This window comes from Anomaloglossus baeobatrachus, chromosome 11, assembly GCF_048569485.1.
Source record: "Anomaloglossus baeobatrachus isolate aAnoBae1 chromosome 11, aAnoBae1.hap1, whole genome shotgun sequence".
In the NCBI taxonomy this organism is placed as follows: Eukaryota; Metazoa; Chordata; class Amphibia; order Anura; family Aromobatidae; genus Anomaloglossus; species Anomaloglossus baeobatrachus.
Window position 1 is genome coordinate 14,203,711 of NC_134363.1, and position 72,089 is coordinate 14,275,799.

Below are 72,089 nucleotides of genomic sequence, written 5' to 3' on the forward strand. Positions count from 1 at the left end.
ATCTCATTATTAGGCTCTTCTGGTGACACCCCAGGGCATAATAAGGGACATTAAATGCATGGAAAAAACCCTCTGCAAATTGAATTTTCTGAGAAATTCTACATAAACAAGCAAATTCAAATTTTGCTTGATCTAGAATCATAGAATCATAGAATGGTAGAGTTGGAAGGGACCTCAAGGGCCATCGGGTCCAACCCCCTGTGAGTGCAGGCTTTCCTAAATCTTTCCAGCTATATATTTATACAATTTCCACTTGAAGATTTCCATTGATGGAGAGCTCACCACCTCCCATGGTGGTCTGTTCTACTCCCTGACTGCCCTCTTTACCTCTCGCGGTAGCCTGTTTCACTCTTTGACTGCCCACACCACCTCCCGTGGTAGCCTATTCCACTCTCTGACTTCACTTACTACCTCTCGAGGTAGCCTGTTTCACTCTTTGCCTGCCCTCACCACCTTCCGTGGTAGAATGTTCCACTTCCTGACTGCCCTCACTGTCTGAAAGTTTTTCCTAATGCTCGTCTCTACCATAGACTTACCAAAAATCATAAAGAATCTAGCGTATAAAGTAATATTCCTCAGTGTACTATGTTTATGCTGTGAATTGACTGCACCAGTCTTACCTGAGACGACAAGAGCGGAGATTATGCAAAGCAAAGTGACAAGGCTCTTCATTTTCGATGATGGATGTCTTCTCGAATTCTCTTCTGCTCGTCCTGTTGACTGTTCGCAGGGATCCTATAAATACTCTTTGCAAAGGTAAAAAAAACTATTGCATCCTTAATGGCTGAGATCACTCGTAAAACACCATTGCACAGGAGACATTCTAAGAGAGGTGATGATATTACACGTTCTCCATTAGACTATCCATCAATTTGATCCTGGGGAGAAAAGAATGATTAAGAATAATGGTCTAAAATTAGTTAATACAAATGTTTGACTTTCCCTGAGGAATATTGGGTGGATACAAATAGTTGGTGTGCCCAAGTTTCTTTCTGTTTGTTTTTCATTCAGGCATCTAAAGTAAAGCTTCAACGTTGAACATAATGTTCGTTTTCTGTCATGATCTGATTGATATATAGTACATTTCTAAAGGATTGAATCTTTTTACTTCTGAGAGATGAGGTCATAAATTTGATTAAAATTAATTTTTTAGGAATTTGACAAATCTGGTGAATTCAAACAATATATGATTTGATTTACGCAAATTGCAAAAAAAGGCCTCTGCCATTTTACAGATAGTAAAAAATTGTATAGAAATATCCATGGCTGCATATCTTTCCCTATAATTACTTCCAGACCTCACATTTTATGGCATGTATCTCCAACTTGTAGCTTGGGAGTTACAACTGACTCTCAGACTCATGATGTGTCTGTCACGTTACCACTAAGTGGTGCTGGGACTAAGGTATGCAACTACTCCTGAGTGCAATTTTTCAGAAGCCCACTAGAGGTCACACACTCAGTGTAGGGATAGTCAAACTGAAAGGGTTAATGCCAGGATGTCATGACTGTACCAGGGATGAAACAAGTTGAAGTCAAGAAACAGTACAGTCACGCCACCATATCTTAGTGTTGCTGCCTCCGGGACGCCACAAGTGATATTTCCGGCGTGCCTATGTGCTCTTCTCCTGTGAGAAGGACTCTATTTTGTGTGTTGCTTTCTGGTACAGTTTGTCCTGACCTCTGACCCTCCTGACCTGCCTGACCTCCATCTTTCTTATCCTGTCTGACCTCTGTCCCTCCTGCCTGTTCTATTGTTTGTCTGTCTTGCCCAACTTTCCCTCTGTACCTCCATGTCTTCCAGATTCCGGTTCTGCTCTGTGTCCTCCACCCTCCCCCTGTGTTCACTTCTTCTCCTGGCATTCGATTTTGGCTCTGTTTCTTGACACGTCTTGCAATAGGGTGAGTCCACCAATGGAAAACCCCAGTGCTCCACACAACGGTAATGTAACGCCTGCCTGGATCAACAGACTCAGGTGGGATGTAATGGGCAGACTAGAGGGAAGCCACTCACCAAGCAGGGATGTAGGAAGGAGAGGGAAAGGGAGTGATCCAGCACAATTCCTCCTTGATTTAAAACATTTAGGATCTTTATTGGAACTTCTTTAAAAACATGGTGAAGACCGAAAATAAACTTGTGTAGTAAAGGCACAGTTCATGAGGGCTTTACGCGTTTCGGACTGAAAATAAAACCAACTAGTCCTTAGTCATAAGTGTCTCATGAATCCAAAGAGGCTACTGAAATAGACTTACTCATTAGGTGAGGAAAAGGGAGGGGTGAAAAAATGTGTGGAAAAATGTGTTAATTGAAACGAAAAATGGAGGATAAGAAAAAAGGAGAGGGAAGAGAAATAAGAAAAAAGTTGGAAAAGGAAAGGCAGATAAATAACAGGAAATTTTTCAAGCTCTATTTGATTGAAACTGTTGTTCCAAGTTATAATAAATATAACCATATAAACGATGAATTTCGCTATATACAGTAAATACATATTCAATTATAAACACCAAAATCTAGAAATCCAGACATCTATTTAGAAAACCGAACAATAGTATATGAATTTATGAAGAGAGAATACATGGTATATAGAATGGAAAATGCCAGTTCTATGGCTGATCTTGTACGGGAAAGTGGGGTGGGAGGAAGGGGGGGGGGAGAGGGGGGGAGGGGGAGGGGAGGGGGGGACTTTGTTATTCGGGAATCTATGTACGAATATCATTATTACATAGGCTTACCGACTTTGCCTGCAAACTATATGGTTGAAGCGTGGTACGAGGTCGGTAATATGAAAATAAAAAACAAAAAGAAGATCAAAAATAGGACCAAAAATAGGGCTAAGGCTTAATCTGGGATATAAAGTATGACCAAAGAAAAAACCTATTTGGAAATGCCGCTGTAATAGTTCCCTTAAATATGGGATAAGTTGATAATAAATTTCAAGAATTCCTTTTGGAATTATAAATTTGCTAGCTAAATCCAAGATATCGTTCATTTCTTTATCGTTTCCACTTATATCTCATTCTTTACTCTTTGTTTTTTGTTTTTTGTATTTTATTTGACCTTTGGCTATAAATTAATGCATTTCTGAGTGGATGACATTCATAAAGAATGTCCAAGATTGGAGGTTGAAAGTCCGAATTATTTCCCATTAATTATATTAAGGCTGTATTGTGGCATAAGATTAGTATATTAGGGATCACGATGATGGATATAATTAGATTATTCTCCTGCCTATTAGATATAAATTATATATTATAATTTTTACATGAATATAATTTAATTTTTAATTTTTATTTTTTATTGTTTTTTAATTTTTATTATTATTCCACACATCCATAGCGTTGATCCTATGACCGCCGATCTTATAATGGTTGTTCCACGTCTGACTGCAAATTAGATGTCAAAAGGTGAATAAATGAATGAGAGGCTGACATGAAAAGGACATTCTTATTGATGATTGAAATAAATGTGCAAGTATTAGGATATAGGCTTAACGGCTTTGCATACCTCCTGTGTGATAAGATCGGGGTTGAATCTTGGTAATAAAAGTGAGATCAAATCTGGAATATAAGGGCGTAACCTTAGGGTGAATCTACCTAGAAAAGTGGTCATAAATATCTCCATTTAATTGGGAGATGTTAATACTAGGTTTCCCTGTCCCTTCTTATAAAGATTTATTTTGTTAATAGAATAATAAGTTTATAATATAGCATAAGGTTGACACAAAGAATATATATATATATCTGAGCATTAATATAGTTGTTAGTTTCTATTTGATGGTGAACCCAAAAATTAAAATAAAATAAAATAAAGTGTCCTGAATGGAGGGGGGTGGGGGAGGGGAGGGGGGGGGGAGGAGGGAGGGAGGAGGGAGGGGGGGGAACTGGGATAAAGGACATAAAAAACATATAATAAATCGCAAGCTTAGTGTTAATAATTAACTGGGATCCGAATATGGGGATGAACACAAAAGCGATCTTAGAGAGCGGAGACATTAATATTAATGACTCTATTTATTTGGGGATTAATGTATAAATCCAGTGTCCCAAGATTTATACATTAATCCCCAAATAAATAGAGTCATTAATATTAATGTAATATTAATGTCTCCGCTCTCTAAGATCGCTTTTGTGTTCATCCCCATATTCGGATCCCAGTTAATTATTAACACTAAGCTTGCGATTTATTATATGTTTTTTATGTCCTTTATCCCAGTTCCCCCCCCTCCCTCCTCCCTCCCTCCTCCCCCCCCCCCCCTCCCCTCCCCCACCCCCCTCCATTCAGGACACTTTATTTTATTTTATTTTATTTTAATTTTTGGGTTCACCATCAAATAGAAACTAACAACTATATTAATGCTCAGATATATATATATTCTTTGTGTCAACCTTATGCTATATTATAAACTTATTATTCTATTAACAAAATAAATCTTTATAAGAAGGGACAGGGAAACCTAGTATTAACATCTCCCAATTAAATGGAGATATTTATGACCACTTTTCTAGGTAGATTCACCCTAAGGTTACGCCCTTATATTCCAGATTTGATCTCACTTTTATTACCAAGATTCAACCCCGATTTTATCACACAGGAGGTATGCAAAGCCGTTAAGCCTATATCCTAATACTTGCACATTTATTTCAATCATCAATAAGAATGTCCTTTTCATGTCAGCCTCTCATTCATTTATTCACCTTTTGACATCTAATTTGCAGTCAGACGTGGAACAACCATTATAAGATCGGCGGTCATAGGATCAACGCTATGGATGTGTGGAATAATAATAAAAATTAAAAAACAATAAAAAATAAAAATTAAAAATTAAATTATATTCATGTAAAAATTATAATATATAATTTATATCTAATAGGCAGGAGAATAATCTAATTATATCCATCATCGTGATCCCTAATATACTAATCTTATGCCACAATACAGCCTTAATATAATTAATGGGAAATAATTCGGACTTTCAACCTCCAATCTTGGACATTCTTTATGAATGTCATCCACTCAGAAATGCATTAATTTATAGCCAAAGGTCAAATAAAATACAAAAAACAAAAAACAAAGAGTAAAGAATGAGATATAAGTGGAAACGATAAAGAAATGAACGATATCTTTGATTTAGCTAGCAAATTTATAATTCCAAAAGGAATTCTTGAAATTTATTATCAACTTATCCCATATTTAAGGGAACTATTACAGCGGCATTTCCAAATAGGTTTTTTCTTTGGTCATACTTTATATCCCAGATTAAGCCTTAGCCCTATTTTTGGTCCTATTTTTGATCTTCTTTTTGTTTTTTATTTTCATATTACCGACCTCGTACCACGCTTCAACCATATAGTTTGCAGGCAAAGTCGGTAAGCCTATGTAATAATGATATTCGTACATAGATTCCCGAATAACAAAGAATGTATGTCTTTCTCAAGCGATTTTTCCATTTCCCGACATCAGACTTGTAGGTAGCGGAGAGGTGACTATTATAAGATAAGCGGTCTATAATAATGGTGCTGATAATAAAAGGGTAAACATCGCAAATATATGTTTAAGATTCTAGGAAAACATTAAACTCACATCCAATAAGTGGGGAATCGCATATATCACACATACCTTGTCCCCCCCCCTCCCTTCCCCTCCCCTCCCCCCCCCTTTTTCCATCCACCTGTCCCCCCCTCCCCTCCCCCTCCCCCCCTCCCCCCCCTTCCTCCCACCCCACTTTCCCATACAAGATCAGCCATAGAACTGGCATTTTCCATTCTATATACCATGTATTCTCTCTTCATAAATTCATATACTATTGTTCGGTTTTCTAAATAGATGTCTGGATTTCTAGATTTTGGTGTTTATAATTGAATATGTATTTACTGTATATAGCGAAATTCATCGTTTATATGGTTATATTTATTATAACTTGGAACAACAGTTTCAATCAAATAGAGCTTGAAAAATTTCCTGTTATTTATCTGCCTTTCCTTTTCCAACTTTTTTCTTATTTCTCTTCCCTCTCCTTTTTTCTTATCCTCCATTTTTCGTTTCAATTAACACATTTTTCCACACATTTTTTCACCCCTCCCTTTTCCTCACCTAATGAGTAAGTCTATTTCAGTAGCCTCTTTGGATTCATGAGACACTTATGACTAAGGACTAGTTGGTTTTATTTTCAGTCCGAAACGCGTAAAGCCCTCATGAACTGTGCCTTTACTACACAAGTTTATTTTCGGTCTTCACCATGTTTTTAAAGAAGTTCCAATAAAGATCCTAAATGTTTTAAATCAAGGAGGAATTGTGCTGGATCACTCCCTTTCCCTCTCCTTCCTACATCTCTGCTACCGGTCAGGATAGACCGTGGGATCCTGGCACCCACAAGGCTGATCAGTCCTGGGCAGCAGGTGAGCTGAAGACTTTTTTTCCGTTCATTCATTATTATTTGATTTGTCCTATCCTACCTTACGTGCTCCCTGCAGCCCTTGACACGGACTGAGTCTAATACCATTCATATATATATTCTTCTGTGTAATAATTTTTACACGCTTAAGCCTTTATTGCGGCATCGTACAGTTTATTTTTACTGTTCCTCCCACATATATATATATGTACATTTACACATATATATTTTTGTATAAACTATTTTTGTGAAGACCCTGAAGTTAATTCATTTGGATTCCTTCTCACAAGGCATTATTTGTACTACTATTTATGCTACTACATCCTACTCTTTCTTCCTAATATGGATACCTTGGATTTTCTGGACTGTGAGGAAAGGAGAAAGAGGTTGGAGGACGTATTCTCCGAGCAGTCGAGCTCTACCAAAGCACAAACTAACCACCAGTCAGATGAAGCCACATATACTTTCTGGGATTTGGAAAAGCTTTCTATTCAACGTTTAAAAACCTGGTGGGATTCTATGACCTTGCAAAAGTACATAGAAAAACAAATGATCCCCAGGGGCTTGCGACTTAAAAAATCTCCCACTTTCTCTTTCTCTGAAGAATTTAAAGAGAATTGGAACTCCATTCTGTCGTCTTGTTCGCTTAAGCTCATGGATTTGATTATTGCAGAGGAGAAAAAGCGAATCCAAAACCTCGACGATCATATTAAAAAAATACAAACCCATCTGGTTGAAACCCATGACCCTACGGATTTTGACAGATTGAATAAGCGGCTCAGAAATGCGGTGGACAAAGTGGAATCTGATATTATGGACTTAAAACAGAATAAATATAGGAGGGATACCAGAGACTATGAAAGTAACCAAGTCTATACCTGGCACCTAAATATCAAGTCGAAATCCATCCTTAAGAAACCGCACCAGGGTCAGCGGAATGGAAGATCCGTTTACTTTTCCTCCACTGAGAACGATTCTGCCAATGACAGCACTAGCTCTTATGAATCAGGCAGAAATATCCACCTCCCACATACGTCAAAAAACCTGCCAGTAAGAAATGTCATTCCAGGAGAGGGGGCAGAAAACATAGAAGGTGGAGGGAGGAGATATCATCTCAGATCAAGGAAACGCCGCTACTGGAGAGATTAAGTCACAATAAGTCCCCAGATAATACAGTTGTAAATCTGTCAGCTTCTATTTTGGACTCAGTTCAGATTAACATTCTCCAGAAGGGGTTAAATTTTGCTCCCACCAACAAAGCTGACCTTTTCCAAACCATTACGGACATCAATAAGTTCATCAGAAACCTCACAATCAAACGACACTTTTTTGATCATGACAACGATATTAGGAACCATCCTTCCGATCCCTCACCTAGTAACATCACGGACATACCTTTATTCCTGAGCCTCAGAGAACAAATAGCGGTCGCGCATCTGCAAGAATTGAGTAACACTTGTATTAAAACACCAACTCCACCAACATTTACCACCAAGAATCCCAGCTTCTATCCTATCGCCTAAGAATTCCTATTATGGACACCTTTCAAGATCTTGTGGAGTCTGAGATTAAACAAATTCTAGCTAAAAAGCCGCAAGTTCAAAGCAATCTTACATCCAAAGAAAAGAAGGCTCTAAACAGCTTAAAGAATAATAATTCCGTCGTTATACGCAGAGCGGATAAAGGAGGCGCAGTTGTGGTGCTGGACAGTGCTCTATACGAAAGAGAAATCAATAAAATTTTGTGTGACGAACTTACATACAAAAAGCTTACATGCGACCCCACAACAGATTTTTCATCTCAATTGCAAGCTCTTTTATTACGAGGCTTTGAATGGGGTATTTTCCCCAAAAAGACCCAGGAATACTTATGTCGACTCCCCTATATGCCCTATTTTCCAAGGCCTTCCTAAAGTGCATAAAGATTTATTCCCTCCCCCACTCAGACCCATAGTGGCCAGTACTAAATCTTTACTAAGTAATCTGAACGATTGGGTAGATCACCATATCCAACCATTAGTGAAAAGAACAGTGGGATATATTAGGGATACCAAAAGCCTCCTACAAAACTTAGAAAAAATCCCTTGGACAAAGGAATCTTACTGGATAACTAGCGACGTGGAGTCACTTTATCCCAGTATCCCGCATAGAGAAGCCATTCAAGCCCTCTACTTTCATCTAGAAAAATACAGCCCTTATGATGATACTTTTAAAGAATTCATCCTTATGGCTACAGGCTTCCTTCTAACCCATAACTATTTTGAGTTTAATGGTGATTTTTTCCTACAGGTAGCAGGATGTCCTATGGGGGCGAGTTTCTCCTGTGCCCTGGCAAACCTTTATATGGCCCATTGGGAAGAACGGTTTATTTACACTGATAATAACCCCTTTATGGACCGTATTATCTGGTACGCCAGGTACATAGATGATCAGATCTTAATCTGTAAAAATAATCCATCTAGTACCCCGCAGGAAACTATGAATGCCATTAACACCTATTTTGACAATAATTCATTAAATTTGAAATTCAAAATGAATTTATATTTGGAGGCAGCCCCCTTCCTGGACGTCATGCTATCAGGGGACATTACATCAGGCTCTATTAAATCTGCCCTTTATAGAAAACCCACTAGTGGCAATTCCTCTCTTCATGCCACTAGCTGCCATACTCCTCAGACTTTAAAAAATTTACCAGTTGGCGAGTTTTTAAGGGCCAAACGTCTATGCTCTACGAATGAAACCTACCTTAAAGAAGCCACTTGCATTAAAGGGAGACTAAGTAAAAGGGGTTACTCGGATTCAATCATAAAAAGGGCTAGTGTGATTGCTGATAATCGAACTAGGTCCGCTTTGTTGGCTGATCATCCGCCATCCCCTAAAAACATCAATCGTATAACATTCTCTACACCTTTTAGTTCAGATTTTTTTCAAATTAAACATGCCATTTTACGTTTTATTCCCCTGCTATGTCAAGATAATACTCTGAGTAACATCCTTCAATCAGGAGTTAATATAGTGGCCAGGAAGGCTTGTACAGTGGGGAATTTAGTGGCCCCAAGTAGATATGCTCCTAATATAACCGGAAAATCGAATAAAAATTGGCTCAGTATGCAAGGATCCTTTAAATGTGGATCTATCAGATGCGGTCTCTGCAGATTCATGCTGAATAATAAATCTTTTACAGACAATAAAGGGGTGAATTTTGCGATTAAATCCTTTATAAATTGTGCCTCCACGCATGTAGTCTATGTCGCTACATGCGATTCCTGCAATAAATTTTATGTAGGATGCACCTCTCGAGCCTTGAGAACCAGGATTTCGGAGCATATCCGTATTCCTATCGCTGCTCAGGATAGGACTTCACTAAACTATGCCGCATTGGTAAAGAAACGCTCCTTGTCAGGATTAACTAGGCATTATATAGAATGCCATACTGCGGATTTCACCACCTTGAAAATCACAGGCTTGGAATTTATTCCCAGACCCCCACGAGGAGGCGATTGGTTTAAAGCCCTATTGATGGCTGAGGCAAAATGGATTTTGAAATTAGATTCACGATATCCGAGCGGTTTTAATTACCGTTCAGACTTGCGTTTCATTTTCTAACTATATATCAAAATCCATATGGATTCTATTTTCCAACATTAACCACCATAGGGGCCACCTCCTAATTCCCCCCCCCCCTTCCCCTGGACCCTCCCCTCCCCCCACCCCCCCCCCTTTCCTGTCATGACATATCCAGTGTCCCAAGATTTATACATTAATCCCCAAATAAATAGAGTCATTAATATTAATGTCTCCGCTCTCTAAGATCGCTTTTGTGTTCATCCCCATATTCGGATCCCAGTTAATTATTAACACTAAGCTTGCGATTTATTATATGTTTTTTATGTCCTTTATACCAGTTCCCCCCCCTCCCTCCTCCCTCCCTCCTGCCCCCCCCCTCCCCTCCCCCCCCCTCCATTCAGGACACTTTATTTTATTTTATTTTATTTTAATTTTTGGGTTCACCATCAAATAGAAACTAACAACTATATTAATGCTCAGATATATATATATTCTTTGTGTCAACCTTATGCTATATTATAAACTTATTATTCTATTAACAAAATAAATCTTTATAAGAAGGGACAGGGAAACCTAGTATTAACATCTCCCAATTAAATGGAGATATTTATGACCACTTTTCTAGGTAGATTCACCCTAAGGTTACGCCCTTATATTCCAGATTTGATCTCACTTTTATTACCAAGATTCAACCCCGATCTTATCACACAGGAGGTATGCAAAGCCGTTAAGCCTATATCCTAATACTTGCACATTTATTTCAATCATCAATAAGAATGTCCTTTTCATGTCAGCCTCTCATTCATTTATTCACCTTTTGACATCTAATTTGCAGTCAGACGTGGAACAACCATTATAAGATCGGCGGTCATAGGATCAACGCTATGGATGTGTGGAATAATAATAAAAATTAAAAAACAATAAAAAATAAAAATTAAAAATTAAATTATATTCATGTAAAAATTATAATATATAATTTATATCTAATAGGCAGGAGAATAATCTAATTATATCCATCATCGTGATCCCTAATATACTAATCTTATGCCACAATACAGCCTTAATATAATTAATGGGAAATAATTCGGACTTTCAACCTCCAATCTTGGACATTCTTTATGAATGTCATCCACTCAGAAATGCATTAATTTATAGCCAAAGGTCAAATAAAATACAAAAAACAAAAAACAAAGAGTAAAGAATGAGATATAAGTGGAAACGATAAAGAAATGAACGATATCTTTGATTTAGCTAGCAAATTTATAATTCCAAAAGGAATTCTTGAAATTTATTATCAACTTATCCCATATTTAAGGGAACTATTACAGCGGCATTTCCAAATAGGTTTTTTCTTTGGTCATACTTTATATCCCAGATTAAGCCTTAGCCCTATTTTTGGTCCTATTTTTGATCTTCTTTTTGTTTTTTATTTTCATATTACCGACCTCGTACCACGCTTCAACCATATAGTTTGCAGGCAAAGTCGGTAAGCCTATGTAATAATGATATTCGTACATAGATTCCCGAATAACAAAGAATGTATGTCTTTCTCAAGCGATTTTTCCATTTCCCGACATCAGACTTGTAGGTAGCGGAGAGGTGACTATTATAAGATAAGCGGTCTATAATAATGGTGCTGATAATAAAAGGGTAAACATCGCAAATATATGTTTAAGATTCTAGGAAAACATTAAACTCACATCCAATAAGTGGGGAATCGCATATATTACACATACCTTGTCCCCCCCCTCCCTTCCCCTCCCCCCCCCCTTTCCCCATCCACCTGTCCCCCCCTCCCCTCCCCCTCCCCCCCTCCCCCCCCATTCCCCCTTTCTCCCACCCCACTTTCCCGTACAAGATCAGCCATAGAACTGGCATTTTCCATTCTATATACCATGTATTCTCTCTTCATAAATTCATATACTATTGTTCGGTTTTCTAAATAGATGTCTGGATTTCTAGATTTTGGTGTTTATAATTGAATATGTATTTACTGTATATAGCGAAATTCATCGTTTATATGGTTATATTTATTATAACTTGGAACAACAGTTTCAATCAAATAGAGCTTGAAAAATTTCCTGTTATTTATCTGCCTTTCCTTTTCCAACTTTTTTCTTATTTCTCTTCCCTCTCCTTTTTTCTTATCCTCCATTTTTCGTTTCAATTAACACATTTTTCCACACATTTTTTCACCCCTCCCTTTTCCTCACCTAATGAGTAAGTCTATTTCAGTAGCCTCTTTGGATTCATGAGACACTTATGACTAAGGACTAGTTGGTTTTATTTTCAGTCCGAAACGCGTAAAGCCCTCATGAACTGTGCCTTTACTACACAAGTTTATTTTCGGTCTTCACCATGTTTTTAAAGAAGTTCCAATAAAGATCCTAAATGTTTTAAATCAAGGAGGAATTGTGCTGGATCACTCCCTTTCCCTCTCCTTCCTACATCTCTGCTACCGGTCAGGATAGACCGTGGGATCCTGGCACCCGCAAGGCTGATCAGTCCTGGGCAGCAGGTGAGCTGAAGACTTTTTTTCCACTCACCAAGCAGGACCCCCAGAACCCTGAAACCCTGAAACTCTTTAACCCCTATACAGCAATTTGGAATTACACAGGGCCCTGGAGATCACTACCTGTGGAAGTTTGCAGTCCGATGAGAATAGTCGTCAGGCAGGGTCAAACCAGGAATAGCAGAACAGGGACAGAATCGGCAGACAAGGACGTAATCAGAAAACGTAGCAGAGGTTAAATCCGGATCGGACAGTGAGGTACAAAAACAGCAGGCAGAAGGGTAGTCAAAAAACATGCAGAAGTCAGCACACAGGAACCACAAAACGGAATAGGGCCGATCAGGAGCCAGGAAATCAGAACTATCTCTGGCAGAGGTGAGCAGACAGGAGGGGAGCTAAGAAAGGTGTGGTGTCTTCTTATTGGCTGTAGCTGAACGCTGGCAACTTCAGTGGTACTGCAGATCCCAAGATAATACAGCCCAGTGGATGATCGGAGCCGGCGCCCACCGGTGCCACTGGCATCGACTCCTCTCCCATCACCAGCACCATCCATGGCAGGAACATGGCGTCGCCTGGCGATCGGAGCTAAAGTCGCTGGAGCGGACTCCGGTGGTGACGTAACAGGTAATGTTTCAATAACTCATTTGTATTTTTTGCTTCCCAACTCCTGGGCCATACATTATATTTACTGTGCTATTTCCCCTGCAGTGGGCTTTCCTTCGGTGGACTCACCCCATTTCAATTATTTCTTGTATCCACATTGCTGACTCATTATATATTGCATTTTGATAGGTCATTCCTTGTCTCACTTTGCTGTATATCGGTTCTGTATTCTGCGCCCCTTTTCTTTCATTTTTTTTAGGTGGATTAGTTACACATATATCAGTAGTACTTACATTTTACTAGCCAGTAATATTTTTGATATTATACTAAATGCAACCTTCATGTCAAAACAGTACCCTCTCCCTACAGTCATGGCCAAAAGTTTTGAGAATGACCCCAAAATGATATTTTCACAGGATCTGTTGCCCTCTGGTTTTTAATTGTGTTTGTCTGATGTTTACATCACATACAGAAATATAATTGCAATCATATTATGAGACCAGAAGGTTCTATTGACAGTTAGAATGAGTTAATGCAGCAAGTCAATATTTGCAGTGTTGCCCCTTCTTCTTCTGGACCTCTGCGATTCTCCCCGGCATGCTCTCAATCAACTTCTGGAGCAAATCCTGACTGATAGCTGTCCATTCTTGCATAAGCAATGCTTGCATTTTGCCAGAATTTGTTGGTTTTGTTTGTCCACCCGTCTCTTGATGATTGCCCACAAGTTCTCAATGGGATTAAGATCTGGGGAGTTTCCAGGCCATGGACCCAAAATCTCTATGTTTTGTACCATGAGCCATTTAGTGATCACCTTTGCTTTATGGCAAGGTGCTCCATCATGCTGGAAAAGGCATTGTTGGGCGCTCTTGGACAGTTGGGAGAAGTTGCTCTTGGAGGACATTCTGGTACCATTCTTTATTCATGGCTGTGTTTTTAGGCAAGACTGTGAGTGGTGCGATTCCCTTGGCTGAGAAGCAACCCCACATATGAATGGTTTCAGGATGCTTAACAGTTGGCATGAGACAAGACTGGTGGTAGCGCTCACCTCTTCTTCTCCTAATAAGCTGTTTTCCAGATTTCCCAAACAATCAAAAAGGGCATTCATCTGAGAAAATAACTTTACCCCAGTCCTCAGCAGTCCACTGCCTGTACCTTTTGCAGAATATCAGTCGGTCCCTGATGTTTTTTCTGGAGAGAAGTGGCTTCTTTGCTGCCCTCCTTGAAACCAGGCCTTGCTCAGAGACTCCGCCTCACAGTGCGTGCAGAAGCACTCACACCAGCCTGCTGCCATTGCTGAGCTAGCTCGCCACTGCTGGTAGTCCCATCCCGCAGCTGAAACAGTTTTAATATACGGTCCTGGCGTTTGCTGGTCCTTCTTGGGCGCCCTGGAGCCTTTTTGGCAACAATGGAAGCTCTCTCCTTGAAGTTCTTGATGATGCGATAGATTGTTGACTGAGGTGCAATCTTTGTAGCTGCGATACTCTTCCCTGTTAGGCCATTTTTGTGCAGAGCAATGATGACTGCACGTGTTTCTTTAGAGATAACCATGGTTAACTGAAGAGAAACAATGATACCAAGCACCAGCCTCCTTTTAAAGTGTCCAGTGGTGTCATTCTTACTTAATCATGACTGATTGATCGCCAGCCCTGTCCTCATCAACACCCACACCTGTGTTAATGGAACAATCACTAAAACAATGTTAGCTGCTCCTTTTAAGGCAGGAATGCAATGATGTTGAAATTTGCTTTGGGGGTTAAAGTTCATTTTCTTAGCCAATATTGACTTTGCAAGCAATTGCTGATAAGCTGATCACTCTTTATGACATTCTGGAGTATATGCAAATTGCCATTAGAAAAACTTAAGCAGTAGACTTTGTAAAAAATAATATTTGTAGCATTCTCAAAACTTTTGGCCATGACTGTATATGTTTCAAATTGGTTGGACATTGTTTGTGGTACAATATATATTTTGTATCCTACTACCATCTTTAAAAGTGTTAAATAGGACACATCTTGCTTAGGGATAAGATCATGCACATGGTTATATAACTATTTCTGTAGCTGTTTTGCACTTTATCTGCAGTTTTGATCCAGTTGCCTGATCCCCTTGTCCTCTCTTTTATATCCTACGTACTGTATTCTAAATACCTCATGCACTGTGCACTTTGACTACTGTACTAAATAAAAATATTTTTTATTGTTCAGCAATTTCTGCTCATGGCTCTCTTTTCGTTTCATATTGCTATTATGAGCTGCTGTTGATCGGGTGCGCTCTTCCCGCCTTGGTCTTCAATCTGTGTTATCCTCATGGAATTGAAGTTTTTCATCGCTCATCTCTAGTAGCAATGCACCACTGCAACCAGAAAAGATAGTGAAAGTGCAGATAAACTGTTTCCTGGCTTACAAACATGTAAGAAAAAGCCATACAGTGGACATTTTGCTCCTCTGTATCGAGAATATAGATGACTCCCTGACAAACACACTGGAGATTGTAGCAAAAAACTATAGGATGCTTTACATCTTACAATTAAGCATACGATATCGTATGCGATCGTACCCGCCCCCTTCGTATGTGCAGCACGTTCAATTTGTTGACCATGTCGCACAAACGATTAATTGCCGTCACATGTACTTACCTACCATACGACCTCGCTGTGGGCGGCGAACATCAACTTCCTGGAGTGGGAGAGGTGTTCGGCGTCACAGCGACGTCACACGGCAGCCGGCCAATAGAAGCGACGGGGTGGAGATGAGCGGGACGTAAACATCCCGCCAACCTCTTTCCTTTCGCATAGCCGGTGGGAGTCGCGGGACGCAGGTAAGCTGCAGTTCATCATTCCCGGAGTGTCACACACTGCGATGTGCGCTGCCTCGGGAGCATTGAACAACCCGACGTTCAATTTTTAGGTTTTGAGTGACGTGTATGCGATCAACGTTTGTTCGTTCAATCGCAATCGCACGTAGGTTTCACACATTACAATATCACTAACGATGCCGGATATGCGTCACTTACGACGTGACCCCGCCGACACATCGTTAGATATATTGTAGCGTGTAAAGCCTGCTTATACCAAGGACATTGCAACTGTCCTTTGGTTGGGCAAGCTAACATGCGCTCTGCATGGCATGTCTTCAATTCCGTCATGCAATTTTTTTTTAAAGAAATATAGCCACTAGCAGAAGTTGGTGGCACTGACCAAGAAAGACTATGGGCATGTCAACAGTTCTGCCATTGCAAAACACAAAACAGAATAATCCAGCGTAAAGCAGTGACTGAGTCTACTATGGCAGTTTGAAGACATCACCTTTCCTCTCCTTTATATTTTATAATGTGTGGTTGCTGCTCCTGCTACTGCCATTATGCAACCACACATCTCCTTCCTGTCCATTGTGGTCTATCAGTACATGATTCTGCTGGTGCTTGAGCTCCCTGTACTGGTCCTACAAAGGCTTGGAATCCTTGCTAAAGTGTGACAAGGACTGATTTACCAAATCTTTCATGCCTAAGTACAGAGTTGCACCTAAATTGTGCGCCTTCATGTCAGTCTGCTCTCTTGCTTTTGTGCAAGTTGGGGGTGCAGTCCTCCCTATACTGAGGCCGAACAATTAATTTGCTTCCCACTTTGCTGTGTATTTATTCTGGGACCCAGCTGACCAATTGTTACCATTCACATTGGAGTTTTGACATGACACAAGTCAGGTATATGGAATGTTTTTAATTTTTAGTTGGTTAGGGACCATCACAGATGGGTACACCTTGACGAGGTGGGACAGCTTCTTACCTTTTTGCAAAAATGTATACACTAATTACCCTGTTATTTAGCACTTGCATTTTATTTATTTATATTCAGGGTATTTTTCATACAATTTTTCTTTGTTTTTTCTTGTCTAGAGGTTGCCCTTTACATGCTTGTAATATTGCATGTTCACTGATTTTTTTTGTTACAGCTCAGTTTTTTGTTGTTTTTTTGCCATTAGACAGCCACACATCTCCTTCCTGTCCATTGTGTTCTATTGGTACATGATTCTGCTGATGCTTGAGCTCCCTGTACTGGTCCTATAAAGGCTTCGAATCCTTGCTAAAATATGACAAGGACCGATTTACCAAAGCTTTCATGCCTAAGTACAGAGTTGCACCTAAATTGTGCACCTTCACGCCAGTTTTTCCTAGCTCCACTGAAATGGCGTGTTGGCGAAACAGATGTTCGTCAGGAGCATGGTGCCATAAATCATCTCATTCATGCCAATCTATGGCAATCTCTACACCAGAAATCTTCTTCCAGTACCTGATTGGAGTGAGAGTTCTAGTGTAGAGCACAAAGGCACAGGCCACTTATCAGATGCTCTAGATTTATGAAGAGGCGTGGACCATTCACAAATCAGTCACATCTGCTTCCAGCATGCCCCCTCATCAAGACCAGTATGAACAATTACAGTCTAAAAGTCGCTTTACACGCAACGACAATGCTAACGCGCTGTCGTTGGGGTCACCGAATTCGTGACGCACATCTGGCCTCGTTAGCAACGTCGCTGCATGTGACACGTACGAGCGACCGCTAATGAGCAAAAATACTCACCTTATCGTTGCTCGTTGACAAGCTGTCCAGTTCCCAAATATCGTTGCTGCTGCAGGTACGATGTTGTTCGTCGTTCCTGCGGCAGCACACATCGTTATGTGTGACACAGCAGGAATGAGGAACCTCACCTTACCTGCAGCCGCCGGCAATGAGGAAGGAAGGAGGTGGGCGGGATGTTACGTCCCGCTCATCTCCGCCCCTCTGCTTCTATTGGGCGGCCGCTTATTGACGTCGCTGTCACGCAGAACGAACCGCCCCCTTAGAAAGGAGGCAGTTCGCCGGTCACAGCGACGTCACTAGGCAGGTAAGTAGTGTGATGGGTCCGAGCGATGTTGTGTGCCACGGGCAGCGATTTGCCCGTGACGCACAACCGATGGGGGCGGGTACGCACACTAGCGATCTCGCTAGTGATATCGCGGTGTATAAAGTGGCCTTTAATTAATTGGGCCCATAGTTTCATCATTTAGCACAAAACAAAAAGGTTTGTATTCCCCAAAGAAGATAACTTTTGGGCCACTGCTCATCAAAAAGAAACAGCTTCTTCTGTGTTTATCATCTGTGTATAAGCAATGGAATAGCAGGAATCTGTCCCCAAAAAGGGATCATTTTTTAATTATTTGTATATTTTAAAAACATAAAAATTCTATTAGGGCAGTGGGTTATTTAATAGGCTGTTAGTATCTGCTAATTATTTCACCCAGCTCCGGCCTGGTTATGTCAGGAGTTAACTCCTCTCTGCCTCACTCTGGTATCCGAGACACTAAATCCTGGTGCTGCACCTCCGGTTCAGTGCCAGTGATAGTTTATGCTCTGCAGCATGTATTGCTGGCTCTGGTGAGTTTCATGATTTTCCCTGCTTCCCTCCTACCCGGTTTTGACCCGTACCCTCCTCCATTCGTCCATCTGTCCAGGTCCCTGACTACCCGCTCTTGTTTACTGTGTATACTTCTCTGTCTGTCTTATCCCTGTCCTGATCTGTTTGTCCTCTTCCCTTGTTTGTACTTGGACTTCCCGACATCTGACCTGTAGTCACGCTCCTGACCCTGACCTCCATCTCTCCTTTTGGCTATATCTGTGACTTTTCGGCTTCTGACTCTTGGCTATCACCTGACCACGATTTGTCGATCTTGGTGCTATTTACGAGACCTCCTGTTGCTGACCCGGCATTCTGAATACTCTATTGCCCTCTAGAGGTTTACCTGCTAACTGCACTCTGAAGTTACATTGCTTCTCCTAGAACAGCGTGATAGTCTGCGTGTTTATATGTTTTCAGCTAGACCAAAGAGCTGCAATTTATGGCTACCAAAATGTAACAACTCCCAGTAAGACAACAACATTGCTACTCAAAAAAAACACCCAGATCCCAACTGAAAAGCTAAAAAAATAATTTTGATGCCAAAATGGAAGCAATTTTAAATTTAATTTGCAATTAAGACAAGATTACATGAAAATCATTAGTGTTGAAGAAGGATAATGTATTCATGTATTTATTAAAGATGCATGGATTATACCTAAACATCTAACACTTCAGATATTCCCTCTTCAATACTTCAAAGCCAATGTGGCTGTCAAAGTTGTATTTGCAGGTATTATTATCGGTACACCCTTTGAAGGATAATTTCTGCACTTGCCCATCTGTAGATACAAAATTGACATCGTCAGCTAAGAAATTGCAAACACTACATTCCTTTAACCTATTGACAACTTGGCAACTTTCAAATTTATGCTTTTATTTCCCTCCACTTATTTGTTTATTTTTAAAGGAAATATGTCAACAGGTTTTTACTATGTAATCTGAGAGCAGCATGATGTAGGTGCAGAGAATATGATTCCAATGATGCATCATTTACTGGACTGCTTGATATATTTTTGATACAATCTCTGTTTTTTTTTCCTGTTGTGATTTTAGCAGTTAGGAAAATGCTGAGCTGTTGACAACTCCGCCCACACCTTTGATTGGCAGCTCCTTTTATACACTCTTATTGTCAGCAAGCTTCCACTCCCTAGTGGGGTCAGGGCTACACAGATAAGCCCTTGTGGGACTTTATTCTACAGTGATAATCTCCTGCTGATAAAACACTGATTGTATTTAAACTACAACACACAGGTTCTTTTGTCCTTTGTTATGCTGCTCTTAGACTAGATTGGAAAAACCTGCTGATTGATTCCCTTTAACCTTTTCCTATCCAGTAAAGTTTCCTGTTCTGCCCATTGAAATCCTATTATAATTGGGAAAAAATGTCAAAACAGAATTTTGCAATATGAATGAATTTTGTAAAATAAATCAACAGGAAATCAATTTATTCACATGTGAATGATAAACAAGGCAGTGGCCCGACAAAGGAGTGCAATGGAATTTTTGGAATGCCCCCCCCCTCCTGGGGGGACTCAGGAGGATAGGAAAAGGTTAAATGTAGGTTATTTTAATTCATATATTTTTTTCATTTTTGTTGTATTTTTTTCTTTTAACTTTTTAGAATTTTTTTCTAAAAAACGGAACGAGATAGAGGAAAAAAAGGAATTACAAAGTTGTAGGGCATCATAAATTCAATACGAATCCACACCTTGCATATAGAAATGCTATAATATGAAACCCATGACCCCCCCAAAACATTGCATGCTGGTCACGCATATGGCGCTCATGTAACTTTGATGCTCAAAGTGGCCACCGTCAGCTGCAATGCACATCTGGACTCTGCACAGCATACTGTATCTTGCTGCACGTTGTACAATATGGTAGGTGACACGTTTGCACAAGCATCTGTGATACGTCATCATAGGTCCTGCAATGTTGGTGGAGGGGTCGCATACACCTGCTGTTTGATGTGACCTCACAGAAAGAAGCCCAATGGGGTCAGGTCAGGTGAGCGGAGGCCACTCCACACAGCCACCATACCCAATGACTTGTAGGAAGGTCTCCATGAGGTATCGCTTCACGTCCGCAGCCTTGTGAGGTTTACACCTTTTTTTTTACTAGCAGTCCTACCTTCATTAAATATTTAAAACATCAATTTTTATTAGATAAATTTAAAAGTACAAAATAATCCCACACCGTGAGTGAATACACACAACCTACAAAAACAAAAACAAAAATTCGGACACAATGAGGCCACAATTGGGGACCTCCTTGTATGCGGAGTTATTGTGGAAATCTCGGTACTGTTTATCTAGATTAGGGCAAACAAGTCTAGATACACCCTAAATCAGTCTGTCCGCTACCTGTCAATGGAGATATAACTTATGTTACACGCACCCTAAAGTTAAAAAGGTGCCCCCATTCCACGACGGCTAGCCCTTTGTAGCTGCCCCTAAACTCCCTCGCTAGTACAGATATAGGTAGTTTAGATATTTAAATAATTAGTTAAAAAAAGGTCACTTGTCTTAAACGTTCTCACGGCAGTTTTTACATGAACACAGTCCGCAAAATGAGTCCAAATAAGAACTCATGAGGCCACAATTGAAGACCTCTTCATTTGTAAAAATTTCAGTACTGTCTATCCAGATTAGGGCACCGGAGTCTAAATACACCCTATCTCAGTCTGTCCGCTACCTGTCAATGGAGATATAACTTACGTTACACGCACCCTAAAGTTAAACAGGTGCCCCCATTCCACGGCGGCTAGCCCTTGGAAGCTGACCCTAAACTCCCTCACTAGTTCAGGTATAGGCAGTTTAAGTATTTGGATAATTACTCAAGATGGTCACTTATCTTAAACGTTCTCAAGGCAGCTTTTCCACAAAAGATACAGTCCGCAATATGTCCAAAGAAAACTCGACGCGTTTCTTTCTAGTTTGAGAGGTTTACACCTTCTAATCATAGCATTTCTGTATGCAAGGTGTGGATTTGTATTGAATTGATGATGCCCAAAACTTTGTAATTCCCTTTTTTTCTCTATCTCGTTCCATTTTCGTGATAAAAATGCTAACTCCATTGTTTTCCACCAGGTTGCACTATAGGTGGTTTCATTGCGTAGCACATGGCTACTTTACTATACCTAGACACCATGTTTATGCCTATAGCTGCCGCCGTTCTCAAGTTAATGGCAGTGGACAGGATATGGGTGGACACACTGTATACTGCAATACCAAAGTATTGTAGTATATAGTGAAATCTAGTTCTCTTATGAAGCACAGTCTATGGCTGAAATCAATGGACAATCAAAATGGCAGAGAAGAAGACATTTCACACGCTGTTGTTCTAACACATAGGTTCCCCACAATTGCATCCTGGGTGCAGATCAGTTATTGACCATTTAAGTGGTTAACAGCAGCGACTGGAGCTCAGCTCTTGTTGTTGCTGCTACACACAAATATCAACTAGGTAATATAGCCGACATCTGCTATATAAAGAGAGTTCAGCTCTTGAGTAGAGATGAGTGAACCTGTTTATGACTGGCACTATGTGGGCATAGAGCAGATCTCCCAATCATTGACTTTTATTATACATGTTACTCCAGTCGAGCCTGTTCATTTTGGTCTCTAATGACATATATAGGGTTTGATATCTTGGAACAAGTTCAGGTCAAGTTTGGGTCCCGAAATTAACTTTTAACTAAAGTTTGGCAGGAACCCTGTGAACCCAAACATCTATTGGTCCACCCATCCCTACACATGGGCACCCCCAGTTCTAATGTACAGTAATGTTATTTTGTTCTAGAATGTATTAGAATTTGGGATGATCGAATACCTCAAATATTCGGTTTCGCGAATATTTTCCGAATACCTCGCCGCTATTCGACTATTTGATGCGCAATGTAAGGGGCACTTTGCACACTACGACATCGCAAGCCGATGCTACGATGCTGTGCGCGATAGTCCCTGCCCCGGTCGCAGCTGCGATATCATGGTGATAGCTGCGGTAGTGAACATTATCGCTACAGCAGCTTCACATGCACTCACCTGCCCTGCGACGTCGCTCTGGCCGGCGACCTGCCTCCTTATTAAGGGGGCGGGTCGTGCAGCATCATAGCGACGTCACACGGCAAGCGGCCAATAGAAGCGGAGGGGCGGAGATGAGAGGGATGTAAACATCCCACCCACCTCCTTCCTTCCGCATAGCTGGCGTGAGCCGCAGGACGTAGGTAGGAGATGTTCCTCGCTCCTGCGGCTTCACACACAGTGATGTATGCTGCCGCAGGATCGAGGAACAACATCGTAACATCGGTATTTCCCAATACATGGAAATAACGGACCCTACACCGATGATACAATAATGACGCTTTTGCGCTTGTTAATCATATCAAAAAGGATTTACACACTACAATATCGACTGCGACGCCGGATGTGCGTCACTTTCGATTTGACCCCACCGACATCGCAGCTGCGATGTCGTAGTGTGCAAAGTGCCCCTTAGTCTATGGGAATCCCGAATAGTACCGAATAGTTGTTATTCGGGTTTTCCATAGACACATTGTGCATCGAATATTCGTGAATAGTCGAATAGCGGCGAGGTATTCGTAAATATTCGCGAAGTCGGATAATCAAACTATTTGATCATCCCTAATTAGAATCTGAAATATTCCAAATAATTAATTATGCACATTAGCTGTGTACACAAAATGCTACCATTTTTTTTAATGTAAACTCTATTTCACATTGCTATAGATTTTTAATAAAAAATAAAGAAAGATTTTCTCACATGGGTTCTTCAATATTGCCCTAAAGTGCGCACATCGGGTCATGGATCCGGTGCAGGCTATCTTCCTGACGCTCTTACATTCCTTCAAAGTGCCAATACACACGGCGGATGGACATTTTACACCATTTGGTATAAAACTTTTTTTAGGAACTGTGGAAATAAGCCCAATTATTGTTTTAAAAAATATTTTAAAAAACTATGACTTATGGTAAAAAAAAAATATATTGATGATATTCATATATTAACATTGGCATCTACCCCCAGAAATGAATACATTTTGGAACATTTTGTAGTTTTAAAAAGCATAAAATAGTTAACAGTTCATTGTGTTGTTAAAAAGCTGTTAATACAACCAATTACCACTCATTTGCCCAAATAAATTTATGTTGGAGGTCACTTTTATATTACTAAATTAGATACTACGAGGAGCTGCTGATAAGTCTTTGGCTCTAACCAGAAAGAAACGAGATAGGATGATGAAACTTTACATCCACTGATGTCAGAATGCTCCTTACATCGGAATTCCAAGTTCTGTAAGCCTAGAAAAAAGAAGAATTTTGGTTGTGCCTCAAAACAGGCCTCCGTAGCAACCATGGTATGAGAAATTGTGTGAAATTTGGTACCTTGAGGTGTTTTTTCATGTTTGGAAACAATTAATAGTTGGAGGGAGCTACATCTGGTGACTAAGGTGGGTGGTCACCAGCTGGAAGCCCGGCTCTGCCAGTTTTGTCATGGTCACTTGTGCAGTGTGAGCGGAGGCATTGTCTTGCAGGAACAAGAATCTTTTGGACAGCTTGCCACTCCTTTTGGCCTTCAGAGCTGCCTTCAATTGGGCCAAAAGTTTATTGTAATACCTTGCATTGATGGTGGAACCCTTTTGAAGGTAGTCCACTAGCAGCACACCCTCCTTATCCCAGAACACAGAGGCCATCACCTTAGTGGCTGATTTTTGCACCGTGAACTTCTTTGGATGAGGAGAACCACTGTGTCTCCACTCTTTTGACTGCTCCTAGATTTCAGGGTCATACAAAAAAATCCAGTTCTCATCCATAGTGACCAGTCGATCCAGGAAGTTCTTATCAGTCTGGAAACACAGACAAATGAACCGGGAAGTTTTTACTTGCATGCTTTTTTGATCTGTTGTCAAACATTTGGGGAGCTCCTTTGTAGATCGCTTCCTCTTGTCCAAATGTTCATGGAAAATGACACAAACGAGTTCACGGAAAATCCCCATGATGTCTGCTATTGCTTTAGCTGAAATTGGTGGATTCTCCAGTATGAGGTTGTGCACAGCATCGACGATCTCCAGAACAACCACCACTCTCAGTCGTCCAAGACGTTCCTCATTATTGGGCCTGAAGTGGCTTGTTTTAAATTTACCAACCCAGTGGAATATCATAAGCATTGATCCCCCAATGTCTTTGACATATCACCGTGTATATCCTTCGTGGACTTACCTTGCAGAAAAAAGAATTTTATCACTCCTAAGCTTGCAGTTGCTATGAATATTGCATTAGACTCCGTCATTTTGTTTTCCCGCATCCGTAGAACACTGTTGCCATTAGCAACAAACACAAAATTTTGAAAACATATATTAGACACATAAGGGTTTCATGTGATGTAACATTCGTTACCATAGAAACAAAAAAAGATCACAAAGCCAAAGACTTATCAGCAGCCCCTTGTTTCCTACCAGACTTTAGAGTTCACACTCACTTTTAATTCTAAATTAATTAATTTTAAAATCAAACGTTTTGATCATCTATAGTCAAGTATGGGGCAAAATAATGGCGAGTATTATGTGTTTTCCTGTTATTTTTATAGCCTCTTTCTCTTCTCTGTCTATTATTTTGGGTCTAGAGAGACATCAGATCATAATAAATTAATACTAAGGCACTTTCAGCTTAGATCTAATTTGTTATGAGCTAATTGAATCTGTTGACCGATTCGGACCAATTTGCCTATTTAGAATTCTAAGGGGTACTTTGCACACTACGACATCGCAGGCACGATGTCGGTGGGGTCAAATCGAAAGTGACGCACATCCGGCATCGCTGTCGATATCGGAGTATGTATATCCTTTTTACTACGATTAACGAGCGCAAAAGCATCAAAATCGTATGATCGGTGTAGCGTTGGTCATTTCCATAATTTCGGAAGGACCGATGTTACGATGTTGTTCCTGCGGCAGCACACATCACTGTGTGTGAAGCCGCAGGAGCGAGGAACGTCTCCTTACCTGCGTCCCGGCTGCAGTGAGGAAGGAAGGAGTTGGGCGGTATGTTTACGTCCCGCTCATCTCCGCCCCCCTGCTTCTATTGGCTGTCTGCCATGTGACGTCGCTGTGACGCCGCACGACCCGCCCCCTTAGGAAGGAGGCGGGTCACCGGCCAGAGCAACGTCGCAGGGCAGGTAAGTGCATGTGAAGCTGCCGTAGCGATAATGTTCGATAAGGCAGCTATCACAAGATATCGTACCTGCGACGGGGGCGGGGACTATCGCACTCGGCATCACTACCATCGGCTTGCGATGTCGTAGTGTGCAAAGTACCCCCTAGAATTCTCAGAGATTCACTCATTTGTCATTGCAAAATGTTTCATGCATGTAAGACTGAGGTTTCGGTCATCAGTCAGGTATACTGTAGTTATTACCATTGTGACACTCACGTTTATATCGGTGGCGGTTGCATAAGTGTCCAGTGCAGCATTGTGCATTGAATCGATATTTCCGATTTTCCGCAACTAGTGAGCCTTTGGTTTCACACAAAGTTTCATTGGCACAACCTTTATAGAATGAGTGGAACATGTTTTTATCTAAAAAAAATAAGTAAATAGATATAACAGAACTAGAGCTGGATGGCAATACTGTACATTTATTAAAATGAAAAATTGAACTGCTCTCACCAATGTTAAAGAATTGAGAAGCCGTCATACATCTGTTTGAAAGGCAATTAGTCACAGTCACAGCACATTTTGTGGAGTTTTTGGACTGGCACGAATAACATTTACAGGAGAAGACTGGGAACAAAAAAGACAATTCAGTGTGTGTGTGTATATGTATATATGCCGTATTTTTTGTTTTATAAGACGCCTCAGATTATAAGACGCACCCCTAATTTAGAGATAAAAAAGGTAAAAAAAAATAAAAATGAGGTCCATCTTATAATCCGGTGTTCTCTTACCGGAGGGGGGCAGCAGTGGTGGTGAAGCGGGGTAGCAGGAAGCAGAGGTTGTGCTGGCAGCCGCGGTGGGTTCGTGGTGGCAGCAGCCATCAGTGGCGGCAGCTGCGGTGGGTCAGTAGCGTTGGCGAGTGAGTGGTGGAACAAGCCGGTTCGGTGAGTGTCCTAGTCTGTCCACAGTCTCAGTTCAAATGATAGCGCCTGGAGCGGCGCGTGCGCAGATGGAGCTCTCATCCAAGAGCTCCATCTGCACCCGCTGACTCCCGGAGTGGCGCATGCACAGACGGAGCTCTCATCCAAGAGCTCCATCTGCACATGCGCTGACTCCCGGTGCCATCATTTGAAACTGAGACCGCGGACACACTCGGACATCTGCCGCACAGCCACTCACCCTCACAGAGTGGTAGCCAGCAGTCCGCCCGCACACATGCACACACAGAGAGGCAGCAGGCACCTTACTGCCCGCACACAGCCACAGGCACCCGGCTGCCTGCATGCAACCACAGGCACCTGCCTGCCCAAACGCACCCGCTTGACACACAGACAGCCCCCCTCGGTAAGCTATATTCGGATTTTAAGACGTACCCCTTATTTTACTCCCACGTTTTTGGGAGGAAAAGTGCGTCTTATAATCCAAAAAATACGTTATACATATATATATATATATATATATATATATATATATATATGTATATTGTATATATACAGAATATTTATGGAAATGATTAGAAGAAAGATACTAAGGTTAGATGATGAATTGATGAATATATTGTCATTTGATTTGTTCTTTTTTAGCGAACAAGAACAGGATATTGGTTAATGGCGACATTAAAGCCCGCTTTACACGCTACAATAAATCTTACGATGTATCGGCGGGGTCACATCGTAAGTGACGCACATCCGGCATCGTAAGTATGATTGTAGCGTGTAAAACCTCCGTGCAATTGCGATTGAACGAAAATCCGTTCATCGCATGCACGTCATTCATTTCTCAAAAAATGTACGTGAGGTTGTGCAATGTTCCCGAGGCAACACACATCGCAGTGTGTGACACCCCGGGAACATTGAACGACAGCTTACCTCCATCCGCGGCTCCCGCCGACAATGCGGAAGGAAGGAGGTGGGTGGGATGTTTACGTCCCGCTCAGCTCCGCCCCTCCGCTTCTATTGGCCGGCTGCCGCGTGACGTCGATGTGACGCTGAACGTCCCTCCCACTCCAGGGAGTGGACGTTCGCCGCCCACATCGAGGTCGTATGGTAGGTAAGTACGTGTGATGGGGGTGAATCGTCTGAGCAGCACGTTCAACAAATTGAACGTGCCGCACATACGATGGAGCGTTGCAAATCGCATACAATATTGTATGCGAAATTGCAATGTTTAAAGCAAGCTTAATACCTAAATTCCTCAACATCTTGAATTTTTGGTTCATACAGATCTTCTACTACAATGAGTGACTAATTTTTTGCTTTTTGAGCCTTTCTAACTAAACAACCGAACTCTGTGAATTTGTCCTGCTTGGTTATAAGGTTCAATGGAGAATTTGCTTTTATTTTGGGCTAAAACTCATTTTTGCAATTGTTTTTCATTCAATATTTCACGCCATTCGGCTTTTAAAAAAGTTGTCTGGAAACAACAAGTTATTTCTAACCCACGGAAAAGGTGACAGATTACTGATCATTGAGGGTCTGACCAGTAGCACCCATACTAATTGGTAAAAAGGGATTTTGTCTTATCTCCAATGAGGCACTTTGTTCTTAATCACAAAATGAAGTAGCAGATTATAAATCCAATGGTTGTTTCAATCTTTCTCTATGGGGCTGCTGCAAAAAGTGTAGAGAAGTGATTGGCAGCCCCATATAGAATGAATGGAGCAGCGGTTGAGCGTGCAACATTCAACAGATTGGTTGGGTTCCAGCAGTCGGAATCCACCGATCAATAAGTTATCATGTAGCCTGCACATAAGACCTGTCAAAATCATAGATGAATGCATCAATAACATTTCATGACACTCTTCAGGACCTTGTGTATATGCTGTAAAGTGACTACCCCAGTCTTACCTGATCCGACAAGAGCAGAGATCACGCAAAGCAAAGTGACCAGGTTCTTCATTGTGGATGACGGGCGTCTTCTCGGATTCTCTTCTGCTCGTCCTGTTGTCTGTACACAGGGATCATATAAGTACTCTTAGGAAAGGTAAAAAAAAAAAATCAATTGTATCATGGGATGGATGAGGTCAGTCTTATAACTCTTTGGCACACCACACTTTCCAAGTATCCCTGGCAGGACATTCTCCTCTTAGCAAAGTTTCGGGTTTTCAGGTGCATTCAATTATTTTTTTAACAGTGAACACAAGGGTTATTTACTGTTCTGGTCGCATTTATTAATATTATATCTGGATAGGAGTTGGATTTCTTTGTTTCTGAGAGTGTCTCTGCATGAGGGGATGAGCAAATTAACTCTCTGTAGATCAATTTTTATTAGAGTTTGCTAAAACCGGAAAATTAAAATTATGTTGGGGGCAGCATGGAGCATCAATGGTTAGTACTAGGGATGAGCAAATATATTCGCCACTATTCGGTATCCAACGAGAGAGAGACCAGGCATGATTACAGCACAGCTATTCTCAAAGCAGGAAGCTGAGCCGATAGCCACTCTCTGCGCATGCACCCAACGTTTATTGTGAAGGAGGAGGGATTGCGGGGATCAACCCTGCGCAAGGTACAGATACACTGTGAAACACCAGAGGGTATGGGGGGTGACTTAGATGGACCCGGGGAGGAGTTTTCTGTCGCATGTGTCATGGCAGAGTGTGAATTTGGGCGGCGCTGTGGTGTGTACGCTGCCATCTTGGATGATCGGGAAGGGGTTGGGGGCCGGGGGGGCAGACATGCAGTCACGCACTTTTACAGCCTGTGCCAATACTGTTTCTGCCTTTTCCCATCCATTTATGACTTTTCCTATTCAGGTTTACCATAGGCTTACATTGGACATCGAATATTAGCGAGTAGACGAATAGCAGCGACCTATTTGTCGGATATTCGTCAAAGCCGATATTTTGGTTTTTGGTATTCGATCATCCCTAGTTAGTACTGTTTCTTTGCAGTGCTGGGTTTTGGTTTCAAATCCCACCAAGGGCAATATCTGCAAAGAGTTTGTATGTTCTACCTGTTTTTGCATGGACTTCCTTCACACACTCTGAATTCCTTCCCACTTCAAAGACATAGTGATAGGTAATCTAAACTGTGAGCCCCAATGTGGAAAGGGATGACCCTTGTAAAGCACTGCAGAATATGGTGATGCTATATATGCATAAGCATAATAATAATGTGTGATCATAAATGACCTCTGCTTTGTTACACATTGCAGAAAATTGTATAAACCAATTGACATTGGGCATGGCTGCTTTTGCTGCCCTATAATATTTTTACAGGTTTTACATCACATTCTGATGCAGAGCACAATTGTAGTATGATGCTTGTGACTACTTATGAACAGTATAGATGGAAGGGTAGTCAGACAAGCCAGTATCAGAAAACAGGGGGACACAACAGGACTCAGGGAATAAGCAGTAGAGATGAGCGGTGTTCGAATCGAACTGTTCGCCAATCTCAAATTCGACCTGTTTTTGGCGATGTGCAAGTCGTTCGATGAACGCGAATAATTAGCTTTAAGTTTGACAGTTCAAGGTTATTTTCTACAATGGTTCAATCACCAAAAACGTAACTGGCTTTTCACAGTAATACTGTCATTCAATGTTAATACAGTGGAACCTTGGTTAACAAGAACAATCCGTTCTGGGACTGTGCTTGTTAACCAAGTTACTCGTTCAGCAAAGCAAGATTTCCCATAGGAAATCATTGCAATGCAAACAATTCGTTCCACAACTTGTTAAATGTCCCATACTGGTCCCCTATTGTGCTATTCCAGACATGCACAAACACACACAAACATGTACAAAGACACACAAACATACACAAATATACACGCACACACATATTATGCTCACCTTACCTTCCGTTCTATTGCCGGCCTCCTGGGACTTGCATGAACTGGTGGAGGAAGGTTGAACTAGATGGACCTAGGTCTTTTTCAACCTTAGTAACTATGTAACTATGTATGCAGTTCGCCGGTACAGGATGTGTATCGAGCAACCATGTGACCGATGCTCCGGAGCTTTCGCTGCCTTTTAAGTAGCATCTGACAGAGGAAGTTCCTCCCTCGTTGCGATGGTTACCCGATACATGTAGTTCGCCGCTACAGGATGTGTATCGGGTAACCATCGCGATCAATGCCAGAACTTCCACTGCCAGAGCGCTGATGTCAAAGAAAGGAGCCGCTTGCCTCTGATTGGCCAACGCGCTGCCTTTGAGTAGTGTCTGACAGAGGAAGTTCCTCCCTCGTTGCGATGGTTACCTGATACACGTAGTTTGCCGCTACAGGATGTGTATCGGGTAACCATCGCGACAAGGGAGGAACTTCCTCTGTCAGATGCTACTCAAAGGCAGATACGCAGTCAATTAATAGGCTGAGTGCCAGAATTTCAAGAAGATACATATAAAATTCATGGAGCAGACAGAGAGGTAGTCAGATAATGATACTAAGTCAGAAGCCAGGAGGTAATTACAAGAACAGGGAGTGGGCAGTAAAGGATCAATAAACAGCCTGGGGTCAAGAACCCTAGATCAGAACACAAGCACAAACAGGAGCAAAGAGCACAACTGCAGAACCAGAGATTACAACTGGTGAAGTTCTGGGAGAGCATGCTCAGCAATGAAACAGAGCAATTACTAGGAATGTGGAACACCTGAGTAAGTGCCTCCCCAAACCAGCATAGAAACCAGTGATGTCAAACAACCTGTCAGCAAGTGCTCAAAGAAACACAGCAGAGCATCTCCAAATGCTAAATGCTCTGAACAAAGGAAACATGTAATTGCCGGCTCTGTAGTTCAAGAGAGTGTGGCAGAGCATCACCAGTGTGCAAGATGCTCCACAGAGTGGAACCATGACACATAGCCTTTATAAAAGCATAAGCAGGAAATGCAGCAGCCAATTACAGGTGAACTTAGTGAGAGGAGATTACAGTTTACACCCTAGAGAGAAGGATAAAAAAAGCATAAAACACTGAATAAGCTGTGCAAATAGTGTGACAAACACACACACCCCACCACAAGCAGTGGTGAAGAAGATTAATGTCAAGGAAAATGTAATAATAAAGATTTAATTGATAGAGCCCCAGATAGGAGGGAAAAACAAGTGTGTAAGGCAGCGCTAGAAAAGGGCCTCATTGTTGACAGTCTGCTTGCATAATCACTATAGTCATAGTGCTGTTGTAATTCAAACATACAGTTCCTTGCGAAAGTATTCAGCCCCCTTGACTTTTTCAACCTTTTCCCACATTTCAGTCTTCAAATATAAAGATAACAATTTTACGTTTTATGGTGAAGAATCAACAATAAGTGGACACAATTGTGAAGTTGAACAATATTTATTGCTTATTTTAAATTTTTGAAAAAAATAGCTGAAAATTGGTGCGTGCAATATTATTCATCCCCTTTACTTTCAGTGCAGTAAACTCACTCCAGAAGTTCATTGAGGATCTCTGAATGATCCAATGTTGTCCTAAATGACTGATGATGATAAACATCTTGATAAATCTTTTTTACATTATCAAATCTGTGTTTGTGTTAAAGAGCTTGAAATGGGATAGACTGCTAGAAAACCTTAACGTGTCATACAAGTCTGTATCCCCTTCATGACCTAGGACGTACCGGTACATACTAAATCATGTCAGGGCAATCACCACCAGCGGCTTCGGTGAGCCAACAGTGATCCCTGCACATGTCAGCTGATTTTAACAGCAACTGTCCAGCTAACAAGAATGCAGCATTTTTGCTGATCAAAGCTGTGCAGCTCTGATTAACAGAGATGAACAAGCAATCAGACTAGTGATCATTATAGTCTCCTAGTGTTGGGGGAGACTTCTAGGGGGTCTCTCAGGGTTACGGAGGAGGATTTCAGATTAGATCTGCACAGATGTATATGTGAGGGAAAAATGACTACACAGAGACCTGTCTATATCCGGGATAAGCTCAATGCTCTTCTACCCCGTATATTATAAAATACACACAGTTATACAGTTCAACATTGTCCTTCATTGGTTAGAGATAAGCAACAAGGCCTATGTAGTATGTCAGTAGCTTGTTACTGACATTCAAGACACCAGTCTAAGATAGCCTCCTGAATGTCTGCTTTGTTCAACTTAGCATAATTAGTTTCAATAATACATTCCAGAAGATGTGCACCCTAGTAGATATGATAGCATTTAAGCAATGGTTATACAAAGACAGATTATTTTGGACAATTGATTCATTGCCTTGTCCTTCAAACTATTACACACACATTTGGTATCACCACATTCAGAAATGCCCGATCTATCAAAACATAAAATCAATCAACCTGATCGGTAAATGGAGTAATGACAAAAAAATTCCAAATGACAAAATTACGTTATATAGTTGTTGAACATTTTGCGTGAAATGCAATAACAGGCGATCAAACCATAGCATCTGCACAAAAATAGTACCATAAAATATGTAAGCTTGAGACGCAAAAAATAAGCCATCACTGCCCTATATTACAATAAATGAGAACGCTGTGGGTTATGGAAAATGGCACATAAAGTGTGCCACTTTTTTGGACAAACTTCTGATTTTTTTTAACTCCTTAGATAAAAATAAAATAATACATGTTTGGTGTCTACAAAATCTTACTGACCTGATGCATCACACCGACATATTCGTTTTACCATATCATGAACATGGTGAATAAAATACCCCAAAACCTATCGTGCAATTGAACTATTTTTGCAATTTTTCTGCACTTGTAGTTTTATTTGCCATTTTCCAGTACACTATTTGGTAAAACTCACAATTTCATTTAAAAGTACAACTCGTCCCGCAAAAAACATGCCCTCATATGGCAACATTGATGGAAAAATAAAAAACTTACGGCTCACAGAAGAAGGGGAGCAAAAAAAAAAAAACAGAAATGAAATCCGGAAAATCATGAAGGGGTTAAAAAGCTATTTCATGCTATGAATTAATTTTGATTCTTAGTGAATTGATTGAAAATTGAAGTTCCTGACAAAATTGAGTGAAGCCGGAGAATTTGAAAAGATTTATTCATCTGTGTTGTTTAACTTCTAAAGGGGGCTTTGCACACAGCGATATCGCTAGTGAGCGTACCCGCCCCCATCGTTTGTGCATCACGGGCAAATCGCTGCCCGTGGCGCAGAACATCGCTAGGACCCGTCACACGTACTTACCTGTCTAGCGACGTCGCTGTAGCCGGAAAACCGCCTCCTTTCTAAAGGGAAGGTTCATTCGGCGTCACAGCGGCGTCACTAAGCGGCCGCCCAATAGAAGCGGAGGGGCGGAGATGAGTGGGCCGAACATCCTGTGCACCTCCTTCCTTCCTCATTGCGGGCAACCACAGGTATGGTGAGTTTCCTCATTCCTGCGGTGTCACACGTAGCGATGTGTGCTGCCGTAGGAACGATGAACAACCTGTGTCCTGCAACAGCAACGATAATTGAGATTAGAACGACGTGTCAACGATCAACGATTAAGTGAGTAATTTTGATCGTTAACGGTCGTTCGTGCTTTTCACACGCAACAACGTCACTAACGAGACCGGATGTGCATCACGATTTCCGTGACCCCAACGATATCTCAATAGCGATGTCGTTGCATGTAAAGCCTGCTTAAGGCTTATAAAGTTCTAATAAAAGGAGACAAAAATAATTCCAACTTAATGCACATATGGGGAATCATTTTGATTACTAATTTGTGTTAAATTATTATATAATTTAGAGTAGAAAATTTTCTATTTAGACAATCCTAATATGTCCCAAATTTCTGCAAATTTCAGACAGTGATCTAAATCAAAGCATATGGAAAACATACAAAAAAACTAAAAAAAGCAACATGGTTTACTGTTTTTTTTCCGACTCACAGATATTATCTAAGTGATTTATGTTTATACTTATCTAGTAGATAAGTAAAGCATTCCAAACATGTTACCATTTACCACAATAGGCACTTCTCAACTATGCAAAAATTGGCAACACTTGTAACCCCTTCAGGAAGTGGATATTTTAAGCCCTGCCCCTGAGGAAAATGTTTTTCTTTAGTTTTTCATTCTCATTCTCATTTCATTACTGTGTTTTAGTTACTGTTTTGGAACAGATCAAAAAAATCAATTCTGAATTTTTCATCTTTTCAGGTTTCTATTTTACGGATTTCAGTATGCATTATACAAAGTATCCACCCATATCCTGTCCACCGCCATTAGCTTGAGAACGGCGGCAGCTATATGCATAGAAGTGGTGTCTAGGTATAGTAAAGTAGCCATGCGCTGCGCAATGAAACCACCTATAGCGCCACCTGGTGGGAAACAATGGAGTTAGCATTTTTATTTCGAAAATGGAACGAGATAGAGGAAAAAAAGTGAATTACAAAGTTGTAGGGCATCATCAATTCAATACAAATCGACACCTTGCATACAGAAATGCTATGATTAGAACGTGTAAAACTCACAAGGCTGCGGATATGAAGCGATACCTCATGGAGACCTTCCTACAAGTCATTGGGTATGGTGGCTGAGTGGAGTGGCCTCCACGCTCACCTGACCTGACCCCATTGGACTTCTTTCTCTGAGGTCACATCAAACAGCAGGTTTATACGACCCCTCCACGAACATTGCAGGACCTATGACGACGTATCACAGATTCTTGTGCAAGCATGTCACCTACCATATTGCACAATGTGCAGCAAGATACAGTATGCTGTGCAGAGGCCAGATGTGCATTGCAGCTGACGGTGGCCACTAATGAGCGCCATATGCGTGACCAGCATTCAATATTTTGGGGGGAGTCATAGGTTTTATATCATAGCATTTCTGTATGCAAGGTGTCGATTTGTATTGAATTGATGATGCCCTGCAACTTTGTAATTCACTTTTTTTCTCTATCTCGTTCTGTTTTTGAGATAAAAATTCTAATTCCGTAGTTTTACACCAGGTGGCGCTATTGGTGGTTTCATTGCATAGTGCATGGCTACTTTACAATACCTAGACACCCCTTCTATGCCTATAGCTGCTGCCATTCTCAAGTTAATGGCGGTGGACAGGATGTGGGTTGACACACTGTATATGACAAGTTAACTCCATTCTGTTGAACAATATAATTACTGTCATAGCCAAATTGTAGCTTTTCATGTTTTGCTACTTTGGTATAATAAGAATACTTAAAATATTGCAAAACAAAAAGAAATTATTTTTAAGTTTATTATTAAATTTATTTTATTTAATTTTATTTTTATTTTTAAGTTAATTATTTAAGTTTTTACAATTTATTTTTTACATTTATTTTTTAAAACAGCAAAAACGTTTTTTCCATTTTCTGTGGTTGAAGCAGTTTTAGAGCTTAAGATTTGTGGGGTGTATTGAAATTTAATTTTGTATCGTTTGGGGTGCAACACTCCATTTATTATTATTTATTGTTGTAATAATGAATCAATAAAGCATTTTTAATATAGTTACTATAAAGATTGAAAAATATGATCTTTTTTTAAAGTTGTTTTTTCTTAATGTTCTACATATTACAAAAATTATTTGAAAATATTTATCCTCTTTGTATATGGATATGCATTTATCTACCGATACATGGTGACAGTTTTCCTCAATTATTTATTTTAAATCCATTTTTATATAAGGACTTTCTCAGAAATCCAACTACAATAGAAATAAACTATGAATTAATAAGATCAGGACTGAAAATGGACATTATGTTCAATGTTAGAAATTTACTTTAGGCGACTGAAAGAAAAGCAAACAATTAGACTCTTGTGTGCACCTACTGTATAAAACGAATCCACCCAAAATTCCTCAGGGAAGGTAAATACATTTTCTTGAGATATTTTACAGTTATTAAACAAAAGAACAGTTTAATAGATATTTTGATGGATTCTGTCCATCAATTCATTGTTGTATGGGTCTCAAAAAGTTGTGGAGAGGTTACAGCCATTGTTCCGGTCTTCCACAGGCCCATGAATGCATGTGTTGATTAAAATAAAATAAATAAAATGGCCTACAACCTGTCACGTTGGGTGTGAGGAGAGACACCCAGCAAGTGGATTCCTGGAAATAAAGGAGGCTGAAAACCAAAGAGGGGAGAAACCAGAGGCTCCTGCGCTGACCCTGACACTGAGGGGCTCTGCGCTTGTCCTCAAACCAAAGCCACCTATAATGGTTAGGAGGTGTGGCACATCAACGTGCCCCTCTCTCCTAGCCAGACCCTAGGACTAAATCCCACCACCCACCAATCCACGGAGGGAAAAACAAACACAAAATTAACCAGCAAAAAGGGAAAAAGGAAAAACAACAACTTCTCTTGAGAAGGAATCTTCAGAATATACAGCAACAGTAGTCTGAAGCCACATGCACTCCTGAGCAAGCAACTTCTCCAAGTGAAGAGTATAGCCCGCACTGGAGGAGTGAGAGGCCCCAAGTTTTAAAGGCCCTTAATTACCAGCTAGAGGAAAGGTTCCTCCAACCTGGCAAGGAAACAGAAAAAAAACCCTAAATCAATCCCTTAAAGGGACAGCATCCATTAACGTCTGGGCGATCGCCGGGCCCTTCTGCACCTGGTCCCAGCAGCAGCACCTGAAGGTTCAGACACATCCGTGACACAAACTATGTGTTTGGTGGACCAAAACTCCCTGCTGTTTGAAAGCCCTATAGTGAGGGGGCAATTCCCCATGGGGAGGAGGCAATTGATGGTACTGGACTGCTGTTTTTAATGGCTGAGACTAGAAAGTGGGTCTCCAAATGTTGTGGAGAGGTTACTGTCAGTGTTCAGGCCTGCCACAGGCCCACTAATACATATCTTGATTTTAAAAAAAAAAGAAAAAGAAAAAGGCCCACAGCTTATGTGTTCGATGGACTGTAACTCCCTGCTGTTTAAAAGCCTTATGGGAAGGGGGCAATTCCCTATGGGGGTGGGGCAATTGATGGTAATGTATGGCTATTTATAAGTGCAGATACTAGAAAATTGGTCTCCAAATGTTATGGAGAGGTTACTGCCAGTGTGAAGACCTGCCATATGCCCACAAATACATATCTCAATTTAAAAAAAAACAAAAAACAAAAATGGCCTACCGTCTATAAGTTGGTGGACCGGAACTCTCTGCTGTTTTAAAGCCCTTTGGGGAGGGGGCAATTACCTATTGGGAGGAGGCAATTGATGGTACTGGACTGTTGTTTTTAAAGGCAGATACTAGCAAAAGGGTCTCCAAATGTTGTGGAGAGGTTACTGCCAGTGTTCAGGCCTGCCATTAGTCCACTAATGCATGTCTTAATTTAAAAAAAAAAAAAATACCGGCCCACAACCTATGTGGTTCATGGACCATAACTACTTGTTCTTTTAAACCTTTTGGGGAGGGGGCAATTCCCTATGGGGATGGGGCAATTAATGGCACTGTACTGCTCTTTTTGAAGGCAGATACTAAAATATGTGTCTCCAAATGTAGTGGAGAGGTTACTGCCAGTGTTATTGGAAAGAGAGGCCTATGCCTGCCACTATTGCATGTCTTGATTTAAAAAAAACAAAACAAAAAACTGCCCACAGCCTGTGTTGCATGGACCATAACTCCATTGTGTTTTCAAGCCCTTTGGGGAAGGGGCAATTAATGGTATTGTACCACTGTGTCCCTGGAATGATTTTTAATGTCCAGGTTACAAAATGGGAGGGACACTTATGTCTGGTGTGTAGTGCCAGGATTCTGTGACCAAGAGGGCTACACCGGTCACTATAGCATGTAGAGACGGCAATTGATGTTATTGTACCACTGTGTCCCTGGAAGGATTTTGAAAGTCCAGACTACTACATAGGTCTCTAAGTTGTGTTTTTTCTGTACTGGCAGGGGTATGGGAGCGCCAACCCTACACCTGTCTCTCATCCACCTCTATATCTCTTTTGCCAATAGCCTAGGAAGCTAATGGCTAGGCCAAAACAGTGGTGCTTGACTGTAAAACATATTTTTGCTGTTTTGGAATCTTTTATACCCCTCTAAACATGTTTTATGTGCCTGTCTATTAACCTAACATTGAATTCAATGGCGTTCGGAAAAGTTCGACAAAGGTTCGAAGTTCACTTTGAAAAAGGTTTGCGAGCCCACCCCATGCAAAGCTTGGTGAACCAAACTGCAGGAGGTTTGCTCATCTCTAGTCATTTGTGGGGAATCCACTGTTTATTTACCTCAGTAGGACTCCAAATGTGACATGGCATCCGCTAATGATTGTTACTAATTTTGCTTTCAAAAATTCAAATGGCCCACTTTCCCTTCCGAGCTCTGCCATGTGCCCAAACAGTAGCTTTACACCACTAATGAGGTATCAGTGTACTCAAGAGAAATTGCAAAACAAAATGTATGGTGCGTTTTTTTTGATGCCCTTGTAAAAATGCAAAATTTGAGGTTAAAGTAACATTTTTGTCGGAAAAAGTAGAATTTTCATTTTTTTCTTCCATATTGCTTTGCATCCTGTGAAGAACCTAAAGGGTTAATGAAATTCTTGGATGTGGTTTTGAGCAGTGTGAGGTGTGCAGTTTTTAGAATGGTAACCAAATAACAGAGGTAGATCTCGCACAGCTTAGGATTCCTAACCCTTAGGATTCAGGTGGCAGTAGAAAAGCAGCTCCAGTCCGTTATATAGCGATGAGTCTGAGGAGGTGCACGCTCCGAAATTAGCTCATATCAAAGGCAAATTCACAACTGAAGAAGAGAAAAATGGGCGGCTCCACTGCAGTGTACATAACAAAACTTTGGCTTTATTTTATGAAAAGGTATGTATTAAAAAAGCAGCGCCCTCTTTATGCACTGAAGATGGCACGTTCTTTGAGTTTTTCCAGCAAGATCGTGCACCACCACATTATGGGTGTCAGGTCCGAGCATTCCTACATGAACAGTGTCCTGGGAAGTGGATTGGTTGTCATGGGCCAGTTGAATGGCCACCAAGGTCTCCCGATCTGACCCCCTTAAACTTTTATTTTTGGGGTCATCTCAAAGCAATTGTCTATGCTGTGAAGATACAAGATGTGCAGCATCTGAAGCAATGGATACTAGAAGTCTGTGCTAGCATTTCTTCTGCGGTGTTGCTATCAGTGTGACAATAGTGGGAGAAGTGAGCTGCATTTACAATCCAACACAATGGGCAGCACTTTGAACACATTGCATAAGTGGTCATAAAATTGTAAATAACTAATGAATAAAGTTACGTTAAAACCAAGCACACCATTGTTTTTCTTGTGAATTTCTCAATAAGTTTAATGTATTAAATGACCATTGGAAAAAATAAAGTGGGATCCAAAATGGTCAACTTCAAAATGGCCGCCATGGTCATGACCGATCTTGAAAAGTCTCCCCCTCCCATATACTCATGAGTCACAAACAGGAAGTTGATATCACAAACCATTCCCATTTTATTTAGGTGTATTCGTATAAATGGCCCACCCTGTATATTAATTGTCATTAGATTTATCTGTGTTATAATCATAGCAAACAAGACTCAGATATTGCTCTTTTCCAGCATTTCTATCTTTATTTCAAAGCAACTTGAAATTTTAAAAGTTCTGTAGAAAACCTGGACGTAACCAGAACTTGACTCCTTACCCTGAGCCCCATATAAGTCAATGGTGTCCCAAATGTGTGTGCTGTAAAATGGCTGTAAATTGGTCATAGTAAGGGCTAGGGAGCTGCAAAAGGAATCAAAATGGGAGCAATTACCCTCCAAAATAAATGTGCATGGAGAATAAAAAAATAAAAAAAAAACATGGGTTCCCACCTATTTTGATAACAAGAGCAGGTAAGGTGGCAGCTGCTGGCTGGTATTATCAGGCGGGGAGGGCCCATGGTTATTTGGAGCCTCCTAGCCTAAAAGTAGCAGTCTGCAGCCACCCCAAATGGTGCATCCATTAGATGATAAAAAAACTGGCACTTTGTCTGGCTCTTCCCGAATGCACTGGTGCTGTGGTGATTGGGGTAATACATTTTTTTGTTGATAACAGCCAATACCCCTAACCCAATAAGCAAAGAGTTAAAAAAAACAACAAACAGGAAAAACATTTTTATTTGATAAACACTATCCCATGCCCTCTTTTACCAGTTTATTGAATAAAATAGTCCTTGACATTCCAATGTAATCTAATTGGGGAATAAACAATTCCCCACACTCCCTCATTCACAAATGTATTAATTAAAAAGAAATTATGAGAGTTCTGACATAATCAAAAAAGTAATGTGCCACAATGCTCAATGATTCCTATAGAGCGTAGTTATGAGAACTTTTTAAGATCGAAGCTCCATAGGTTAACGCTGGTAAGCCACAGGCACAGAATTTCCTATGAGCAGTGACATTACTGAATTACTAATGTCACCACTCGTGAGAAATTCCAGGCTGCTGCTAACCGGCAGTGACCTATTGATCTCCTATCTGAATAATTTGTTAAAATGATTCTCCATAGGAGTTAATGGATGTTGTGGGACATTCCTTTTTGGATTACGTCAGAACTTCCAGTATTTATTTTGAAGTAGTAAATTGATGAACAAGGAAATATTGGAGAGTTTTTATTCAAATAATTTTTTTTCCTTGTATGTTTTTTTAACTCAATACTTGCCAGATTAGTAATGGAGGTGTCTGATAGATGCCTCTCCATAGATAATCCATTGGCGTGATTCCAGCTGACATTATACAGCTGACATCAACCAGACAAGCATTACCCCAATTTTTACCACACCAGTGCAATCGGTAAGAACCAGGTAAAGAGCCAGAGTTGGAGCATCCATTGGATGCACCACTTCAGTGACAACTGCAGGCTGCTATTTTTAGACTGGAGTGGGCCAAATACCTATGGAACTTGACAACCTGATATTACCAGACCCCAGCTGTTTAGTTTACTTTGGTTCGTTAAGACAAATAAGGGGGACTCCACTCTATTTTTTCAAATTTTTTAAATAAATAATTTTAAAAAACAGCTTGGGATCCCCTATATTTTTGATAACCTGCCAAGGTAAAGATGAAAGGTATGGATTGCAGTCCTTAGCCATCGATTTTACCTGCACTGGTTATAAAAATTACACGGGAGCCCACTTCAAGTTTTTGTTAATATTTATCTTTACTGTTTACAGCAGAAGACAGGCAACTTTTGCATGCAATAAAGCTTGTTGATTGGCTGCGATTCAGCAGTCTTTCAACAAACCTCATTAACACATGAACCGTACTTAAACACCAAACTCAGATACAGACTTTTTTTAAAAGTCCGTGTCCGTGTCCTTGTCCTGGACACTCTGTATCCAGTACAAACCTCAAGCATTTGCATTTGGGTTTCATTCATAATGTTGCACCATTTGGCTTTTAAGGTTGTTTGTTTCCCTCTGTGTTGCTGGTTACAGAATGAGATTTATTTAAAATAAGTCAACAAACTCATTCCAACTGTGAGTTAGGAATAATATATTGAGCTAATTAATGAGCTCTTCTGGTGACACCCCAGAACATAATAGGGGACATTAAATGCACAGAGAAAAACCTCTGAAAATTGAATTTTCTGAGAAATTCTACATAAACAAGCAATTTCAAATTTTGCCGGATCTAGAATCATAGAATCATAGAATGGTAGAGTTGGAAGGGACCTCAAGGGCCATCGGGTCCAACCCCCTATTAATGCAGGCTTTCCTAAATCATCCCAGCTATATGTTTATTCAATTTCCACTTGAAGATTTCCATTGATGGAGAGCTCACCACCTTCCATGGTAGCCTGTTCCACTTCCTGACTGCCCTCACAACCTCCTGTGGTCGCCTGTTCCACTTCCTGACTGCCCTCACTGTCAGAAAGTTTTTCCTAATGCTCATCTGTACCATAGACTTGCCAAAAATCATAAAGGATCTAGTGTATAAAGTAATATTCCTCCGTGTACTATGTTTATGCTGTGAATTGACTGCACCAGTCTTACCTGAGATGACAAGAGCAGAGATTATGCAAATCAAAGTGACCAGGCTCTTCATTTTGGATGATGGATGGCTTCTCGAATTCTCTTCTGCTCGTCCTGTTGACTGTACGCAGGGATCTTATAAATACTCATTGGAAAGGAAAAAAAAAACCTATTGCATCCTTAATGGCTGAGATCACTCGTATAACACCATTGTATAGGAGACATTCCAAGAGAAGTGATGACTTATATAACAAGTTCTCCATTGGACTATTCATCAATTTGATCTTGGGGGGAAAAAAAAGAATGATTAAGAATAATTATCGAAAAGTAATTCATAAAAATATTTGACTTTCCCTGAGGAATATTGGAGGGTGGATACAAATAGTTGGTGTGCACAAGTTTCTTTCTGTTTGTTTTTCTTCCAGTTACCTAAAGTAAAGCTTCAACATTAAAAATAATGGACAATTTCTTTCCTGATCTGATTGATATATAGTACATTTCTAAAGAGTTGGATCTTTTTACTTCTGAGAGATGAGGGAGTTAATTTGATGAAAATTAATTTTTAGGGATTTGCCAAATCTGGTGAATTCAAGCAATATGTGATTTGATTTGCACAGATTGCATAAAAGGTCTCTGTCATTTTACATATTGTAGAAAATTGCGAAGAAATATCCATGGCTGCATATCTTTCCCTATAATTACTTCCAGACCTCACATTTTATGACATTTATCTCCAACTTGTAGCTTGGGAGCTGCAAGTGGCTCGCAGACTCATGATGTGTGTGTCAGGCTTCCACTAAGTGGCACTGGGACTCAGGTATGCAACTACTCCTGAGTGCAATAATTCAGAAGCCCACTAGACGTTGCACACACAGCGTAGGGATAGTCAAATTGAAAGTTTCAATGCCAGGATGTCATGACTATACCAGGGAGGAAACAAGCCGAAGTCAAGACACAGAGCCGAAGTTGGATGCCGGGAGAAGAAGTGAACACAGGGGGTGGGTGGAGGACAGAGAGCAGAACCGGAATCTGGAGGACACGGAGGTACAGAGGGAAGGTCGGGCAGATCAGACAGAGGACAGAACAGGCAGGAAGGACTGAGGTCAGGTAGGACAAGAGGGACGGAGGTCAGGCAGGCCACGAGGGATAGAGGTCAGTTTGGGCAGAATGGTCAGAGGTTAGGACAAAGGGTACCAGGTATCAGGACACGAAACAGAGTCCTTCTCACAAGAGAAGAGCATGTAACCACACCATAAATATCACTAGCGGCATCCCGGAGGCAGCAGCACCAAGACATGGCAGCGTGACCACCAAAACAAGGCCGGAGTAAACAGTCCCCTCACAGAGGTAGGATACATGCACCAGCTCAGGAACGGCAGAGCTGTGCATGAAAGATGACAGTGTGACAGTCACTTTTTTACTACTTAGTGGATTGTACAGCATTTTAGAGAATAATGGTATATGCTCAGCCTTTACGAAAGATACCCAATCATTATTATTTCTCATATAAAGGGGTTCACTCTCCATGTAACTAAGCTTGAAAGTGCTCTGTACCATCATCACATGGAACTGCAAATATGGATATTAACCATACATGTCTTTCACTAACCTCTAGATCAATGTCTTGAGTAGCAATTAAAGATGAGCAAACCTTTGGAGGTTTGGTTCACTGGCATTAAATGAGCCAAACCTCCACATCTCCGAAACTTTCCCGATGAGGTTCGGAAACAGTGATTGGCACTCAGAGTCTCTGCCCACATACAGCCAGCCATAAGCTGATCATTTATGGGGGAAGGTGGGCAGGAATTTTAAATTTTTTGGAGGGTTGCACTGTAAGTGATCCCGCTGTTGTTACCCCCAGTGTGCACCATTGAAACACTGCAAGTGGCTCAAACAGGGCTGACCACCAAGCATACCACTTGTGCCCTAGTTGTACACTTTACAGCTAGATTTGCATCAAGCACATTCAAAAATACGCCATTCTTAACCGTCCCCAGGATGACACCGGGGTAGGTAGCAAAGTCTTTGCTGAACCATGACTTGTTCATCTTGGCTCCTTTTAAAAACAATGTAAGCAAGGGTTACTCCAAGTGGAGTCTCCCTTTTATCAAAAAATTGGGCCACACAGACACCACATCAGTGGCAGCACTTGTGCCCTAGTTGCAAAAAGGATGCTTTGATTTGCATCAAGCACATTCAAAAATTCGCCATAATTAACTGTCCCCAGGATGACACCGGGGTAGGCAGCAAAGTCTTTCCTGATCCCAGCTCTGTTCATCTTGGATCATTTTTAAAAAACACAGCAAGCAAGTTTTACTCCAAGCGGAGTCTCCCTTTTTTTTCCAAAAATTGTGCCCCACACACACCCACCCATTCAGTGGCAGCACTTGTGCCCTAGTTGTACACTTCACAGCTAGATTTGCATCAAGCACATTCAAAAATACGCCATTCTTAACCGTCCCCAGGATGACACCGGGGTAGGTAGCAAAGTCTTTGCTGAACCATGACTTGTTCATCTTGGCTCCTTTTAAAAACAATGTAAGCAAGGGTTACTCCAAGCAGAGTCTCCCTTTTTTCCAAAAATTGGGCCCTACACACACCCACCCATCAGTGGCAGCAGTTGTGCCCTAGTTGTACACTTCACAGCTAGATTTGCATCAAGCACATTCCAAATCCACAAGCATTTACTCTCCCCAGGATGACACAGGGGTAGTAAATTCCTTGTGGATCCATGACTTGTTCATTTTGATGAACGTTAGTCTGTCCACATTGTCACTGGACAGACGCGTGCGCTTATCTGTCAGCACACACCCAGCAGCACTGAAGACACGTTCAGAGACAACGCTGGCAGCTGGACACGACAAAATCTCCAAGGCGTAAGTGGAGAGCTCTGGCCATTTTTCAAGATTTGAAGCCCAAAATGAGCAAGGCTCCATTTGCAAAGTCATGGCATCGATGTTCATTTGCAGATACTCCTGTATCATCCTCTCCAGCCGTTGACTATGTGTTAGACTTCTTGTTTCTGTTGGCCTTGCAAAGGAGGGTCTAAAAAAATTATGAAAAGATTCCATAAAATTGCTGTTACCAGCACCAGATACGGTGCTACTGGTACGGGTAGACTGTTGAAGATGACGAGGCCGTCCCATGTTTGTCAAGTTACAACTGGGAGAATCACTCCCTGCACCTGCACGGTTGTTTGGTGGAAAAGCCGAGCTAAGATCGAGTAACAGCTTCTGCTGATACTCCTGCATACGTGCGTCCCTTTCTATGGCTGGAATTATGTCACAAAATTTGGACTTGTACCGGGGATCTAATAGTGTGGCAAGCCAGTAGTCATCCTCACTTCTAATTTTGACAATACGAGGGTCATGTTGGAGGTAGTGCAGCAAGAAGACACTCATGTGTCTTGCGCAGCCATGCGGACCAAGTCCACGCTGTGTTTGTGGCATAGAGGTGCTAACCGTTCTTTCTTCCTCTGACATCTCCCCCCAACCTCTTTCAACTGAAATTTGACCAAGGTCTCCCTCATCCGCTGAGTCTTCCATGTCCATGGACAGTTCATCCTCCATTTCTTCATGTTCTCCTGCACCTTCTTCAACATTTCGCCTGCTACCATGCGCCCTTGTTGATCCCTGTCCCCCATGGTCCCATGCCTGCCGCGTTGGTGATGATGAACGTCTGGACCTTGGTGATGTTGTTGTGTCTTGCGCATATGAATCCTCCTGTAGTTCCTCCCCTTCCTGTTGTCCCACCCCCTGACTCCGAATAGTGTTTAGCGTGTGCTCCAGCATGTAAATGACTGGAATTGTCATGCTGATAATTAGAGTTGAGCGCGGTTCGTGGTTCGTGGTTCTCCAGTTCGCGGCTCGAGTGATTTTGGGGCATGTTCTAGATCGAACTAGAACTCGAGCTTTTTGCAAAAGCTCGGTAGTTCTAGAAACGTTCGAGAACGGTTCTAGCAGCCAAAAAACAGCTAAATCATAGCTTGGTTTCTGCTGTAATAGTGTAAGTCACTCTGTGAATCAAACTATTATCACATTTTAGTGTATAGTGTGCGTGAACAGCGCCTTCAGATCACTGCTGTTTCTATAATGGCGATCGCCATTTTTTTTTTTTTTTTTTCTTGTCTTCCTTCCCTAAGCGCGCGCGTCTTGTGGGGCTGGCCAGCATGTCAGCCAATCCCAGACACACACACAGCTAAGTGGACTTTGAGCCAGAGAAGCAACGGCATGTGTGATAGGATCTGCATGTCACATGTCCCTGCATTATAAAACCGGACATTTTCTTCACGGACGCCATTATCTGCCTTCTGCGTCTTTGGTGTCAGACATCACTGTCGCAGCTCCGTCTTCCTGAGTCCTATAGCCGATACAGCTGTATGCGCTGCATACACAGCGTTAGACAGCTTAGGGAGAGCACTTTATAGCAGTCCTTTTAAGGGCTCCAACCGGCAGGGTCAGAGAGCCATAGGTGACAGGTCCTGCAAACAGCAACAGCGTCTGTGTAGCCCAGGTCAGGGATTTCCTACCTGCATTTCACCATTAGGAGGGAATAGAAAGGCAGGCTTCCATTCCTCTACCCAGAGCACCACAATCCTGCCACTGTACCCTCTTGTCCTCTGCACACTCCAACTGATAACTAAGCCATTATACTAGCAAACACTCAGTGTACCTAGTGGCATCCTATACGTGGCTATTGGACTTTGCTATAGTCCCACTAGTGCAAAGACATTTGCAGAGCGCGTCTGCCTGCATTGCACACTACAACTCATTCTAACCAAGCCATTATACTAGCAAACACTCAGTGTACCTAGTGGCATCCTATACGTGGCTATTGGACTTTGCTATAGTCCCACTAGTGCAAAGACATTTGCAGAGCGCGTCTGCCTGCATTGCACACTACAACTCATTCTAACCAAGCCATTATACTAGCAAACACTCAGTGTACCTAGTGGCATCCTATACGTGGCTATTGGACTTTGCTATAGTCCCACTAGTGCAAAGACATTTGCAGAGCGCGTCTGCCTGCATTGCACACTCCAACTCATTAAAACCAAGCCATTATACTAGCAAACACTCAGTGTACCTAGTGGCATCCTATACGTGGCTATTGGACTTTGCTATAGTCCCACTAGTGCAAAGACATTTGCATAGCGCGTCTGCCGGCATTGCACACTCAAACTCATTTTAACTAAGCCATTATACTAGCAAACACTCAGTGTACCTAGTGGCATCCTATACGTGGCTATTGGACTTTGCTATAGTCCCACTAGTGCAAAGACATTAGCAGAGCACATCTGCCTGCATTGCACACTACAACTCATTCTAACCAAGCCATTATACTAGCAAACACTCAGTGTACCTAGTGGCATCCTATACGTGGCTATTGGACTTTGCTATAGTCCCACTAGTGCAAAGACATTTGCATAGCGCGTCTGCCTGCATTGCACACTCAAACTCATTTTAACTAAGCCATTATACTAGCAAACACTCAGTGTACCTAGTGGCATCCTATACGTGGCTATTGGACTTTGCTATAGTCCCACTAGTGCAAAGACATTAGCAGAGCACATCTGCCTGCATTGCACACTACAACTCATTCTAACCAAGCCATTATACTAGCAAACACTCAGTGTACCTAGTGGCATCCTATACGTGGCTATTGGACTTTGCTATAGTCCCACTAGTGCAAAGACATTTGCAGAGCGCGTCTGCCTGCATTGCACACTCCAACTCATTAAAACCAAGCCATTATACTAGCAAACACTCAGTGTACCTAGTGGCATCCTATACGTGGCTATTGGACTTTGCTATAGTCCCACTAGTGCAAAGACATTTGCATAGCGCGTCTGCCTGCATTGCACACTCAAACTCATTTTAACTAAGCCATTATACTAGCAAACACTCAGTGTACCTAGTGGCATCCTATACGTGGCTATTGGACTTTGCTATAGTCCCACTAGTGCAAAGATATTAGCAGAGCACATCTGCCTGCATTGCACACTCCAACTTTTTTAAACTAAGCAATTTTACTAGCAAACACTCAGTGTACCTAGTGGCATCCTAAACGTGGCTATTGGACTTTGCTATAGTCCCACTAGTGCAAAGACATTTGCAGAGCACGTCTGCCTGCATTGCACACTACAACTCATTGTTACTAAGCCATTATACTAGCAAACACTCAGTGTACCTAGTTGTATCCTAAACGTGGCTATTGTACTTTTGTCTATTCACAGTATTGGAACGATATTTGCAGCACGTCTGCCTGCATTGCACACTCTAACTTTTTTAAACTCAGCCATTTATAGTAGCAAACACTCAGTGTACCTAGTTGTATCCTAAACGTGGCTATTGTACTTTTGTCAATTCACAGTATTGGAACGTTATTTGCAGCACGTCTGCCTGCATTGCACACTCAAACTTTTTTAAACTCAGCCATTTATAGTAGCAAACACTCAGTGTACCTAGTTGTATCCTAAACGTGGCTATTGTACTTTTGTCTATTCACAGTATTGGAACGATATTTGCAGCACGTCTGCCTGCATTGCACACTCTAACTTTTTTAAACTCAGCCATTATACTAGCAAACACTCAGTGTACCTAGTGGCATCCTAAACGTGGCTATTGGACTTTGCTATAGTCCCACTAGTGCAAAGACATTAGCAGAGCACATCTGCCTGCATTGCACACTACAACTCATTGTAACCAAGCCATTATACTAGCAAACACTCAGTGTACCTAGTGGCATCCTATACGTGGCTATTGGACTTTGCTATAGTCCCACTAGTGCAAAGACATTTGCATAGCGCGTCTGCCTGCATTGCACACTCAAACTCATTTTAACTAAGCCATTATACTAGCAAACACTCAGTGTACCTAGTGGCATCCTATACGTGGCTATTGGACTTTGCTATAGTCCCACTAGTGCAAAGACATTAGCAGAGCACATCTGCCTGCATTGCACACTACAACTCATTGTAACCAAGCCATTATACTAGCAAACACTCAGTGTACCTAGTGGCATCCTATACGTGGCTATTGGACTTTGCTATAGTCCCACTAGTGCAAAGACATTTGCAGAGCGCGTCTGCCTGCATTGCACACTCCAACTCATTAAAACCAAGCCATTATACTAGCAAACACTCAGTGTACCTAGTGGCATCCTATACGTGGCTATTGGACTTTGCTATAGTCCCACTAGTGCAAAGACATTTGCATAGCGCGTCTGCCTGCATTGCACACTCAAACTCATTTTAACTAAGCCATTATACTAGCAAACACTCAGTGTACCTAGTGGCATCCTATACGTGGCTATTGGACTTTGCTATAGTCCCACTAGTGCAAAGATATTAGCAGAGCACATCTGCCTGCATTGCACACTCCAACTTTTTTAAACTAAGCAATTTTACTAGCAAACACTCAGTGTACCTAGTGGCATCCTAAACGTGGCTATTGGACTTTGCTATAGTCCCACTAGTGCAAAGACATTTGCAGAGCACGTCTGCCTGCATTGCACACTACAACTCATTGTTACTAAGCCATTATACTAGCAAACACTCAGTGTACCTAGTTGTATCCTAAACGTGGCTATTGTACTTTTGTCTATTCACAGTATTGGAACGATATTTGCAGCACGTCTGCCTGCATTGCACACTCTAACTTTTTTAAACTCAGCCATTTATAGTAGCAAACACTCAGTGTACCTAGTTGTATCCTAAACGTGGCTATTGTACTTTTGTCTATTCACAGTATTGGAACGATATTTGCAGCACGTCTGCCTGCATTGCACACTCTAACTTTTTTAAACTCAGCCATTATACTAGCAAACACTCAGTGTACCTAGTTGTATCCTAAACGTGGCTATTTTACTTTTGTCTATTCACAGTATTGGAACGATATTTGCAGCACGTCTGCCTGCATTGCACACTCTAACTTTTTTAAACTCAGCCATTATACTAGCAAACACTCACTGTACCTAGTTGTATCCTAAACGTGGCTATTGTACTTTTGTCAATTCACAGTATTGGAATGTTATTTGCAGCACGTCTGCCTGCATTGCACACTCAAACTTTTTTAAACTCAGCCATTATACTAGCAAACACTCACTGTACCTAGTTGTATCCTAAACGTGGCTATTGTACTTTTGTCAATTCACAGTATTGGAACGTTATTTGCAGCACGTCTGCCTGCATTGCACACTCAAACTTTTTTAAACTCAGCCATTATACTAGCAAACACTCACTGTACCTAGTTGTATCCTAAACGTGGCTATTGTACTTTTGTCAATTCACAGTATTGGAACGTTATTTGCAGCACGTCTGCCTGCATTGCACACTCAAACTTTTTTAAACTCAGCCATTATACTAGCAAACACTCACTGTACCTAGTTGTATCCTAAACGTGGCTATTGTACTTTTGTCTATTCACACTACTGCAAATCTATGTGCAGCACCTCTGCATGACAACCTCGTGCTCTGTTTTTAATAAGCTATAATGATAGCACAAAATACTGCCATTTTGTGGCATCATAGAACTGGCTGTTGTATTCCATTAGTGCCCCACTGGTGACAAGCTATTTCTAGCACCTCTACATCACACCCTCATGCACATTTAGCTACGCTAATGTTATAGCAAACTCATGGAATTCATTGCTGCATTTCATAATTCGGAGGGATAGAAAGTCAGGCTTCCTTTAGCTTTTCCTTCTGTTCATAGACAGCATCTCCAAGACAAATTTCCCCTCCACGTCTAAGTGTGGAGAGGCAGCTAGTGCGCATGCGTGTGCCGATGTACCCCAGCTGCAGCATAATTACAGTGTTTCGCCTAGTGAGTATGCTCAGCCTGACTGTGCCATTCCTGACGCTAAGTCTTCATTTCGGGATACAGCGCATGCTCCCACACTAAGTGTGAAAAGCCTCTTTGCACAGGTGCTTGCATTCTGTGCCGGGTCTAAGTCCTGTTTTGTGCCTAGACACCATGCTAAAGCTGATAGTCTTTTTTCAGAGACTGTATTTCATGCTACTGAGCATGCTCAGGCACTTCCTGCATCAGAGACTAGGTCCGGTAATGAACTCTTTGGCCCTGGCCCTGATGTGGGGGTCCCATATAGACCACAGGGCATCAGGTGTCCTCCCAAATGGCTTGCAGAGGCCCACACCTATGACTTGTCACCGCATTATTGATGGTCAGACGATGACTGGTGAGGTGTTTGGGTCATGGCAGCCATGAGGTCATCATTGAAGTTGCGTTTCCAAATAGGACGCTAGTTATGCCACTCATGACGTGTCACTCTGCTTTTGTCTCCAGGAGGTGCATTGTGGTTCACCCTGGTTTGGGGCGGACCCAGGTTATAAAAGGGGCTGGAGCCAACAAGGAGGTGCGCAGTCTTCTATTATGCTCCGAAAGAGCACACCTCCATGTGTTGAACCCATTGCGGCTTTAGGCCAGAGGTAGGCAGGGATAGGGTGGTGGATGCAGGCCACCACCACAGTTGGTAACGCAGAACGGTTAAGACCAGCTCCTGTCCTAACAGTCCTGCTTGTGCAGCCCAGTGGCATTAACAGGCCTGCTGCTGCTGATGCGCCTGCTGTCCACAGGTGTGGCCCCTACGCACACGGTCAGCGTACTCAATGGCCCCTGTGTTGTTAACAGGGAGTTCCTGGGCTGGGTGGGCATGTGGACCCTGTGACGCTAACAGGGCTCACAGTCTCCAGATCCGAATGGCGTCTAACTCGGTTCAGGCTACTATTAGTTTCATAGCCACACAGCTCTGTATCCTCCACCAAACCTTCAAGTTGCCAACCTCTCCTTTTCCAACTGGGAGCACGGTGGACACTGACTGCTGAAGGTGATATATACCTTTCTCTTTCTTTTCTTATTAATTTTTGTTATATAGCGGTCACAGATTATATACCACTTTATCCAAATCTGCCAGTCCCACTGTAACAGATGTTGTTTCTTCAGCAAATGTTACAGTTGTTTAACCACCAAATCCACGGACCAAAATTTTTTTCCCCTTTCCAACACACCTGTTCCCCTTTCCAACAGCATCTGTCCTTTTTCAACTCATTTTGGGATATGACCAAAAGTGCAACTGTGCAGGGACACCGTACTCAACGCCATCTCAGCACAGCAGCCATCCCTCGGTCCCTCCGATGTGGACAAGTAAAAGACCATTTCCTCCTATCCATGACAAAGTGTTGAGATTCACTCTGTGCAGCACTGGTGTTTAGTGGAAAAGTAGATCTAAGATTGCGTACCACATTCTGCAGATACTCCTGTATACGTGCGTCTATTTCTATGGCAGGAATTAGTTCGCCAAATTTTGTCTTGTACCGGGGATCTAACAGTGTGGCAACCCAGTATTCAGGATTACTTCAAATTCATACAATCCGAGGGTCATGTAGGTAGTGCAGCAAGAAGGCGCTCATGTGTCTTGTGCATCCAGGAGGACCAAGTCCTTGGTGTGTTGGTGGCAGAGAGGTGAGAATCGTGCATCCTTCCTCTGCCCTCTACCCACAACCTCGCACAACCGAAATGTGAGCAAGCTCTCACTCATCTGCTGAGTCTTCCATGCCCATCGCCAGTTCGTCCTCCATTTCTTCATGGGCTCCTGCACTTTCATCAACACTTTTTGCTGATACTATGCGCCCTTGTTAATCCCTCTCCCTCACCATGACTGCCGCATAGGTGCCGCTGACCATCTGGACCTCGTAGATCTTGTTATCCCTTCCGCATATGACTCCTCCTGTACTTCCTCCCCTTCCTCTTGTCCCAACACCTGACTCCGAATAATAATTACAGTGTGCTCCATCATGTAGATGACCAGAATTGTCACGCTGAGAATGACATTGCCAGTGCTAAACATCTTCGTCGACATTTCAAAACTGTGTAGCAGGGTGCATAGGTCCTTGATCTGACACCACTCCAGCAGCGTGATCTGCACCACCTCTGGATCAACTTATCCCAGGCTATATGTCTTACCGTATTTCAGCAGGGCTCTGCGGTGCTGCCACACACGCTGCAACATGTGCAGATTCCAATTCCTGCGTGTCGGAACATCGCATTTCCGGCGTTTAACTGCCAGACCCTAAGACTTCCGGAGTGATGAAAGTTGTTGAGCTGCTGTGTGCGCACGATGGAAGTGAGCACATAGCGAGCGTGCCCGCTGCACAAGGCCATGTAGGCCGTGATGGTGTTTTAAAAATTGCTGGAGAATTCGGATCAACACGTGAGCCATAAAAGGCACGTGTGTCACATTGCCCTGAGGATGGCCCGCAGCCAGGTTTGCATCATTGCCGCACACGGCTGTTAAGTCACCAACGGAGTCCGCTCCGTCAATTTGTACTCCGGTCGCCAGGTGACAACGTGTTCCTTTCATGAATAGTGCTGATGATGGGAGAGTAGTCGATGCCAGCGGCGCAGGTGGACGCAGGTTATGCTCACCCACTGGGCTGCATTACCTTGACAGATGCAGAATCTCTGGCTGAATGTAGCTGGTGGGTATCTCACAGATGAAATACCATCATTCAGCTACAACCAATGGGAAGACACCACACCCTTTTTTATGCCCATCCTGTCTGCAGACCACTGCCAGACATAGCTATGAACCTCTGGTTAATTTTACCCCCAGTTCAGTTTTATGATTTTGTGTGCTTGTTACCTGACTACTTTTCCTGCTTGCTGTTTATGTACCTTGTTGGCCGATACGCATTTCACCTCTGCTTGTTTTCTGATTAAGTCCTGGCCGTCCCATTCTGTTCCTGTTCCTCAATTAATGTTTTGACCCTGCCTGACTACTATTCTCTGTAATAGCGGTGTGACTCACATTTCCCATACATTTCAAAGTAAAACTTTGACCGCCTGATGGCATTGAGCTCTGCTGCCAGCATAGTAAGGAGGTGTGTGGTAGTCCTTGTGCGCAGTTGCAAGGAAGGGTGGCCTGACCACACAGGGTTTGCGCAAAGGTAGAGGACCCACACGAGGTTGAAGAGGCAGAAGCAGTGTATTAACTTCTACATACAGAACAAGGATTGAAACAACTCGTGGGGACGGCAAGACTTGTACAGCAGACCCTTCTCCATCTCTCACCATAGTTTGCCAGTGCCCAGTCAGTGACATGTAATGACCCTGTCTATGCTTACTGGTCCAAGTATCTGTGTTGAAATGCACCCTGTCGCACACAGATTTTCTCAAGGAAGTGGTGATGTTGTGTGCGACATGCCGGTGTAGCGCGGGCATGCTTTTCTTGGAGAAGCAGTGGTGATTGGGCATCTGGTACTGGGGCACAGCGACAGACATAAGGTCTGTAAAATCCTGTGTGTCCACTACGCGTAAAGGCAGCATTTCGGTAGCCAACAGCTTACAGAGGGATAGAGTCAACCACTTAGCTTTGTCATGGGTCGCAGTAAGTGGCCTTTTATTTGACCACATCTGAGGGACAGAGATCTGGCTGCTGTCTGTAGACGGTGTTGAGTAGGGTGTCCCTGGAAAAATGCAGGTTTGTGAGAAAAGTGCAGGCGGAGACATGATGTTGGCTTCATCTTGCCTTCAGATCTGTTCATCTTGTATCATTTTTAAAAAACACAGCAAGCAAGGGTTACTCCAAGCGGAGTCTCCCTTTTTTTCCAAAAATTGGGCCCCACACAGACACCTTATCAGTGGCAGCACTTGTGCCCTAGTTGCAAACAGGATGTTTTGATTTGCATCAAGCACATTCCAAATCCACAAGCATTTACTCTCCCCAGGATGACACAGGGGTAGTAAATTCCTTCTGGATCCATGACTTGTTCATTTTGATGAACGTCAGTCTGTCCACATTGTCACTGGACAGACGCGTGCGCTTATCTGTCAGCACACACCCAGCAGCACTGAAGACACGTTCAGAGACAACGCTGGCAGCTGGACACGACAAAATCTTCGAGGCGTAACTGGAGAGCTCTTGACATTTTTCTAGATTTGAAGCACAAAAGGAGCAAGGCTCCATTTGCAAAGTCATTGCATCGATGTTCATTTGGAGATACTCCTGTATCATCCTCTCCATCCGTTGACTATGTGTCAGACTTGTTGTCTCTGGTGGCCTTGCAAAGGAGGGTCTAAAAAAATTATGAAAAGATTCCATAAAATTGCTGTTACCAGCACCAGATACGGTCCTACTGGTACGGGTAGACTGTTGAAGATGACGAGGCCGTCCCATGTTTGTCAAGTTACAACTGGGAGAATCACTCCCTTCACCTGCACGGTTGTTTGGTGGAAAAGCCGAGCTAAGATCGAGTAACAGCTTCTGCTGATACTCCTGCATACGTGCGTCCCTTTCTATGGGTGGAATTATGTCACAAAATTTGGACTTGTCCCGGGGATCTAATAGTGTGGCAAGCCAGTAGTCATCATCACTTCTAATTTTGACAATACGAGGGTCATGTTGGAGGTAGTGCAACAAGAAGGCACTCATGTGTCTTGCGCAGCCATGCGCACCAAGTCCACGCTGTGTTTGTGGCATAGAGGTGCTAACCGTTCTTTCTTCCTCTGTCATCTCCCCCCAACCTCTTTCAACTGAAATTTGACCAAGGTCCCCCTCATCTGCTGAGTCTTCCATGTCCATGGACAGTTCGTCCTCCATATCTTCATGTCCTCCTGCACCTTCCTCAACATCTCACCTGCTACCATGCGCCCTTGTTGATCCCTGTCCCCCATGGTCCCATGCCTGCCGCGTTGGTGATGATGAACGTCTGGACCTTGGTGATGTTGTTGTGTCTTGCGCATATGAATCCTCCTGTAGTTCCTCCCCTTCCTGTTGTCCCACCCCCTGACTACGAATAGTGTTTAGCGTGTGCTCCAGCATGTAAATGACTGTAATCGTCATGCTGATAATGGCATTGTCAGCGCTAAACATATTCGTCGCCATGTCGAAACTGTGCAGAAGGGTGCATAGGTCCTTGATCTGAGATCACTCCATCAGGGTGATCTGCCCCACTTCTGCATCTCGTTGGCCCAGGCTATACATCATGACGTATTGCACCAGGGCTCGCCGGTGCTGCCACAGTCGCTGTAACATGTGGAGAGTTGAATTCCAGCGTGTCGCCACATCGCATTTCAGGCGATGAACCGGCAGGCCGAAAGACTTCTGGAGCGATGCAAGTCGCTCAGGTGCGGCGGTTGAACGGCGGAAGTGAGCACTGCAGACAGTTTCCGTGCCCTGGTCAGAAGGCCATCTAGGCCGGGATAGTGTGTTAAAAATTGCTGGACAACAAGGTTAAACACGTGAGCCATACAAGGCACGTGTGTCACCTTGCCCAGGCGAAGGGCCGCACCCAGGTTTGCAGCATTGTCGCACACGGCCTTACCAGGCTGCAGGTTGAGTGGAGACAACCATTTATCAAAATCAGTCTCCAGAGCTGCCCACAACTCAGTCGCTGTGTGACTCCTATTTCAAAGACATGTCAAGCTAAAGACCGCCTGATGCCGTTGCGCTCTGCTACCAGCATAGTAATGAGGGGTGCGTGATTCCTTCTGCGCAGTGAGAACGCTGGTGGCCTGACCAGGCAGGCTTGGGGCGGAGGTGGAGGACCCAGATGAGGTGGAGGATGCAGAAGCAGTGGCGGAACTTGGACAGACAGAGGATTGACACACAAGTCGTGGGGACGGCAAGACTTGTGCAGCAGACCCTTCACCATCTATCACCATAGTTACCCAGTGGCCAGTCAGCGACATGTAACGTCCCTGTCCATGCTTACTGGTCCAAGTATCGGTGGTGAAATGCACCCGTTCACACACAGAGTTTCTCAAGGAAGCGGTGATGTTGTGTGCGACATGCTGGTGTAGCGCGGGCACACCTTTCTTAGAGAAGTAGTGGCGACTAGGCATCTGGTACTGGGGCACAGCGACAGACATAAGGTCTCTAAAATCCTGTGTGTCCACTAGGCGGAAAGGCAGCATTTCTGTAGTCAACAGCTTACAGAGGGATAGAGTCAACCTCTTCGCTTTGTCATGGGTCGCAGGAAGTGGCCTTTTATTTGACCACATCTGAGGGACAGAGATCTGGCTGCTGTGTGTAGACGGTGTTGAGTCGGGTGTCCCTGGAAAAATGCAGCTTTGTGAGGAAAGTGCAGGCGGAGACATGATGTTGCCTTCATCCAAAGTTGGTGCTATCGATGTCTGAGAGAGCTGTACACACTCACTTGTTTCCCCTTCCAAACCAACTGACGACCTACCAAGCAAACTGCCTGTTGCGGTTACAGTGGTGGAAGTTGTGGGTGGAAAAACAGGTGTGACAGCTGTCCCCACAGTCCTAGAAGATGACGAGCGCGCGGATGCACTGGAAGGGGCAGGCGGTGGATGGTTCGCTCCGCTAGGCCGCATTGCAGCACGGTGAGCTTCCCATCGGGCCATATGATATTTATTCATGTGACGATTCATGGAAGAAGTTGTCAAACTGCTGAGGTTTTGACCTCTACTAAGAGAACCATGACAAATTTTACAGATCACATAATTTGGGCGATCTTTTTCTATGTCAAAAAAGGACCTGGCTAGGCAAGGCTTAGAGGCCATGCGACCTGTTGATCCACCCCGAATAATGCTCAGAGGCAGAGTGGTGGCTGAGGATGCAGTTGTAGACGTGCTACCAGTGCTCCGACTGTGTCCAGGAAGGCGCCAGGTTACTTCGACGTCGGTTGCATCCTCCTCCACCGCCTCTGTTGACCTCCTCGAGTGTCTGACTGTGGGTTGACAGTAGGTGTGATCTAGAACTTAATCATCAATTGTTGTGTTTGCACTCCCCTACCCCTCAGACCGAGTTTCTTCTTGCCCTGACCGAATATTTAAGTTGTCATCCCAATCGGGTATCTGCGTCTCATCTTCATCAGTATGTTCCTCATTGCCTATAACCACAGTTGTTGGAAAGGCAGCATTTTGGTAGCCAACAGTTTGCATATGATGAAAGTCAACCTCCAAGCCATTTCATGCCCTTCTAAAAGCATGTAAAACACAGCGAGGGGACTCCAACCACAGTCTCCCTCGTTGCCACTAACTGGGCCACACACACCCCACTTGACTGGCATCGGTTGAGCCCCCTTTTGAAAAAGAAAAAGATGCTTTGCATGAAGCACTCTCAAAAATACGCGTGCCTTTCCCGTCCCCTGGCTGACCCAGGGGAAGAAAAGTCCTCTGAGAGCCATGACTTGTTCATCTTGGTTCTTTTAGAGACACAGCGAGGGGACTCCAACCACAGTCTCCCTCGTTGCCACTAACTGGGCCACACACACCCCACTTGACTGGCATCGGTTGAGCCCCCTTTTGAAAAAGAAAAAGATGCTTTGCATGAAGCACTCTCAAAAATACGCGTGCCTTTCCCGTCCCCTGGCTGACCCAGGGGAAGAAAAGTCCTCTGAGAGCCATGACTTGTTCATCTTGGTTCTTTTAGAGACACAGCGAGGGGACTCCAACCACAGTCTCCCTCGTTGCCACTAACTGGGCCACACACACCCCACTTGACTGGCATCGGTTGAGCCCCCTTTTGAAAAAGAAAAAGATGCTTTGCATGAAGCACTCTCAAAAATACACGTGCCTTTCCCGTTCCCTGGCTGACCCAGGGGAAGAAAAGTCCTCTGAGAGCCATGACTTGTTCATCTTGGTTCTTTTAGAGACACAGCGAGGGGACTCCAACCACAGTCTCCCTCGTTGCCACTAACTGGGCCACACACACCCCACTTGACTGGCATCGGTTGAGCCCCCTTTTGAAAAAGAAAAAGATGCTTTGCATGAAGCACTCTCAAAAATACGCGTGCCTTTCCCGTCCCCTGGCTGACCCAGGGGAAGAAAAGTCCTCTGAGAGCCATGACTTGTTCATCTTGGTTCTTTTAGAGACACAGCGAGGGGACTCCAACCACAGTCTCCCTCGTTGCCACTAACTGGGCCACACACACCCCACTTGACTGGCATCGGTTGAGCCCCCTTTTGAAAAAGAAAAAGATGCTTTGCATGAAGCACTCTCAAAAATACGCGTGCCTTTCCCGTCCCCTGGCTGACCCAGGGGAAGAAAAGTCCTCTGAGAGCCATGACTTGTTCATCTTGGTTCTTTTAGAGACACAGCGAGGGGACTCCAACCACAGTCTCCCTCGTTGCCACTAACTGGGCCACACACACCCCACTTGACTGGCATCGGTTGAGCCCCCTTTTGAAAAAGAAAAAGATGCTTTGCATGAAGCACTCTCAAAAATACGCGTGCCTTTCCCGTCCCCTGGCTGACCCAGGGGAAGAAAAGTCCTCTGAGAGCCATGACTTGTTCATCTTGGTTCTTTTAGAGACACAGCGAGGGGACTCCAACCACAGTCTCCCTCGTTGCCACTAACTGGGCCACACACACCCCACTTGACTGGCATCGGTTGAGCCCCCTTTTGAAAAAGAAAAAGATGCTTTGCATGAAGCACTCTCAAAAATACGCGTGCCTTTCCCGTCCCCTGGCTGACCCAGGGGAAGAAAAGTCCTCTGAGAGCCATGACTTGTTCATCTTGGTTCTTTTAGAGACACAGCGAGGGGACTCCAACCACAGTCTCCCTCGTTGCCACTAACTGGGCCACACACACCCCACTTGACTGGCATCGGTTGAGCCCCCTTTTGAAAAAGAAAAAGATGCTTTGCATGAAGCACTCTCAAAAATACGCGTGCCTTTCCCGTCCCCTGGCTGACCCAGGGGAAGAAAAGTCCTCTGAGAGCCATGACTTGTTCATCTTGGTTCTTTTAGAGACACAGCGAGGGGACTCCAACCACAGTCTCCCTCGTTGCCACTAACTGGGCCACACACACCCCACTTGACTGGCATCGGTTGAGCCCCCTTTTGAAAAAGAAAAAGATGCTTTGCATGAAGCACTCTCAAAAATACGCGTGCCTTTCCCGTCCCCTGGCTGACCCAGGGGAAGAAAAGTCCTCTGAGAGCCATGACTTGTTCATCTTGGTTCTTTTAGAGACACAGCGAGGGGACTCCAACCACAGTCTCCCTCGTTGCCACTAACTGGGCCACACACACCCCACTTGACTGGCATCGGTTGAGCCCCCCTTTTGACAAAGAAAAAGATGCTTTGCATGAAGCACTCTCAAAAATACGCGTGCCTTTCGCCTCCCCTGGCTGACCCAGGGGAAGAAAAGTCCTCTGAGAGCCAGGTCCACATTGTCAGTGGACAGACACGTGTGCTTATCTGCCAGCAGACCCCCAGCAGCACTGAAGACAGGTTCCGAGAGAACGCTGGCTGCAGGACACGACAAGATCCTCAAGGCGTACGTGGCGAGCTCAGGCAATTTATCCAGATTGGAAGCCTAAAATGAGCAGGGCTCAAGTTGCACAATAATGGAATCGATGTTTCTTTGCATATACTCATATATCTGTGTGTCTCCCTCTTTTTCCTTGTCCAGCTGTTTTGTTTTCACATGAGTATATGTCCTTGTCACTTTCCCATGTGTTTGTGTTATGTTGTGAGTTGTTTGTCACCTTTTGGACACCTTTCAGGGTGTTTTCTAGGTGTTTTACTGTGTTTGTGATTGCCTGCCATTGTTTCCTATGGGCTCGAGTTCGGTTCGTCGAACGTTCGACGAGCCGAACTCGAGCCAGACCCCCCGTTCGGCGAACCGCCTCGAGCCGAACCGGGACCGGTTCGCTCATCTCTACTGATAATGGCATTGTCAGCGCTAAACATATTCGTCGCCATGACGAAACTGTGCAGAAGGGTGCATAGGTCCTTGACGAGACCACTCCATCAGGGTGATCTGCCCCACCTCTGCATCTCGTTGGCCCAGGCTATACGTCATGACGTATTGCACCAGGGCTCGGCGGTGCTGCCACAGTCGCTGTAACATGTGGAGAGTCGAATTCCAGCGTGTCGGCACATCGCATTTCAGGCAATGAACCGGCAGGCCGAAAGACTTCTGGAGCGATGCAAGTCGCTCAGCTGCGGCGGTTGAACAGCGGAAATAAGCAGACAGTTTTTGTGCCCTGGTCAGAAAGCAATCTAGGCCGGGATAGTGTGTTAAAAATTGCTGGACAACAAGGTTCAACACGTGAGCCATACAAGGTACGTGTGTCACCTTGCCCAGGCAAAGGGCCGCACCCAGGTTTGCAGCATTGTCGCACACGGCCTTACCAGGCTGCAGGTTGAGTGGAGACAACCATTTATTAAACTCGGACCGCAGAGCTGACCACAACTCCTCAGCTGTGTGACTCTTATTCCCAAGACATGTCAAGCTAAAGACCGCCTGATGACGTTGCGCTCTGCTGCCAGCATAGTAATGAGGGGTGCGTGATTCCTTCTGCGCAGTGAGAACGCTGGTGGCCTGACCAGGCAGGCTTGGGGCGGAGGTGGAGGACACAGATGAGGTGGAGGAGGCAGAAGCAGTGGCGGAACTTGAACAGACAGAGGATTGACACACAAGTCGTGGGGACGGCAAGACTTGTGCAGCAGACCCTTCACCATCTATCACCATAGTTACCCAGTGCCCAGTCAGCGACATGTAACGTCCCTGTCCAAGCTTACTGGTCCAAGTATCGGTGGTAAAATGCACCCGTTCACACACAGAGTTTCTCAAGGAAGCGGTGATGTTGTGTGCGACATGCTGGTGTAGCGCGGGCACACCTTTCTTAGAGAAGTAGTGGCGACTGGGCATCTGGTACTGGGGCACAGCGACAGACATAAGGTCTCTAAAATCCTGTGTGTCCACCAGGCGGAAAGGCAGCATTTCGGTAGCCAAGAGCTTACAGAGGGATAAAGTCAACCTCTTAGCTTTGTCATGGGTCGCAGGAAATGGCCTTTTATTTGTCCACATCTGAGGGACAGAGATCTGGCTGCTGTGTGTAGATGGTGTTGAGTAGGGTGTCCCTGGAAAAATGCAGGTTTGTGAGGAAAGTGCAGTTGGAGACATGATGTTGCCTTCATCCAACGTTGGTGCGATCGATGTCTGAGAGAGCTGTAGACACGCACTTGTTTCCCCTTCCAAACCAACTGATGACCTACCAAGCAAACTGCCTGTTGCGGTTACAGTGGTGGAAGTTGTGCGTGGAAAACCAGGTGTGACAGCTGTCCCCACAGTCCTAGAAGATAGAGAGCGCGCGGATGCACTGGAAGGGGCAGGCCGTGGATGGTTCGCTACGCTAGGCCGCATTGCAGCACGGTGAGCTTCCCACTGGGACCTATGATATTTATTCATGTGACGATTCATGGAAGAAGTTGTCAAACTGCTGAGGTTTTGACCTTTACTAACAGAATCACGACAAATTTTACACATCACATAATTTGGGCAATCTTTTTCTATGTCAAAAAAGGACCAGGCTAGGCAAGGCTTAGAGGGCATGCGACCTGCTGAGCCCCCCCGACTAGTGCTCAGAGGCAGAGTGGTGGCTGATGATGCAGTTGTAGACGTGCTACCAGTGCTCCGACTCTGTCCAGGAAGGCGCAAGGTAACTTCGTCGTCGGTTGCATCCTCCTCCACCGCCTCTGTTGACCTCCTCGAGTGCCTGACTGTGGGTTGACAGTAGGTGGAATCTAGAACTTCCTCATCAATTGTTGTGTTTGCACTCCCCTCACCCTCAGACTGAGCCTCTTCTTGCCCTGACCGAATATTTAAGTTGTCATCCCAATCTGGTATCTGCGTCTCATCGTCATCAGTATGTTCCTCATTGTCTATAACCACAGGTGTTACAGTTTGTGACAAAGGGTCAACATTATGCTCAGAAACTTGGTCCTCACGGCCTGAATCAGAGTCACAAAGGTTCTGGGCATCACTGCAGACCATTTCCTGGTCTGTACTCACTGTAGCTTGGGAGCAGACCTCTGATTCCCAGGGTATAGTGTGACTGAACAGCTCTGCAGACTCAGCCATCTCACTTCCACCATACTGTGCAGGACTGATGGAGACTTCAGAGCTAGGAGAAAGCAAGTTTGATTGGGATGACAACTCATAGGACTGGTGTTTTTTGGATGCGGTAGTTGAGGTGGCTGAGAGGGCACTTGTTGGACCACTTGAGATCCATTCAAGCATTTTCCTTTTTTGGCCATCATCTACCTTTGTTCCTGTTGTTCGTGTCCGTAAAAAAGGGAGCACATCGGATTGTCCACGGTAAGTAGTAGACATCTTACTTTTGCTGGTAGATGGTCTACCTTCAGCAGATGTTAATGGAGCTTTGCCACCTTCCCCACGGACAAACCCTTTTTTTCCTTTTCCAACACGCCTCTTCCCCTTTCCACCAGCATCTGTCATTTTGCCACTCATGTTGATTGCGACAAGATTGTGCACTGAAAATGTGGTAGTAAAAATTGAGAGGTGGTGTAGATTGCAGCGGTGGTCTAGCTTTATTAACAGCAGAATAAACAACAATAATTATCCCTGACAATGCAACTACGGTCCTTAAACTGGCAGCAAAAATTGCTAGTATAATGGCTTAGTAACAATGAGTTTGAGTGTGCAATGCAAACAGACGTGCTGCAAATATCTTTGCACTAGTGGGACTATACAGAAGTCCAATAGCCACGTTTAGGATGCCACTAAGTTCACTCAGTGTTTGCTAGTATAATGGCTTAGTAACAATGAGTTGGAGTGTGCAATGCAGGCAGAGGTGCTGCAAATATCTTTGCACTAGTGGGACTATACAGAAGTCCAATAGCCACGTTTAGGATGCCACTAAGTTCACTCAGTGTTTGCTAGTATAATGGCTTAGTAACAATGAGTTGGAGTGTGCAATGCAGGCAGACGTGCTGCAAATATCTTTGCACTAGTGGGACTATACAGAAGTCCAATAGCCACGTTTAGGATGCCACTAAGTTCACTCAGTGTTTGCTAGTATAATGGCTTAGTAACAATGAGTTGGAGTGTGCAATGCAGGCAGACGTGCTGCAAATATCTTTGCACTACTGGGGCAATACAGAAGTCCAGCAGCCACGTTTATTATGCCACTAAGTTCACTCAGTGTTTGCTAGTATAATGGCTTAGTAACAATGAGTTTGAGTGTGCAATGCAGGCAGAGGTGCTGCAAATATCTTTGCACTACTGGGGCAATACAGCAGTCCAACAGCCACGTTTAGGATGCCACTAAGTTCACTCAGTGTTTGCTAGTATAATGGCTTAGTAACAATGAGTTGAAGTGTGCAATGCAGGCAGACGTGCTGCAAATATCTTTGCACTACTGGGGCAATACAGAAGTCCAGCAGCCACGTTTAGGATGCCACTAAGTTCACTCAGTGTTTGCTAGTATAATGGCTTAGTTATAATGAGTTGGAGTGGGCAATGCAGGCAGACGTGCTGCAAATATCTTTGCACTAGTGGGACTATACAGAAGTCCAATAACCACGTTTAGGATGCCACTAAGTTCACTCAGTGTATGCTAGTATAATGGCTTAGTAACAATGAGTTGGAGTGTGCAATGCAGGCAGACGTGCTGCAAATATCTTTGCACTACTGGGGCAATACAGCAGTCCAACAGCCACGTTTAGGATGTCACTAAGTTCACTCAGTGTTTGCTAGTATAATGGCTTAGTAACAATGAGTTGGAGTGTGCAGAGGACAGGAGGGTACAGTGGCCGGGTTATGGGTCTCTGGGTAGAGGAATGGAAGCCTGCCTTTCTATTCCCTCCTAATGGGGAAATGCAGCGAGGAAATCCCTGACCTTTGCTACACAGACGCTGTCATCTTGTGTAGCTGTTAAACTCTGTTTTCACGGACCTGTCACCTATGGCTCTGACCCTGCCGGTACGAGCCCTTAAAAGGACTGATAGAAAGTGCTATCCCTATGCTGTCCAGCGCTGTGTATGGAGCATATACAGCAGTATCGGTGATAGGAGCTGTGCCAGTGATGTCTGACACCAAGGACGCAGAAGGCAGATAATGGTGTGCTGGAGGAAAATGTCCGGTTTTATAATGCATGGACATGTGACATGGACATCCTATCACACATGCCGTTGCTTCTCTGGCTAAAAGTCCACTTAGCTGTGTGTGTGTCTGGGATTGGCTGACATGCTGGCCCTCTGTACTACACGCGCGCGCTTAGGGAAGGAAGACAAGAAAAAAAAAAAAATGGCGATCGCCATTATCCATACAGCAGTGATCTGAATGCGCTGTTCCCGCACACTATACACTGAAATGTCATAATAGTGTGAGTCACAGAGTGACTTACACTATTACAGCGGAAAGCCATCTACTAATTAGCTGGTCTTTTTGCTGCTAGAACCATTCTCGAACGTATCTAGAACTATCGAGCTTTTAGCAAAAAGCTCGCGTTCTAGTTCGATCTAGAACAGCCCCCAAAATCACTTGAGCCGCGAACTGTACAACCTAGAACCGCGAACCGCGCTCAACTCTAGACATCACCTTTCCTCTCCTTTATATTTTATAATGTGTGGTTGCTGCTCCTGCCACTGCCATTAGACAACCACATCATCATCAGCTACATGATTCTGCAGGTGCTTGAGCTCCCAGTACTGGTCCTACAAAAGCTTCGAAGGCTTGCTAAAATGTAATAGGGACAGATTTATCAAAGCTTTAAAACATAAGTGCGGAGTTGCACCTAAATTGTGCGCGTTAATACCAGTTTTTCCCAGTTCCACTGAAATAGCTGGAGCTGTGGTGGGACAGAGGTGTGTCAGGAGGATGATGCCACAAATCGACTCTTTCATAATGATCTGTGGCAATCTCTACACCAGAAATCTCCCTCCAGTTTCTGACTGGAATGAGAGATGTAGTGTGGAGCACAAAGGCACAGGCCACTTATCAGATGCTCTAGATTTATGAAGAGGCATGGACCATTCACGACTCAGTCGTATCTGCTTCCAACATGCCCCATGTATGAACAGTTAAGGACGCTTTACATGCAATGACATCGCTAACAAAATGTCGTTGGGGTCACGGAATTCGTGACGCACATCCGGCCACGTTAGCGACGTTGTTGCGTGTGACATGTACGAGCGACCGCTAACGATGCAAAATACTCACCAAATCGTTGATTGTTGACACGTCGTCCATTTCCCAAATATCGTTGCTGATTTTGGACGCAGGTTGTTCGTCGTTCATGAGGCAGCACACATTGCTACGTGTGACACCCCAGGAATGACGAACAACACTGTACCTGCGTCCTCTGGCAACGAGGTGTTCGTTATTTTCATGCGGCTGCTCTCCGCCCCTCCGCATCTATTGGACGGCTGCCGTGTGATGTCGCTGTGACGCCACACGAAGCGCCCCCTTAGAAAAGAGGCTGTTCACTGGCCACAGCGTCGTCGCTAAGAAGGTAAGTATGTGTGACGGGTACTAGCGATTTTGTCTGCCACGGGCAGCAATTTGCCCGTAACGCACAAACAACGGGGCAGGTGCTATCACTAGCGATGTCGCAGCATGTAAAGCCCCTTTTAGAGTCTTGATTAACTTAGCCCATAGTTTAGCAAACAACAAAAAGGTTGGTATTCCTCAAAATATATAATTTTTGGGCAACTGCTCATCAAAAAGCAATGGTTTGCAAAGTAGAAAGAAGAACGGGTTTGAATACCAAAATCACAGATTCACCGAGAATTTGGAAGAATCCCTTTATTCACATAGGTCTACACGTTTCAGGGACATTTCCGTCCCCTTCATCAGAACAAATATAGGGAATAAATGCACCGGGTGCATTCTACTTCTTTCTACTCTGCAAACCAGTTCAACGCTACGCCGACCACGTTACTATCATACCTGTTGAGGGGTTGTGACTTGCACAACCTGATAAGGTGAGTGTTTCTCCTGCATTCACGCCACCTGGTAAGACCCTATTTGCGCCTGTTGTTTCCACAACTGTTTACCCATCAAAAAGCAATGGCTTCTTCTGTGTACAGCGTGGGCCATAAGTATAGACACATCCTGGGTGGGCCATAAGAATAGATACACCTTGATAAAAAAGAGTTAAATTGAATTAAAAATGGCGGCATTGCAGATGGCCTCCATGGACGTCACCCAGCCTCAAATGTTTTGCCTTTCCCATGTACTAATATGCCACAAACAGGGGGTATCCATACTTATGGCCTACCCTGTACATCATCTATGTATAAGCAATGGAATAGCAGGAATCTGCAACCAAAAAGGATCATTTTTAAATTATTTTTATTTTTTTAAAACATACCAATACTATTAGGTCAGTAGTAGTAGTTTAACAGGCTGTTGGTTACTATTGCTTGCTATCCAAGACCATACATGTTGTGGTCACTTGGACATGGATAAAGCTGTGTTGTGTTAAAGAGCCTGAAAACAGTTTATTAAGATCCCAGGAAACTTCAGAGTATTACACACATTTTATCCTGGAACTTTGACGTTTTGCAGTATTTTGAAAACAATCAAGAAAGATAGCAAGTTGGAATTTCGAAAGATTTACTCATCTCCAGCAGTGAATAGTCATTAAAGTGGTCAGATAATTACATGTTAATTTAAAGAGGTTGTCCACTACTTTAACACAGTGGCCCATCCTTAAGGTGGCGTTACACAGGACGATATATCGTGCGATCGCATGAGCGATCATACCCGCCCCCGTCGTTTGTGCATCACGTGCAAATCGTTGCCCGTGATGCACAAAGTCGGTAACCCCCCGTCACGCGTACTTACCTCCCGAACAACCTCGCTGTGGGCAGCGAACATCCTCTTCCTGAAGGGGGAGGGATGTTTGGCGTCACAGCAACGTCACACAGCGGCCGCCCAATAGAAGCGGAGGGGCGGAGATGAGCGGGACGTAACATCCCACCCACCTCCTTTCTTCCTCGTTGCCGGCGGGACGCAGGTAAGCTGTGTTCATCTTACATATAGCTATTGGATTTTTCATGTCAGTATTCACATTGCAGTTTCTGCTTTTCATATATTCCCCTTACACAGTCACTGGTGTGCATCCCTTCTCTCCATATAGTGTAGATTTTCTTAGGTTTTTGCACCCAGTTCAGACTCAGAATTGGTGTTTCAGACGTTTTTTTCTTAATTGATTTGTAGTTTTTCGTTTGTCAACCCGGCCCCACCACACCTATTGTCAGTCCACATTATACGCATATATAGCCTGGGTCTCAGCTTCCCATACACGGTAGGTTTTTTAACTGCATGAGAGGACACACACAAGCTAGGGACCCCAACGTAGAGAAATACTTTGGCGTAGCGTTGGGGCTCTATTGCATTGATCAATTCAATAGCTAAATTTCTCTTGATTCATATATTCATGGCAGTAATGCAGAATCCATTTTCATATTTTCACTCTTACATATAGCTATTGGATTTTGCATGTCAGTATTCACACAGCAGTTTCTGCTTTTCATATATTCCCCTTATATAGTCACTGGTGTGCATACCTTCTCTCCACATAGCGTCGTTCCTAGGGTGTCACACGGAGTGATGTGGGCTGCCTCAAGATTGACGAACAACCTGCATCCAGGAATGTGACCGATATTATGAAAATGAACGATATGTCAACAAGCAACGATAAGGTGAGTATTTTTGCTCGTTAACAGTCGCTCGTAGCTGTCACACGCTACGATATCTCGAACGATGCCGGATGTGCGTCACGGAATCCGTGACACCGATGACATATCGCACGATATATTGTACCGTGTAATGGGGCCTTTAGTCTAGGTCATCAATGCCAGATTGGCCGGTCTGACCCCCAGCAGCTCCACCGATCAGCTGTTCCTGGGGCAGGTGGTGGCAGCTGGTGGCAGGAAATACCCAGTTTCGGAGAAACCCCGACTTCTGATAGCAGTTCTGGCCGGGTACTGCACACTTGGTTCCTATTTATTTGAATAGGAGGTGGATGTGCAATACCCAGCCACTATCAGTTGAGTATTTCCGGCCACTTGCTGCCACCGCTAGCACTGAGAAGAGTTGATCGGCGGAGGTGCTGAGTGTCGGTCAGACATTCATGACCTATCCTAAGGATAGGTTATCAATATAAGCGTAGTGGACAACCTCTTTAAATCATATAATTTTAGAAATGGCTTTGTTTTCTTTTCAGTATTTTGACTAGTCTGTGTCATGATCCGAGCCAGTATCTACCGCTGTGGTATGATTATTTCACCCAGCTCCGGCCTGGTCGTATCAAGGGTTAACTCCTCCCTTCCTCACTCTGGTATCCGAGACACTATATCCTGGTGCTACACCTCCGGTTCAGTCACGGTGATAGTTTATGCTCTGCAGGGTGTATTACTGGCTCTTTTGAGTTTCACGATCTGCCCTGCTACCTGATTCTGCCCCGTACCCTCCTCCATTCATCCATCTGTCCCTGTCCCTGACTACCCACTCCTGTCTACTGTATATCTGTCTCTGTCTGTCTTATCCCAGTTCTGATCTGTTTGTCCTCCTCCCTTGCTTGTATTTGAACTTCCCAGCATCTGACCTGTAGCCATGCTCCTGACCCAGACTTCCATCTCTGCTTTCGGCTGTATCTGTGACTTCTCGACTTCTTCTGACTCTCGGCTATCACCTGACCACGATTTGTCGATCTTGGTGCTATTGATGAGACCTCCTGTTGCTGACCCAGCATTCTGAATACTCTATTGCCCTCTGGTGGTTTACCTGCTAACTGCACTCTGAAGTTACATTGCTTGTAACTTCAGCTTCTCCTAGTGCAGCGTTTCTGTGTGTTTATATGTTTTCAGCTAGACCAAAGAGCTGTAATTTATGGCTACCAAAATGTAACAACCCCCAGTAAGACAACAACATTGATACTCAAAAATAAGACCCAGATCCCAACTGAAAAGCTAAAAAAAAATTTTTATGCCAAAATGGAAGTTATTATATATTTTATTTGCAATTAAGACAGGATTACATGAAAATGATTAGTGTTGAAGAAGGATAATGTATTCATGTATTTATTGAAGATGCATGGATTATACCTAAACATCTAACACGTCAGATAGTCTTGCTTCAATACTTCAAAGCCAATGTGCCTTTTAAAGTAGTACTTGCAGGTATTACGATCGGTACACCCTTGGACAGAAAAGTTCTGCACTTGCCCAGCTGTAGGTACAAAAATAGACATCGTCAGGCAAGAAAATGCAAACACTACATTCCTTTAACCTCTTGCCAACCTGATGACTTCCAAATTTATGCTTTTATTTTTTTTCCCACTTCCTTCCATGTTTTACTCCGCATGTTTATTTTTATTTGTTTATTTTTAAATGAAATCTGTCAAAAGGTTTTTACTATGTAATCTGAGAGCAGAATGATGTAAGTGCAGAGAATATGATTCAAATGATACATCTTTTACGTGACTGCTTGATATAGTTTTGATACAATCCCTGTTTTTTTATGTTGTAGTTTTAGCAGTTACCAAAATTCTGTGCTGTTAACAACTCCGTCCACACCTTTGATTGGCAGCTTCTTTAGATACTGGTATTATCAGCAAGCTGCCACTCTCTAGTGGGGTGGGATTACACAGATAAGCCTTCTCTGGGTTTCATGTGGGACCTAATTGTACAATGATAATCTCCTGCTGATAAAACACTGATTGTACTGAAACTACAACAGACAGGTTATATTCTCCTTTGTTATGTTGCTCTCAGACTAGATAGCAAAAAACCTGCTGACCGATTCCCTTTAAATGGAGGATTTGAATTCATATATTTCTTCACTTTTGCTGTGTTCTTTTTCTTTAAACTTTTTAGACCTTTTTCACAACTTGAATCTTGAATCATTTAATCCTCTTTTTATATTCTGCAATACTACAGTATTGTATATATACATATATATAAATATATATATATATATATAAAGAAATAAAATAAAAAAATGTATTTATATATATATATATATATACAGTTAGGTCCAGAAATATTTGGACAGTGACACAATTTTCGCGAGTTGGGCTCTGCATGCCACCACATTGGATTTGAAATGAAACCTCTACAACAGAATTCAAGTGCAGATTGTAACATTTAATTTGAAGGTTTGAACAAAAATATCTGATAGAAATTGTAGGAATTGTCACATTTCTTTACAAACACTCCACATTTTAGGAGGTCAAAAGTAATTGGACAAATAAACCAAACAAAATATTTTTATTTTCAATATTTTGAATCCTTTGGAGGCAATCACTGCCTTAAGTCTGGAACCCATGGACATCACCAAACGTTGGGTTTCCTCCTTCTTAATGCTTTTCCAGGCCTTTACAGCCGCAGCCTTCAGGTCTTGCTTGTTTGTGGGTATTTCCGTCTTAAGTCTGGATTTGAGCAAGTGAAATGCATGCTCAATTGGGTTAAGAGCTGGTGATTGACTTGGCCATTGCAGAATGTTCCACTTTTTTGCACTCATGAACTCCTGGGTAGCTTTGGCTGTATGCTTGGGGTCATTGTCCATTTGTACTATGAAGCGCCGTCCGATCAACTTTGCGGCATTTGGCTGAATCTGGGCTGAAAGTATATCCCTGTACACTTCAGAATTCATCCGGCTACTCTTGTCTGCTGTTATGTCATCAATAAACACAAGTGACCCAGTGCCATTGAAAGCCATGCATGCCCATGCCATCACGTTGCCTCCACCATGTTTTACAGAGGATGTGGTGTGCCTTGGATCATGTGCCGTTCCCTTTCTTCTCCACACTTTTTTCTTCCCATCATTCTGG

General features: G+C 43.1%; 3 protein-coding genes across 3 annotated transcripts in view; all 3 read right to left on the reverse strand.

The window, feature by feature from the left end:
• LOC142256437 (protein RoBo-1-like) overlaps positions 1-851 on the reverse strand; it is a 22,471-nt gene extending 21,620 nt beyond the window's left edge. The window contains exon 1 of the mRNA XM_075328124.1: positions 621-851. Coding sequence (XP_075184239.1) covers positions 621-672 — 52 coding nt within the window. The 5' untranslated portion in view covers positions 673-851. The remainder of the gene's footprint in view (positions 1-620) is intronic.
• An 18,230-nt stretch (positions 852-19,081) lies between these two features.
• Positions 19,082-42,582, reverse strand: LOC142256722 (uncharacterized). The gene is made up of 6 exons (XM_075328577.1): positions 42,531-42,582; positions 28,524-28,649; positions 26,191-26,304; positions 25,954-26,100; positions 23,288-23,437; positions 19,082-19,284 (listed from the first exon to the last, which is right to left on the reverse strand). Exons 1-6 carry the CDS (start codon positions 42,580-42,582, stop codon positions 19,169-19,171), a joined length of 705 nt encoding a protein of 234 aa, XP_075184692.1. The 3' UTR covers positions 19,082-19,168.
• A 27,670-nt stretch (positions 42,583-70,252) lies between these two features.
• Positions 70,253-72,089, reverse strand: part of LOC142256421 (uncharacterized) — a 12,171-nt gene continuing 10,334 nt past the window's right edge. Inside the window, exon 5 of the mRNA XM_075328102.1 lies at positions 70,253-70,486. Within this exon, the coding sequence (XP_075184217.1) occupies positions 70,371-70,486 (116 nt within the window). The 3' untranslated portion in view covers positions 70,253-70,370. The remainder of the gene's footprint in view (positions 70,487-72,089) is intronic.

Excerpts from the sequence above, each read along its gene's own strand:
- LOC142256722 (XM_075328577.1), bottom strand. The coding sequence starts at position 42,582 with ATGAAGAGCCTGGTCACTTTGATTTGCATAATCTCTGCTCTTGTCATC. Across the intron at positions 26,305-28,523 it reads CTCTGCTCTTGTCGGATCAG|TCTTCTCCTGTAAATGTTAT; the intron begins GTAAGACTGGGG and ends TTTTGTTCCCAG. Across the intron at positions 23,438-25,953 it reads CAACCGCCACCGATATAAAC|TTCCTAAAAAAAGTTTTATA; the intron begins GTGAGTGTCACA and ends TTATTTCCACAG.